The following is a 59,355-nucleotide window of genomic DNA, read 5'->3' on the forward strand; positions in this document are numbered from 1 at the left end:
TAATCGGTAATTGAATTTGATTGATTCAATTGCATTTGAAACTTTCTCTTCCAGGGTACTTTTCCCTACAAGCACTGCATATTCCCAAGCTTTGTCACACACAGATATGATGAGCATCTCAGAGGTGGCAACTTCTCGTAGCCAAGAAATACTCGCTAAAGTGAATTAATTAATGGGAATCTGTTTGTAGCTTGGTTTCTGTGAGGTTTTCTATGTAATAAGATCGTCTCAGATGATGTTTATAAGATTGATGACTGAAGGAACTGATCTGATACCAGAATATCTGAAGTTATTTTCCATGTTCACTGAATTGAATTGTGTTCCTGTTTCTGATGATGCTGAATTGTTCATGCAATATATTGTTTTTCTTTTTTTTTTTTTCCTCCTTTCCAATCTATAAACTTTTTGATCCTTACTTCAAAGTAAGGATGTGAGCCTTGGGATAGACAATCACGTATTAAGACATTTCCAAACAATTAAAGTCTCTTCCTATTAAGGAACAAACAGCCCTGTAAGAGAACTGCAGCAGAGAACAAATGGTAAAACGGATTCCTCAAAGCAGAGGGAATGAGTGCGTAAGAGGTCATGTCACTGGAGTGTGTAACAAAATACCAGATCTGCTAAGAGATAAAGGCAGCCTGCAGAGGCAGGGCAGCTCCAGGGGGCGGGTGCTCAGCAGAGATAAGCCTGGCTAAGGGAGCTGGAGGGTGAAGCAGACTGCATAAAGGAGAGGCCCCTGTGAGGGCAGGAGGACTGCTTGCTGGTAACCCAGCTCCCTGGGATAACAAGGTTATGAATGTGGGAATGTGGTCTTTAACTCCCAGGGATGCATTTGCAGCTCGCCACGAGGAAGAAACGTATCTTTCAAAACCCTACCTATCTATTCATAACCTATTCGTACCTATCAAAACCCAAGGATGAGAGAAGTAAAGCAAAAAGGAGGAATGAGTACCTGCCCAGAGGAGGCTGCACCCTAGCAGGGAGTTTTGTGCATAGCAAGAAACCAGGGCAGAAGGCGCCCTGGATGTGGCCTGTGTGTATGAAGAACTCAATTCCCATGATGTCCTGGGTGCTGAATCATGTCAGCAACCTGGCTGTGCTGGGTGCTCTTTAAGAGCTCAGGGATCAGGAGTGTGGATAAAGTCTTGTTAACGCTAAATTTCACCATTTCATTATTTTGCTTGGGACTCAGTCCCCAGACAGTGTTACCATTTTATTTACCTTATACATAATTCAAGTCCAAAAGCCTGTGCTTTTTGAAAGAAAGGAGAAACAAAAACCTGGCAATATGCAGGGAGGAGAAGGGGGAGGAGGGAGGGAGAAAAAATACCAGCAATTTCTCCCAAAGTTTCAGTGAAGCATTTTATCTTTACAGTTGAAAACTATTTAGAGTGCTTCCCCCACCAGTGGAAGAAAGTCCAGTGCCCACGGTCACAGCGTTGACATCATGTTCACACACACAGGAGTCCCATAGGCCAAGTGATGGCAACAAAAGAGGCTGTGTGGAACAAATCCCATCTGTCATCCAGCATGAGACATGAATCCTGGTCACAGCTGAAGCAGTCACTACAGCGACATTCCACTTCGCTTCTTTGAGTCCTTCCGTGCAATTGGACTGAAGGATAAGATCTCCTTGTAGATATGTTCTTGAAAAACAGAAGAAAAACGAATAATGAATACCTCTAGCGTACATCTCCTATTGCAGAGGTCACAAACAAAACTTCGACCATTAACTGTGTGCAGAGAGAAGTACAGCAGGTACAAGCTGGGAGGAAGAGATGAAGTACAGATGGGGGAAAAAATGGAATCTGAAAAGATGGCAGCAGAAGGAATTTCTGCTGAGTCCATGACAGTAAGAGCAAGGAAAGGGAGATGAATGCCATCATCAAGGTGTTATTGAGTGGCTGCAGCTGAGCTGGCCTTACTCAGCATGCTCACAGGAAACAGAAAGGGGCAGGAAAGTCTGTGCTATGCAGTGTCAAATAAAATAAACTTCTTACTTTTCCATTCTTCTATTGAAAGCTTTTCATGCTCCAGAGAATCATCGTAGGACTGTTGTGCCTCTGTCTCCTCCTCAATGTCTCGGAATTGATCGAAGTACGGGTGGGCTAATGCTTCTGTGGCTGTAAGGCGCTTCTCCACATCCAGCTGCAGCATCTTGTCCAGCAGGTCCACTGCTGTGGGAGAAGACAGGAACATGCTGAGTGGGTACAGGGCAGAACAGCCATCCTGTGCACAAACCCTGAAAATGATAGGGCTAGTGTTTCCACTAAGACATTTCCATACCTAAAAACAAAACAAATTCCTCAATCTGGCCAAGGCAGCATGGAAATCTGCAAAGTTTGCCAAGCAGTGGCCACAGGTAACTTTCACTAAGAGAAGTGGAGGTATACATTGTGCAGAGGTAACAAATCAGCCTCAGATAGGCACTGCTGCATGGATAGTCTGCAGGAATGTGAACGGCAAACCATTAACTTCATGATGTTTTGCAGCTTCAGTCATTTGCTTTCACTCTGACCCCTGCGATTCAAAATAGTCAATTCTCAAGCTATTGCTTGAGTAATCCATATAGAAACCTATACATCCCTGGTAAACAGGAAGGCAGGAAACTCAGATACTGACTGGTCTGTCATCCCTGTTCCGTCTTGGTATTAATAGCTTAATGCTCCCCTTTTAGAAGAGGTTTTCTCTTATCTACTTGAGGAAAGAGCCACTTGGAGATCAGTTTTTACCCTGAAAATCACACATTTCAACTGCCTGTTATGTACTGAAAGGTGCAGGTGTTCAACAAACAGCTGCAATCTGAGCTGAACTCTTCCCGCAGGAAAAGATTTATTAGAGTGAACTGTGGGGCTCTCTCATACTTCATCGAAACCTGTGATGCTTTGGATCTGGGGCTGGGGAGACATTTTGAGTACTCTGAATCATAATGTCCTCTGCTTTGCTACAAGCAGCAAGCTCTGAAAGCTAACATCAGCCAAAACTCATCCCAAATCCTATACCAAGTGGAGCTAAAGGTGTTGTACCGCTGCATGCAACTGCCCTAATCCCACGATTTGCTTTCTGTGACCTAGACATCCTGTTGTATATAGCATATGCTTCCTTCTGGCTTGTTAATACAAGAATGTGAAGTTTACCTCTTCCTTTTATTTTACACACTGTGCCATTTTAAAACTAAAAACAGAAAGGAAAGAGGTAAATGGCCACTAACAGCAGAACACTGACATTGCAGTGCCAATAAAGGACTGTTTTAATTCAGGTGTATTTGCTCTGGGAAGGGCAACCTCCTGCTGGGATACAGCCTGCAAGGGAGGAAGCAGTGAGAAGTTATGAAAAAGAGGAGCAACAAAATTGCATCTGTGGCAGTCAGCCCAACTCATTTTCAGTTGTGAGAACTTGTGAGAAATGCTCAAGATTACTTACCCAGAGGATTGGCTTTGGGGAAGAGCACAGACAAATCCTTCTTGGGCATTTTTGGAAGAGACTTGATATAACTTTTAGCCTAAAAGAGAAAGGAAAGCAGAGCACATGCATTTACTGCAGCTGGACAAGTATAAGGGGGCTGTAAAATAGAGCTCTTGGGTCTCATTATTTAGAAGAAGAGAACAACAAATTATCTCACGTCACATTTTAGTGGCCAGCTTGTGAGGAACTATTTTTATCACTTGGGACACAGAAATGCTGATGCTTTAAGAACAGCTGAGCTGCAGAACAGAGGCAGGAGGTGCAGCACCAATTCCTCGCCCAGCAGTCCTATGATCCACACCAGTTCTCAGTGACGAGCATTGAAGTCAAATACATCAGAGGTGTCACTGACAAAAACGTTTTCCCTGATGATGGGAAAGACTGCCCCCTCTCCTGTTCACAGCTGCTGTAACAGCAGCACATGGCCCATCTGCTGCGAGTTTGCCTCTCCCCACCATGCCTTTGGCAGCAAGACCAGAGTGGCCACAGGGCTTCCTTACCGCCTTGTCCTCAAGCTTCTCCACAAAGTCATCTCCTGGATGCCCTGTTACTTTCAGGATCTGAGTCAGCTGATCAAGGTCTGGCGGGCTGTGTTAAAGATTATCCACCTGGGAGCGAGCCCTGGGCTCCACCCAGCAGCTCAACGTATGGGCTGTGCGCAGGAGCGTCCCAGGAGCAGCAGCAGCTCTGAGCAGGTAATGATACAGACCTGCAGAGCCACACAAACTGAGACTCATTACACTGTTTGCATCCTCTCTTCTAGGATGCAGTCCTCATCAACAGCGAGTTCTGTTTGTACCGTTCTACCGAGGTATATGCCCATAGATTTGAGAGTATGGAAGGGCTTGGGTATAAAACGAGGGGAATTCAAGGTTAGACTGCTGATATAGAGAGTACATGGCCAACAGAGGAGGTGCACTTCTAAGGGTGTCTTGTCCCCCTTCTGTATTCTGTTTTCCTCACCAAAAAGACTGCACTGATCTCCTGTGATCATCTCTTAGTAAACTAGACCGACACTGATTTCCCTCTGAAGCCACATTCCTAAGGCTCTCTCACACATGCCAAGAATTGTTACCCCTCTGAGGGAAAAGGTTTCATTTGAAAGGATACAGTCTTTTCCTTTAAACAGCGTTTTCCCAGTCAGCATTTCTGCCATGATGCAACCGATAGACCAGATATCCACTGTTGGGAAGAAAGAAGGAAAAATTTAAAAAGAGTAGCTTTTTAGGAAAAAAGGATTGCATGAGCTGTTGCCTATTTTTTCAGTCTGCAGCAGGCACCCATTTCAACTTCAGTTCCATTTTCTGCCCTCCCTAGTTCTTTCCATGCTGTTAAAATCTTTGCTTTCATCATTTCCCACAGGCACCAGCTGTGACTTGCTCCATGTCAGGGGACACTGATTACAAAGAGCAAAAACATTTGGTAGATTAGGTGGGATTTGACCCAGGCATGACAGAGAGGTCTTTGGGTTTGTCACCAGACAGTCACACAGCTGAAGCAATGCAACTCACCTGTCTGGTTGTAATGCATCCAGTTCAGAATGACTTCTGGAGCTCTATACCAGCGTGTGACCACATAGCCTGTCATTTCAGCATCAGCATGTCTTGCTAAGCCAAAGTCCAAGATCTGCAGCTCGCCAAAAGAAGAGGGAGAAGGAAAGGCAGGAAAGAATCAATCAATCAATCCTACAAGCAATAATCTGCTTTTAAATGAAGCAAATCCAATCAGATCGGAGCGAAGCTCTGTCTGCACCAAAGCCACCCATGGGATGGTTCAAAGACCTACAAGTTTGTCTTAATTCCACTGCAAGTTGCAAGCCAGCTGCAGAGCTGGTTGTTCTGCAGAGACCCTGCGGAGAGGATCTGCGTCTTGTGCTGCTACCTGGAAGGTCACTTCCTTTGAAGCTTAAGTTTAAACTCTATGAGATTTTTTTTTAATGGACTTGTAGAAGGTGGAGGCCAAGGCGTGCTCACAAGCCACTATGACTCACCATTTCCTATAACAACACCCGGCAGCTGACAGGAGATGACCTCTCAGTTCTGGAGATGAACACGGCTTGACCCAACCATATACATTACAGAAAACAAATGGGAGACTGTCACCCCTCTGAACTGTAAGCAATCTCTTCAGAGATATACTGAAAATAACTTTGTCTAGAATCACAGCCATTATGCCTCAGGGTCTAGCCAACAAGAACCAAAGGGTAACTGGGGCTGTATCCAGTTATCCTTCAGGGATAGGGATCCACCTAACACCCATATGGCTCAGTAGTATTACATTAATTTAGGAAGTCATTGGGAACTTCAGTGCAGCCAGAATGACAGTGACAGGATGTTCATTCCAAGGCCTGGGCCCTGATTCAGCAAGTTGCATAAGCAGGTGAATATTTCCTGCTGACTACAACTGCTGTGTAATTCAGCTCCCCAGATTGAGCTGTCAGGGGAAGCACGATGACACCTGCACGCCAGCATTCCTGCTTGTGGAGCAGCTTATGAGCACTCTGACCTGCTCCCTGCATTTTTCCTACCTTTAGCTGGCAGTCTTCATTCACAGCCAGGTTGCCTGGCTTCAGGTCCTAAAACAGATGAGACCAGAATAAGTGAGATGTTTGGATTTGCAGTTCATCAACGCGAGCCTGAGTCAAGTCTCAGCTCACCTGGGATGCTTTCCCATAACATCCTGAGCCCAGTGCCAATACAGCAATACTGTATAGCTTTAAATTGCAGTGACTTTTTTTTTCCTTAAACCATTTTCACTCAAAAATCATAAAGTGCTTCACAGCTTGCCAGCAAATAGAGCATTTCTGCTAAATCTGAATAAGCGCTGGGTACAGGAGAGCAGCAGAGCCAGAGAGAATTCAGAGCACATGAGGCCATTAGCAAAATGATGTTTAGAAATTTGCTATTTTTATGACCAAGCTGCATTTCTCCTGAACAGACAAAATCAGAGTATTGGTGCATATGAACTTACCCTGTGGACGATTCCGGCAGAGTGAATGTACTGCAACAAAAAGAGAAGCCACGGTGTGGTCACCAGCAGATAAGAGCATTTTCTCCAGCGGAGAAATGAGAGTTCCAGAGAGGAAGTCAGTGGCTAACGCAGTGCTGGCATCCACTGCGTGTCCCAGAATATGAGCCCACAGTAAAGCCCACAACCATAGGAGAAGCAGTGGCTGATGAGGGAAAGCTACCTGAGAGCAATCTGAAGCGTCCAACTGCATTTCTGACAGCTTTTGCAGTTACACTGCTGCTCCAAAGAAGCAGCATAGAGCAGAAGGGGGGTACGGGGCAACAGTGCCTCAGAGCAAAGCTAACTAGTCTCTTAAAACTATCAAAACAGACCTCTGGACTACAGACAGAGCTGGGGTCAGTTGGATGGCGTGAAAACTTTGATTCATTTTTTCCCCCATGGTTTAACATTTGAAACAACAATTTCATCATTAAACCAAAACTGGAAATCAGATTACTGTTTCAAACACCGATTGCGACTTTTGCTGCACCAGTTAGACCAAAGGCATTATTCTCCCCTTGCTTTACTTAAACTCGAGGTAGCAGTGATGAGGGGAAAGGTGTTACTAGGGTGAACTTAGTAACACTCAGAAACCACAGCTCTAAACTCCAGGTGGAGGGTGTTACAGAGGGCAATGTTAAGGCATTGCCTGTGCATTTCAGGGTTTGGAGTGATTGCTTTGTCCTCCCAAGGGCAGCTGGAGAAGTACATTTCTTGCTCACTGTGTTGAACAGAAAATCATTCCCTCCATCTTCTTCACTGACAGCCCAGGTGAGAAATTCGGCAGAGCCTCACTGCTCCTGGTACTGCAGAATTGCTCAGGGTTTTGGCAAGTCAGCAGCACAGCTGCTGTCACAGAGAAACCACTCCAAGCTCTACAACTGATGGAAGCTTCCATGCCTGTTGACTAGCATGAAAGGACAGCCATTTGGACTGATGTGTGCTAGAACAAGAGTCACTCAAGAGCAAATCCCTGTTTCTCAGTGTGTGCCATTAAAACAAACAAAAAACAAACAAACACCCAGAAAAACAAATCTTCCCCAGACAGGGGTTGTTGCTGTGGTCAGCCCAGAGATGACAAAGCAAGACCAACTGGAGAGGAGTCACCAAGTCCAGTGGTGTTTCTCCAGCCCCACCTACCTTCAGCCCTTTCAACATCTGGTAGACCAGGTACTGGATCTTTTCATCACTGAATTCATGTCCCATGATCTTTTGTAAATCTGTCCGCATGTATGGCATCACCAGGTAGCTAAAAGGCAGTAAGACAAAGCCCTGAGCCTAGAAGAAAAGCACAAGGAGCCAGGCTGGCCTTGTTCTTATTTTTGTTGTTGTTTGGGTGGTTTGTTTTCCTGTGACTGTTTAAATCAGTGTAACTGGGGCAGGTGGCTGTGGCTGTTCCTAACCAACTGCAGCAATGATAGGATTCTGCCCACTCTGAAAAGTGCTCTTTCTCCTCCCGTCAGATCAGACACATGGTATAAATTAAGATCTTCCAAATCATAACAACCTCAAATTAGTTTAATTTTAAATAATAATTTTCAAACCCATGTGACCTTATGTCCACCTGGCAGCAAAGTGTCATGTGCAGCTTTACAGAGTCTTGCAAAGCTGCAGCACTGGCTCCCAAATTTATAATATTCCTTGGCCCTGCCTTGGAAAACAGCCTGTAGGTTCCTTCAGCCTGCCTGCTGAGGCCGCAATTAGCAGCAGTAACATCTCAGAACCATCGAATGGTTTTTGTGCAGGCTGCCAAGTATCAGCCAGCAGCCGCAAACCTGGAGGCAGGTGCGTGCTGCCCAGGGATGAGGAAGTGAGAGGAGCTTGTCTGACCTGACCACCAACACCAAGGTGTCTGAACAGCCAGAATCAAAGCGAAAGGAGAATGAGATCTCCAAAGTTCAGTTACCGTGTGGACTGGTGAACGCCACTTCTCCCCATTCTGGATACAGCCTCTAGATTACGCCGTGCATCAGCGTGGCTCACAAGACACATCATGCACCATGGAACAAAATGCCTCAGGTAATTTATGCTGGTCTGTCTATCCCATGTTCTCCCAGCTGTGAACAGGGCATGCCATCTGTTCACGTGGGCCTTTCAGCTACAGGAACTGCTTATGATTCTCCTTGTTATTTGGGGATGTCTGGCTTTGGTCTGTCCCTTTTCCAATTTGCGTTTTGAACTGCACCTCAGCACGATCACAGAATCACAGAATTGTAGGGGTTGGAAGGGACCTCCAGAGATCATCGAGTCCAACCCCCATCCATCGTGCTGCTGCAAAGCCTGCATGTGTGGTGCTCAACAATCCAGCCTAGGCAAAGCAACACAAACTCCACACTTACAAGTCTTGAAATCCATGGTAGGAAGGGGCGGAGGTGAAGACATCGAGCAGCCCAATGACCTGATAGACAAGAGAAGCCCAAACATAAATCTAGAAAGCGTTTGCCTTGCACGTGAAACTCAGGTAACAGCTCTCCATCAGCACATCCGTGAGCACTGAGAGCTCTATCTGAGGAATGTGAGGACTCCTCACTGTGCTGTGCAGCTACTTTTCCCCTTACTAAGACACAGGAACACCCATTACACATCTGCCCGAGCCGATGTGGCACCAGCTGGGCAGCAGTCGGGCCCTGAGACTGCTCCCCATGGCAGATGTTAAGACCTCTCAAAGGTAAGGTGCTGCCACTAGAGTCGGCACGCACCTAGGGGAGTTCCCCTTGCTTTAGCAGGAACAGTGAGTAGTGCATACTTACATTCTCATGCTGCATTTGCTTCAAGAGTATGAGCTCTCTGTATGCTCTCTTGGCAAAGATCTCTGTCTGGAATGGGCGGCACAGCTTCTTGATGGCCACTTTCTCTCCTGTCTTCTTGTCTATGGCGGAACTGTGACAGACAAACACAAACCAGTTTCCACACTGCAAATGTGAAAACGTTTTTAACAAACTTTGCAACACCAGATCAATTTCCCTCTGAGAAAAGAGCTAATGCTGGACTTGCCCCCGAAAAAGGTTAAGAAAAAAAAAAGAAAAGGCCTCTTGATCTCTCTGGGTTGGTATTGAAACTCAGTGGGGCTTGCATGCAGAATTTCCCTTTACATGATGGGCTATTAAAGCACTGCCCATGATTTCAGGAGGACTAAGAGGACTAGACAGGACAGAAAGAAAAGCACTAGTGCCAGTCTTTACTCCCTTTAACACTTGCTTTAACCTGTAGCAACAAGACGGAGCTAACAGAGCAACATTACACAAATAGTTGAATGTCAAAATGAGTTTTAATTCTGCCTACTCCTTCTTTAAGTCATGGAGAAAAGGGAACAAAGCAATTTCCTCTTTGCCACCTGCTTGCAAGATGTTGTCGTTGAAGGTATGTCAACATTCTTCACTGTATTCCAGAGCAAAGATGGGATGTCACACTGAAAACAACACAGACTGCCGCAGTTAGTTCCCCTGCAGCCTTCTGTATGCTTCTGTATAAAAGCAGGTATGGCTGCAAATAAGGTTTGTTTCATGAGCTTATGAAGACATGGTACAGCCACCACAGCTGGAGACGTGCTATTCCTTCTGAGCACGTCGGCTGTTTGAGTTGGGTGGAATGATCCTGTGACACCCTCTCTCTCTCTGAGGCTCTTCAAGGATTCTCTCCACCTAACGAAGAGATGTGCGATCCATTCCCACTGCAGACCCAGGCTCCATCTGCTCCTCCTTCCTCTGGGCACCAAGTCCAGGAAGGGCTGTGCCATAAAGCTGCAGAACAGAGGCACTGCTCCTGAGACCTCCAGGGCCATCACTTGGAGGCAAGATTTTATGAACAGAGTCAACAGGAAAATGCCCATCTGTAACAATGCAGTCAAAGGGTGCGTTTTGCTGGGTCTCTGCTGGTAGAGATGCAGTAGGATAGGTGGGAACATCCGCTCAGCACAGCTTCCCCTTTGGTGCAACACCAAGGAAGGGTTGTTATACTTTGGTGCAAATCTCAGGAGCCTGGCTTTCTCTGATTTCCAGCCACCAGCAATTCACTGTGGTATAGCTGCCAGAAGTCCAGCTCACCAGCAGCTCTCACTGAGTGAACAGATATCTCTGATGCCATCAAGCAATCGATCTTCCCCCTCATGGCTACTGAGGTCCCTTATGGTTGCTCTGAGCTTTCACTGATGAGAGCAGACATCCTTTGAGAGCTTCGGTGCGACTGCGTTTTTGTAATGTATTCAGCTAGAAAAGGCAAAGGGAGCCACACCAGGCTGTGAAAGCACTGAAAGTGACACTGAAGAACATCTCAAGAGGAATGGAAAATTTTGTCTCAGTTCCATTAGACCTTTAGCAGCTGCTGGCAGAAGGGCAGCACAGTTCTCCAAGCCGTGAAGGAACAAAGAGGAAGGATCCGGCACCACTCAGTCAAACACAGAATTCAGGGCAGATTTCCCAACCTCCAAGTGCCAGCTCTTACTGCCTTCCCAGCGTCTGGCCTGCAGAGCACACATCCAGCCCCACCACTCCACGCAGGAGCTGGAGCTTCATTCCACCCAGCACAAATGGAGCTACTTTTGCCTTTGCCATAAGGCACAGCCCAGAGGAAACTCTGCTGCCGCAGCCAGGAGAGCCCACGGCGTTCTCCCCAGCAGAGATTAAGGAGCAGCTGGAAGCTCAGGATGACACCAAGGCCGACCTCGAGGTGAGGTCACGAGCATACCATGAAGGTTCCATGGGTAATTGTGGCACATTGCACCCAAGGGACAGGGCTAGGGGCATCAGGAAACTTCCCCAGTTACCGAATCACTGCAGAATTAACGGGGAAAGAAACAAGCCCATGCTGGCCTCCCAGAATTTGTTTCTCAGCCCTTATTTGTTGTTCAAAGATGTGCAAAAGCTGTCAGCTCCAAATAGTGCTGTGATAGAAAAGCTTCCCAGTGATTCCCAGCAGAGGACAGCAAATCCCAACTGCACAGCAAAATATCAAGTTAAGTGTTACCGGGTTCAGAAGGTATCTCAGGACCCAGCCTTGCACATAAGCAGAAAAGTGGGGAAGGAAACCTCTGGTCCCCATTTGCATCCTGCAGTGCACTGACAGAGCCCCAACTTCAGCCAGACAGTTTGGGGATTCCTCTGGGACAGCAAGAGGTGCTTTGCCCAACATCCAGGAAAGAGGACACACTCCATTCCTTTTCCTTTTTACCCTAATATGCAGTGAGGTTCTGTTTGGCTACTGACAATGGGCTGCTTCAGATTTGCCCTTGCTAAAAGTCACCAGCCTCAACTCACCAGCGTAAACAAAATGAGATCCGACTTTTCTGCTCGCTTTCACTGTGGGTACCTTTGTCCAAGTAACTAATTAACAGCAGCTCTGCTGCTCCCTTGTCAGCCGGGATTTGCTACCAGCCAGGAAGTCCCGGTCAGCTGCTGCCTTACAACAGGGAGCTGGAAGCAGTACTGTGGCTGTGCCGCCCAGCTCCATTCCCCCACGACACAGCATCAGCTGCTGTAGCTCTGCCCACTGCTTTGTTGCAGCAGGGCCCAACTCTTCAGCTCTCAGATATTCAGGTGTTTCCCTCTTCCTGCCAACCAGATCACTCCCTTACCCTGAGAGGTCCCTCTCAGATCTGAGGCCATCCCTGCCTGCAGGACACCCACAGGGCTGAGCCAGACACGACTCTCCCCATTGCTTGTCAGGGTGACCGCAGGAGGCACAGGATCGTTTTTAAAGCAACCCTTCGCGGTGACCGAGCGGAAGACGAACCGCTTCCATCATACACGCAGAGTCCCTTCATCAGGGGTGCTGAGGCACCTCTCACCCCCAGCCCTCATTGCTCCCCCTGGGCCCCACTCACCAGACAGAACCGTAGGCCCCAGAGCCCACGGGGTGCAGGGAGATGTACCTCCTGGGCAGCTCCCAGACGGTTCTGTTCAGCTCCTGTCTGTAAAAGCCTCTTCTCCTTGTGATGTTCATCGCCCGGCGGCTGCGGGACTGCCACCCACCCAGAGTCCCAGCGTCTGATGGTGCCCCTGGGATGCGACCGGGACGCCCTGCACTGCTGAGAAGGCCTGCAGCGAGTTGCCTTCTCTGCTTTCAGCTGTTGTGAGCGAGAAGGGACATGTCTCACAGCCCTCCTCCCTCCGCCTCCACATGGCAGAGATGAGGCATCAGGTTTCCAGACACGCCTCGGCCGTGTGCAGGTATTTCTGGGTGCTCCAATAGGCGCCCAATGCAGACGCACCTGCAGCCGCAGGTGGGACTTCGAGGACAGAACGGCTGCCACCCCCAGAAGTGCCATATGGGGCTCACAGGCGTCTCATGAGATCGCCGCTGGGGTGAGTAAGGGTGCATCAGGAATCCGAGGTCATGCCTGGCGCAGAGGACAGGTTACCGTGCCACAGCACCGAGTCAGCGCCGCAGGGGAGGAGAGCTCCAGGACAGAGTCCAGGGCATTAAATTCACGGAAGAGCAAGGGAGCAGCGGGGATTTCCTCCGTGGTTTCCCAGCAGACGGGCGCAGAGAAGGCTGCCTGAGCTTCACTTCATCCACGTGACTGCTCAGGAGTTGCTCCGACATGGGACCACCCTGGGAGCTGCAGGTACTGAGGTCTGGGGGGTCCAGCCTTGTTTCTGCAGCAGTCAGTCCCATCGCTCAGCACCCAACCCACCCTGCTGAGCAGAGGCTCAGCACTCTGACTTCAGCAGAGCTCTGAGGGCGCACCCTCCCTCCAGAGGAAGTGACTAAGCTACGCCTGAGGAGACACACTCTGCCACCACTCAGCTCTGCTCCATCCCCTGCCTGACAAATGGGACTTAGGGAAACACACTACTACAGTTTTAGGGAGGATTCATTTTACCTGCTTACAAGCAACCACTGCAACACGTTTTAGAATTGGCACGCGCATTCTCCAGATAGCAGTGGTAAGGCCTGCAGTTCTATAAAACAAGTCAGGCTCTGCGTTACTGGCAGCATTTTAACACTGCTTATACACACACATGCAAACAAACCCCGGCTCTAGCAACAGCATAGTAAGGAGACAAAGCAGAATGGGCTGGGTTCTATAAATACACCAGTGAGCAAGAGGAGTTTCAGCCAGAACTGTTGGGACAGGAGCAAATGTAACTCATCTGTCACCTCATGAGCATGGAGAACTGTTGCTCAACTGCACACACACAGCTGTCGACACATGGTTCAGGAATTCTGAGTATCTGGGGCAAAGCTGTAGTTAGATGAGTTAATTTAAGGCTTCCTATTTTCTTTAAATTGGTCTAAGTCACTTTTCCCTAATTCACTTCTCACTGAATTTAATGTCTTTTGCTAATAACGTATATTGTAACCAAACATAACTCAGGAATTTTGAGGATTTGGGATTTTTCTCCCTAGAAGAAGTGACAAACCCCATCTAGGATTTATTTATTTATCCTCTTTCCTCTCCATTTGCACCACAGCAAGCACCCTTTTCTTTGTGCCTCTTCAACCCAACCTCTGCGCAGCACTGCAGAGGAAAACAGAGTGCAGTAGCAGTTACCTGACTCGGATCAGCACCGACTGCGCTGCTCTATCACAGCCAGCACTGCAGCACTGAGGCTTTTGTTGGTGTGATGAACACAGCTTTATCCAATTATTCCTCTAATTGTCCTTCTGATTGAGTCATGCTGGCACACAACAGCAGTCAGAAAATCCCCACTGAGGCGAGTCACAACGCTCCTGCTCCCTCTACCAACTGGATGACAGCTGAAGACAGAAACAAACCCACTCATTTCTACATGGCAGACATCTGCAACCAGTGAGAAGTCCCAGGTCCACCAGGCAAGTCGCAGAACTCTCATTTATTGCGTTGAATTAAAAACAAAACAACAGCTTCCCTAAGCTAAACAAAAACTACACGTACTTTTACTGTCCAGTAGTCATGCAGACTCCAGGCTAGGTCTGTACTACGGAAGCCACGTGCGGGGCCATGGACATGAGCACCGTGCTTGCAGTTGAGCAGCATTACCCACCCCTCCACCACGCAGGATTCTGTACAATGAGGGAGGAATTCATCTCACTCCAAAACCGTTTGTTCAGGGGTTAGAAGAACCATCAGCACAGTAAATCTGAAAAATAGGTTTTATTTTTAACCAGTGGTATTGTGACATCTTATCCAGCATAACCAATTACAACACAACTCATGGATAGAAACGAAATAGCAGATCTCTTCTTTGAAGTGCATCCTCCTGTTCAGACTGCAGGCGGCCCAGCAGCACTGCGCTGCACGCAGGAGCGCCACGCGGCTCCCTCAGAGCAGGGCTGTGAATGAAACCTTCCCACTCACACGGACGGACGCACACATACACACAGCATCTATATTTTAAAAATCTTTAGCAGTATTTCCGCATGGAATCACACTGTAGCATCTACACATAAAATGGCTGATAAAAATAATCCTGCTGTAGGTTTACAGAGTCTATCTACATTTTTTCATTTGAATATCTGGACTGCTTGTCCAGCAGGGAGGTTTTATCTCTAGTTTGTTGGTCTGAAGAGAGCGTTATCACAGAGCACAAAGTGCCTGTTCATCTCACCCCAGACTTTGTAAAACGTTGACCTGAAGAGATCACTGGAAAGTAGCCTAGCAAGAATCAATGGCTTCATCTTTTGTGTCCCATCCCTTTGTGCCACCTCTTCAGACACGTGGTAAAAATACTACAAACAGTTCCTCTCCACCCCGTAGGTAACAAGAATGCAAAATACTGCAAAAGCCCTTCTCCTCACTCACACAGCTGCTATGTCGCGTGTACAGGACGCCTGCAACAGATAAATGTCTAAAAAGTCTCCTCCCCAAATCCTACAATCAGGCTCCTGAGATCCACAGCATAGTTGTAGCACAGAAAAAAGCACAGAAAGAGCCCCTCCTGCCAGTAGCTAACTGGGCATTAAGTCCATGTAGAGTCCTGGAAAATACCAGTATTTTTGTCACGTTTGTATCCAAACATATTCCCTTCTCCCATTTCCTCAAGCAGAGCTCAACCTGCTAACAAGCAGCCAAGAAGCTCTTATCTGTGAGGGTAAAAAAGATCCTCTAGTAAATGTTAGTTTTATATTATATAAATACCTATATAGACAGCGACAGGGAGATTGTGTTTTTATGCATGCTTATTTCTTTGCTTTGGATTCCAACATCTTTAGAAAAAAAATTTCAGGAAATAAATTCTGGCACAAGATGCCACAGTTGTTTCTTCAAAGAACATTTTTTACACTTGATTTCACAAGAAGCCCTCCATCCCAATCTCTCCTCAAGCCAGATCAGAACAAAGGACAACGTGCATTTCTATGCTTTATGTTTTACCCTTTTCTCGACAGTCTCCACACTGGCAGATATTTCACGCTGAGCTGCAGCACAAGAGGAAGGATGCTGTGATTCTGTGGCACTGGCTGAGGTACCCAGTGAACAGTTCACTGATGATTTAACTGCCCCAGTGCCACCCCCACAATGTAACAACAAACACCAAGCTGCTCTACATGCGCATACAGCTATGACATGCAAGAACACCCCACCTTTTAAGGAACAAGATACGCAAACGTGGCTAGCAAGAATCTTCTCCAGCCTCCATCTCCTGGGAGCTAATGCTGACAAACTGCACAACTAGAGGAGGGAAAGAGGGAGAAAAATATGGAATACCAATCCAAGGAGAGGCTGTTGCCTCGGAAAGTTGTTTCCTGAACACACAGAGTTCATGCCTGGCTGTCTGGGAGCCTTCACCCTGAAAAACAGCAGGGCCAGACACTTCCACTCCAGACTTCCTTCCCCTCTTTCCCCATTCATTTAAGGCACAAACATATTTACAGTTTCATACAAAATCTTTTCACGTTCCAAGAATCAGACATTTGTCAGAAAACCTGTACGTTCTCCTGTACCAGGAAGATCTGGATGTGAATCAGTCACCGTAGCATGGAAGAAGGACATCCCTCAACCCTACATTCACTCCCAAAGAAAACAGAGGGCTCTCTAAGGCTATGAACCAACTTTCCTTGTTTTGAGGTTAGTTGCAGAACAACTGATAAATGGCAACAACTGTAACCAAACTTTGAATGTCACCTTCCCCTCCTCACCCCAGCAGCACAAACCAGCTGAAGCTTCCTGTGGAAGGACTAAAGAGCAGTCAGAACAGGTCTTCAGGGACTTGCTCCAGGCCGTACACAGAACACAACAGAGCATGCAGCATGTTTACATAGACTCAGCTTTCCTCCCTCCCCCCACCCTCCCCAGTTCAACACACAAAACCCTTCCACCAAGGAGAATATTGTTGTGGCGAGGCACTTGAATGATAGTTGGAGAGTCCCTACAAAAAGGCCTTCCCCTCACAGTGAAGTGGGACAAAGAGAAGAGAGCAGTTTCTCAGGACTCCATCTCCTCTTGGTCAAGTGGCGGTGGCACAAAGCTGATTACTTCATCGTAAGTCAGGCCTGGTGGGAGAAGTGTCAGAAACTTAAGAAACTACTAATGACATCCCTCGTGCACAAAACCTTAACAACCTCAAATAATGGATAAACCGTCTCAGAGACTAACAGGCACAATAAGATACTTCCAGAGCACTAATGTGTAAATACATTTGAAAAACACGTAAGCAACCCGTGCCACCCTATGTGCTTGCATGCATACAGTAGGAGTTACCAAGGACTATACTACTTATGTGCACAGTTGTTGACAGATTCACTCCATATACAGAATCACAGAATGGCCAGGGTTGGAAGGGACCTCAAGGATCACGAATCTCCAACCCCCTGCCACATGCAGGGCCACCAACCTCCCCATTTAATACCAGACCAGGCTGCCAGGGCCCCATCCAGCCTGGCCTTGAACACCTCCAGGGACAGGGCATCCACAGCCTCTCTGGGCAGTTGTTCCAGCACCTCACCACTCTCTCTGCAAAGAACTTCCCCCTGACATCCAACCTAAATCTTCCCTCTCTCAACTTAAAACCATTTCCCCTTGTCCTGCTGTTATCTACCCTTTCAAAGAGCTTTTGTGCCTGTAACTACCATGGCTTAATCAAACTGCAACTCGTGGAATGGACCGCAAAGGGATCAGGTTGGCTCTCTCCTGCTCCCCAGACTCACTTTTCCATTCCTCAATCTCAAGCTCTCTGCTTTCAAAGGACTGGTCGTAGGGGTCTGCCACTGGTTCGTCATCTGGGTCGTGATACTGAGCAAAGTAGGCGTGAGCCAACGCTTCTGCTGCAGTAATTCGTTTGTCTGTATCCAGTACCAACATCTTCTCTAGCAAGTCCACAGCTGAAAAAACACCAAGAAAAAAGAAAGAATCTTACATAGCGAGCTGTGTGACACATTCTGAAATGCAAGTTTGTAAAAGTGCAAGGTACATGAGGAAACTCTAATTTCTCTGGAGCCACCCCACTACCCACAGTCTCTTCCCTCACACCTTACAGTCCATACATACTGTGTCAACTTTGAAAAATGTGTGCATCTCTGTTCTGAACAACTGCCGCAACTTTAGGAAAAGTCTTGGCCTGCCAACACGTGCCAAGGTCAGCTTTGGGAAGAGCCCATTTAGAAGTCAAGCCTTACCTAATGGATTGGCACCAATAAACACATTTTCAAAGTTCATTTTCGGCATGTAAGATAAAGATTGAATGTAGTTTCTCGCCTGTGGAAATAGACAGTCTGTTAAGTATAATACCACCCAGCCACCAAGACAGTACATTTCAGTCATCTTGAAGCACTGCTCATTATGGTCTGTCTCCTTGCTTTGTCTCCTCTGTACTTATTCTGATACTTGCTAAAGCCCATCCGTGCTGTCCCTTCCCAACTAAAGGCCACTCAGGACAGTGGAGCAAGAGCTGACGTTACTTGAGGTTCATGCAAGACTGGAAAGCAAAGAGGTGCAGAGCTGCCTGCCCTGGAGCACTGCTGAGGCTGTGTGCAGTTGGTGTCTGCTGGTAGACCATGTGTTTCACACAGTGCAAAACCAACTCACATCCAGGTTCTCCTGAATCTCAGAAGTCTGTGGTTGAGTATGCACTGTCCAATCTCAAGTCTTCACTTAGTACAAAAACGTTGCTGAAGAACAGGCAGTTAATGGCTCACCCCATGTCACATGCGAGCCTATCATTTTCAGAGGCAGCAAACACTGCAAGTGGGGACCTGCCCTGCCAACCACCCCCTCATCTGCTCAGGGCTCACCTCGTGGCTGGGCATCCTGTTAATGAGATACGCAGGGGGCGTTCCCGTCAGACGCATGATCTGCTGAAGCTGGTTAATATCTTAAGTGCCTAGTCAAGGGCTTTGTTAGAAACAGTGCAAAAACCGTTCTGAACAGAAAATAGCTGCATACAAAGAATCTCTTCTGCAAACCACGAGGCACAAGCCAAACAGGCAGAGTCCACTAATTTTTTCCCAAATACTTGTGAAAGCTTAGCAAATGCACAACTGAACACTTAAGGCAATGCAGAGTTACTGATCAGTTGGTAACAGCGTCAGTACAGAAGTATTTCTGCCTGCCATTAGCAGCACTGCACTACAACAAGGTTGCTTTCACATTTCCCAGCAGTTCTAAGCCACCAGAGCAGACATTTCATTTGGTTGAATATATTCCTCAGAAAACTGTCCTAGGCTGCTGCAGCTACAAAAAGCCTCAGGAAAATGAACAAAAACATAAAAATCTTATCCTATACTCTGGTTGCCATTTTTTTCTTCCTGCAGAGAAAGTATTTAAGTTCCTTGTGGTGTGTAGTGAAAGCAGCTTACAACTGACACCTCCTAAACAGCTTCAAATGCACTTTGATACGTGGGAGATGTGACAGAAGGCAATAAGTGCAAGATTAGCAAAACATTAGCATTGCATAAGACAAGAGTTAGTTGATGTCAGTGATCAGGATGGAGAAAGTAAGAGGATACTAAAGTAATGCAGCAGAAAAACAAATACAGAATTTGTTCCAGCGACACATTAAAGGCCTTCAAATTCTTAATAATTTTGTTATCTCTGTACAGTGGAAAAAATAGTAGAGTAGTAGAAACAGTACTTTTTTTTTTTTTTTTTTAAAAAGTAAACTCATGACTTGAACCTAAGAGCAACTTTCATTGCACAGTATTAAAAGAAGACACTTCAGTCTTACACAGACAAGCTAATCTTTTGCTTAACCTTGTCATCCTTTAAAGCTGCTCTCTCTCAGTAATCTGCTGTACCTAAAATACCTCGATACCAGTCAGAGTCCCCAGGGCCAGTTTGCAGGCACCCAGAGACCTGGGTTAATCATTTCTATCCTTCCAAGAGACACCCCAGTGCTTTCCTAAATTAATGTGACATTCAGTACATCTACCGACGCATTCAAACTTGCACAGAAATGTATGTCCAAGCTAACTCACACTCAGATTTACTGTCAGTGTTACGTGAGAAGGAACACGAGATGCAGCACAGAATGATCTTGCTGCTCTCCACCACGCTGATCCCTTGTTACTTAGCAAACACAGCCGTGAGCAACTTGCTGAAGTACACTGCCAGCTGCCTGGAAACAAGTCCAGTGCCCACTACGGGCTGCCCTGTTAGTCTGCAGCGTTACACCATCCTTTGCTCTAACTTTTAGGCACATCACATTCAGAAACGTTTAACGCTAAATGTCATTTAATTCTGCCTTTGCAGAAGTTCTCAACCCAGGACTGGAATCGTATAAAAATGGCAGTACAGCTGAACACAGAGGTCACCCTTTGGCAAGGAAGTTCGTGATTCTCCTGACAAAGGGACCCCACACACCCAGAAGTACCTAAAAGGCACTGCAGGTCTTGCACTACAAAACCCAAGGCAGTTGCAGCAATGTTTCAGAAATTAATCATGCTACAGAAGGCACTGTGCATGTTTAGGATAGCACACTGCTCTCATTCCATCTCCCTCACCAGAAAGATCCATGGTACACAATCTGGAGAAACAACTGAGAGAAGCCTCAAGTTCTTTACCATGAGAAATACCTCCCCAGCAACATCTGATCGTACCATGGATCACGAAGCATAAACCCACAAACTGAAAAAAAAAGTTATGAGGCAGTAAAAAAAGAATAAGGAATGAAGAAATTATACCACAGGCAGAGTAAAGAGGAGTAAAAAGCAGATGCAAACAGCGTATGAACTCAAAGCCATCCAGAAGTAAAGAAAAACAACAGAAGAGAGATCCCAACACATACTACAGACGGACTACAGGAGGGCAAAACACAAACTTGGGACTTCCGATAGGGCAGATATTACAATCAAAGCGTCAACTCACAGACTCTGAGGAGATTTTCTTCAAAAGCTCAGGCCCTGGGGTTCCAACGAGTCTCAAAATGAGCTTCAACTGATCAATATCTAATGATGGACCATAAAGGAAAATGCTGGGACAAATCAAAATGAAAAGCGCAAAACATCAGCTTCATAATACTGAAAGTTGGTGTCTGCCAAGGCCTCAACTGAAAAGCTATTTTAAGTAAACTGTATTCATTCCTCCTGGAAAAATAAAAATAAAAACAAGTGCCCGCTTGTAACATCTCTGTCCGCATCAAAAGGGTTGAACAATTTGACTACAGATGCACTGCATGCACTGTGCTGGTCACAGCATCCCTACCCACGGTGAAGCAGACGTCAAAGCGTTCTGCCCCCGGCAGAAATCAGGTCACACACTTGCCCTTGCAGCCCCCCCCAGTACCAGCAGTCAGCACGATTAGGCTGTTAGTGACGGACAAAGTGAAGCAGAAGGCTGAAAAGGGTAGGCACTAACATTAAGAAAGCAAAGGCCTTTTGTGAACACCTTCCAAGATAATTCAGCCACTTTCTTGCTTCCTAAGTGCGTAAGTGACTGGGCTCTGCCCAGCACTGAAGCTCTGGTGCAGCACCTCGGGCCCCTCGGCTTGGTGAGGGCTCTGCAGCGCCAATGGGCAGAGGGGGCTCGGGTGTAAAGCCTCTGTGGAAAGGGCTCTTGGCTCATAACTCTGAAGGTGCAAAGAATGGCTTACCCGGAGCAGAGCCTCCAGGAGCCACGTATCATTCCGAGCTGCCCTCTTAGAAAGGCAAGAACATTCAGTACTCAGGATATGTAACAAAACATACACTTGATGAGAAAACACAAGACATACAAAATTATGTCTAAATTTCAAGATAATACAGAGAAAAGATATCTTTCAAAGACTACTTAAAGGATCATCCCTTTTCTCTGAATTAACCTGCATGCAGCCCTTCAAATGCTACCTGTGATTCCAGACCGTCTGTAACATTTATGTTTGTCCTCAGAATTATATTGCTCTTTATACATCTTCAGTGGGCGCAATCTACCCGCTAGACAGTATCTGTTCCCAGGATCAATGCCTTCCTGATGTTTTCAGATACAGTTACTACTCCTTCAAAAAGCTTTTAACTCACATACTGGAAGAGCTCTACATTTGCTTCTAAAATTGTCTGATGGTGAAGGAGTTCTACTTACATAAAAGCACCCTACCAAACTAAGGGACTGTTTTTCAGAAATGGGAGCTGGGGAAGGTTTTTGTTTGCTCGATTTTTTTAAAACAGATCAAAGTTCCTGTGATAATGGCAAACTGTACATGAAGGAAACTACCACCACTTCAACATTAGGAGATAAAGGTTTCAGCAGTCTCCAGCTAAAGTTTTACAGAACATTAAAGCCCGAAGTGCTTGGTCAGAATACCTGAATTTCCCAGTTACCCAGCAGCTTGGCCAACTTTCCCCTACTCAAACACTAAAAACATAACAGTAAATCCAATGTATCTATCTGGATTTAACTCATCTGTTGAATTGTCAACTAAGTATCAACACTTAAAATGAGATCAATATAACTACTGATGCAGGAGAATGAGCAGACTATAATTAGCTCGCTCAAATTGGATTTTCCTTAGTGCCACTTAGAACAGTCTTAATAGTTTTTACTGACTCTTGTGCAAGAAACAGTTGTGCAAGCACAGGACTACCAACACACCTCCGATGTTACATCCCATACCTTGGCTTCTATATCTGAGCTCTTTAAAATGTGTTTAATATATCAGGCATGCCAGCAGCACTGTTGCTCAGTTTGCTGTCGGCCCTTCCCAAAGGATAGCATGCTATAGGAAGATATTGTGTGTTACACTTCAGCATCTTCTCAGATAAGCAAGAAAAAACAGAATGTGTAATTCACACAGCCACAGGCATGCCAAAACCAAAGCACTGCATCTAGTTGAACATCTGCCACTACAACCTGCCAAACTACAGGGCCTACAGCATTCTGGTGACCATAAGCAACTACAGACAAGAAAACAAACTTAGGAAATACAAAGCAAATTAAAAAAGCATGTGCATGGAGAAGAAAAGTAGAGCATGCAAATCCGGAATGCCATCACCACAGTACACCCACAGTCTGGTAAGTCTCAGTGACTCTGAAACTTAGAAAGCCATCTTCCATCCACCATCAGCAGCAGGCAGAACAAGACAAGAGCTGTTCAAGGCAAAGCCACGTCCAAAAGTTGGTGTAACTGCCAGCACAGGCAAAGCCAAGATGCACCACAGTGCAATTTCAGACTAGTTGGTTATGATGGAGCTCCTACACTACTGAACAAATCTGTATATATATTTATATTCTTCAGAGTTAGCTTAAAAGGAATATAGTCAACTTAAAACAGAAAAATGAAGTTGGCTAAGCTGGTACAGAACGTTTTTTTATTTGTGCATTATCATTTTAACACAAGTTGAATTGTCGAGGTCCGCTTGCATATTTACCTGTATGAACTATTTGTATCACAAGAGCTGTAAAAAGAAATAATCAGGAACATATATTTTTAATGACAGATACATTCGTAACAGAAAGGAAGCCTCCAGCTGTGCCCGGCATTAAAATCCCCAGGAACTGATTCTTGTTACCTGTTTTTTGCCACTCGTCTTCCCTCAGCCCTGCTCCCCACCCGCACCTCCTTGCTGAGATGTTACCAATATTAGAAATTTATCTTTCACACAAATGTTTCCATTCACAGACCACAGAAGGAAGGACACAGTTTACATTCAAGGTTAAGTTAGAAATACTGTAACAATTTTGCAAAGTACAGCCTCTATTGACAGCAGAGTTATTTCGTAAGCGCATCTAAAACATTGCTTTAAGTTGAGGACAGCCACATTCAGAAACTCTACAGACAAATCTTTCAAACTGAACTTGGCATTAGCTTGTCAGAGGTATAACCATCACACACAAGTTGAAGATCATTTCTGAATACATCTTTTTACTTACCAGAGAAAGCAAACCCGTTACAAGCACTGGGTGCTTCTCCAGGCCTTGCAAAAACACCCAAGGGACTGTAAGTAATGTCACATCACCTCTGCCCCATCCTTGGTGAGAGGGGTCCGCATTTCAAACACAGAGCTGCTCAAACAGGAAGAGGGCTGTCCTGACATGCTGAAGACACCATCCATTCAGCCTGTTTTCTCTTTCATTTTGGAAATGTGAGGCTATATAGATTAGAAAATCACCACCACAGGACCAAAAAGCAACCAGAATGTCAGTTTTCAGTCACTTCTGATTGGTTTCAGACATTAGAGCTGCAGAGAAAGCTGAAAGCTCATTGCCTTCCCAGACCTTCTAAGTGTTGCACGCACAAACACAACTCCACTGACATTCTAACCTCAGGAGCAAACAGCATGCACACTACTTGAAGTGGGGAACCGTTATGCAAACTCTAAGAACTACAGTACTACAAAATTTTACTAACAGTGGAAAAGGATTGAGCTGTTTTTTTCTTATACCAAACCAATTCAGAACAGGAAAAGCATTTAAATAAGAAATGTTAACACAATTCAGGAAAGAAGTTCAGTGTTCAATGTAAAGAATTGTAAGCACACATCCTCAGGGAGCCAGAAATCAGCCAACTATTCTAATCTGACAAATCAAGTCATTCAGAACTTATTTTCCTTTATTTTGCACTGTATTATTGCCTATTCCAGCTGGAGAACAGAACAGTTACGTGCCAAGCCTGAGAATTTTCCTCGATTCATCAAGAACGTGCTGTGAAGCATTTCTTACATGTTACAAATCCTACCAGGAAATGGCTTACTTGCAAGTAGCAATATTTTTTAAATTTAAAGTGCACCGTTATGGAGTGCAATGGTATCAGCAGCTGAAAGGCCTTGGCTGGTACAGCAATTTTTGATTATTTTTCTTCTTGAAGAAAACCTGCTTATACCAAATTACAAATGCTAAGTCAGCTGGTAGAAATAAGGCAACTCACTCTGTGCTATTTTGCCACTTCCATGCTAGCTCTGCTTCTATTCTCTACAACAGACAAACACAGCCAAGATAACTAAACAGGGGAGTACAGAGAGTTCAACAAATTTAGAAAGAGATAAGAAGATGGGCATAAAAAGAGAAGAACGATGAAGCCAGAGCACACTGAAAAGGGAAATGTTAAAACATTAAAGACTCTTAAAGCTGGAATGAGAGCTGCTCCCTTTTCCACAGTCTTGGAACCTGAATGCTTTCTAGAAGTGACACAGTACACAGAAGGCCAGCACTTCCAAGACCAGTTTTCTTTTAATCTGATCTATTTCAATTAAGAAATAATAATTTTAATAATCTCTGCTATTTATAAACTATCTGTAGTTAAAAGAATTAAGTTCAATAAAGGGTGGGAAATAGCACTGTCTTTCACAAAGAAACTCCACCTTTTAGGCAATGAAAAATCCCGACACAAGTTAGTTAACTCTGTAAGTTTGTTCTTAGTAGAACAAGTCTCAGTTCTGATCTCCTGTGGAATGAAGTGACCGGCCCCAGAAACGCACCAGTGTCCCACCAAGCTCCCTTCGATGCCATAAAAAAAAATGAGAAATTGAGAAGATTTTTTCCATGCTTGTGTTCTCAAGCCGTACAAGCATGTAATCAAAGAAAGCTACAGTCTGTTTACATGCAAGCACAGCAGTAGAACCTAAATGTTTCAGAGTGACTTGGGATAAGGTCCCCGGCACTAAAGTCTGCAAATTTGCTGCTTTCATAGCATAGCAGCAAGATACAGAAGAGAGGCCAGAAGGGGCGCTTCACATTTCCTACAAACATGAAGCATGAGAGGATTCACAGCAAACACACCACTCCGAGCAATTATTTTCCTACAAACTCAAAAAAGAGATGGATTTGAATGAATTTTAAAACATTTAAAAGAAATTAATTCCCAGAAATGATCAACTCTAGTGATGCTAACAGACAATAAACCGTAACAGGTTTGCCTCTCGCACACTGTGGTGATTCCACGTGAAGCAAAATTGAGAACTCCATCACACTGTGAGTAAAAGAAGCCATCAGGTAGTTAAAAATAAATAAATTTTAAAAAGCACAACCACAACAAAAAACAACCAAACAACACAAAACTTGTTTCCTTGTGAAGTGCAACAAAGAGAAAACCTCTGACTTCCATTTCAGGAAAATATGTCACTTGTAAAGGATACGGTCTGTACCAGGGAACAACGTTCTTCCAGTCAACAGTTCAGCCATAATGCATCCCACTGACCAAATATCAACTGAACAAAATAAAAAAAATATCATAAGGCAGAAAAATAAAGCCTCAATAGAATCACCCTATCCAACAATTGCAACCAACTTTACGCTTCAATAATCTCACGGCGTTGAAACAATCTGAGACTGCAAGGAAACTGACACTGCTCAATAACCACTCTGTGTAACATTTCCCCAATAATGCAATACTGACAAGATCAGGCAACCTTTCCTCCCAGAAAGTAATGTGCATTGGACACCAAAGAGCTACAGAGGCACCTACTGAATCGAGGAAGAAATTTGTTAATGGCAGCTCTGAGGAACCTGGTCTTATATAAATTCTGCCTGAACAACCACCAACTACTACACTACAGACAAGACAGGTCCACACACACATAGAAAGAAAAGAGAAAAGACAAAATCAGTAAGGTGTGAAATCAGAACAGCACGTTATTTGTATGGACTCGTATGCATTCACGCACTAGAAAAAATTTGCCTTTTTTTTTCCCTCCTTTCTGTGCTCAATCAGAAAGCATTCTAGAGAAGAAAGGTGCATTGCCGGGAAGCCATTCAAACTGGAAGAGGACATAATTAGAAAGAAATGGATAAGAAGAAAGGAAGAAATACTTCTATGCATTTTTAGCATTTCTTCATCCCATAACCACAGGCATTTTTTAGATGCATTTCCAGCAGCTTCCTAGAAAGGCACCTTCTTCTCACCTAAATACATTCTATTCGCTTACTTTAGAAGTTGCTGTGCTAGGAAAAGGGATAAGTAGTGACAAGATTTTGCTGACTGCAGTTTCAAAGGTTCAAGTTTAAGGAAGCATTGCAAATGCTGCCATAATGATTCATACCTTAGATACGCGATTGCGGTTTTAACACTAATTCTATATCTTACTTCTTTTAATCACCCTCACTGAAGTGTAATTAGTGCAACTGTCAATTTACAATCAAGTGGAATAGAACATGAACCTTCCCTGCACCTCCCCACAAGGATCTCAGGAACCCAGAAGCCTTTTATTAGTAAAATGCATTACCTGTCTGGTTGTAATGCATCCAGTTCAGCATGATCTCAGGAGCCCTGTACCACCGGGTAGCCACGTACCCCGTCATCTCATCATCTGTGTGTCGAGCCAAGCCAAAATCCAGGATCTACAGAGTTAAAAAAACAACAAAGAGACATCCACCTATTACTGCAGTGGTACCACATCTGGCTGTTTACTCTTACTAGCTTCCAAGTCTTGGACTGAGTGGAGGACAGATGGTGCAACTGCAACAAAACTACATGACTTGTTACAAGGCCAGAACAGCACAGCTCTCCACCAGAATTACACACAGATACCTTGTCTCTGAAAACAGCCAAGTCCAAACCACATCTATAAACTACTTTTTTTTTCCAGGATGATTTTAAAAAAAATAACAAACATACAAACATGTGAACACACAGAGGAGAAAAACAAATTCTCTATAAGCATCTTCACAACCAGCTTGGTCCACAGAAGCATTTCCATGAAAAATCACTTTGGCCCTTTCATTCACTCAGATCATGATCAAACTAGTCATATGTCATGACTGTATTACCTTTAGCTCACAGTCTTCATTTACAGCTAAGTTACTAGGTTTTAAATCCTAAAAAAAACAAAAACAAAAAAACAACAGTATCAGCATTAATGGCAGTATACAAGTTGTTGCAAACGTCTAAAGTAAATAAAAATGTAAATTCAGGTTGAAAAATCAACTCTCTACATGGCTTTCAACATCAACTCTCCACATTCAGAAAAATAATTTTATCCCAGAACCAGCTCTATCTTTTGCTGTCTGCAGAGGTGTCAAAGACAAGCAAAAATGCATGTTTAGGTATCTACAGCACTAAGTGTAGCGGTGTAATATTTAACAAACAGAGAACCTATTTCAGAAACAAACCAAACAGAGGTAGGAACAGAAATTAAGGATGAGGAGAACCATTACTAACCTCCACTGTTCTACTGAAATAATTCTCAGAAAATCTCTTCTTGATTCAATAGAGGCTACATTGTAAGATTCTCATTACAATTTTAAAAGACATTTGTTCAGTATAGAAAGTAATCTTAGAGTAAATACTTACTCTGTGTATTATGTCAGCTGAATGGATGTACTGTAAGGCAAAACAACAAGGATTACATGACAGCTCAAACAGCCTTCTTCTCATTTCCTCACTAAACAACACTGTCCCACCCCACTCAACACACAAAATAAGCTACAGCTTGTTTGCAGGAGGAACCAAGTACAGCATCTACAGAGTTTGCAAGTACATCAGTGTTTCACTTTCAGTCTCTCCTTAGGAATATCTAGGAGCACTACTGCCAGGAGTGGAACAAAGTAAGAAAACCAAACTGAAGACACAGACGTGGATGATTAAAGGACAGCACACGTCATAACTTTCCAGACTTTGTCCACAGGAACACATGTGGGTATCTTCTGAAATCATACATAGCTTTACTGATACAAAGCCCCAAAGAGGCATGAAAGGAGAAAACAATAACAGGCTATCCTACAATACTTAGGAGCAGAGGCCCCTCTATGCGTTCATATCAAATTCTGAGGATATGACATTCATCAACAATTTCTGCTTCCCGCTGAGCAGCTATCACCATTCAGGCAGGACAGAAGGAGGTACCTTCAGCCCCCGAAGAATCTGGTATATGAGGAACTGCACGTGGTCATCTGTGAGTTTCTGGCATTTCACAATGTTGTTTAGATCTGCTCCCATGAGGTGTGTCACCAAGTACCTACCAACAAAAGGAAACACAGGCGATGAAGCAATCCCTTCAGCGTGATTAGGATAAGAACTCCTTACAAAGCTCCAGTAGCACGGCAGCCTCCTCAGCATTTTACCAAATAAAATGTAGTTCATAGCTCATTAAATAATGCAGCAGATCAGTGTGCTGATTCCCGCAGCACTGGCCAACAAAATACACGTGAACAAGCTGAAAGAGTCCATTAGAATAGGGTTGCATTTCACAGCTGATTCAAAATAATGGCAGACAAATTAAGGCAGCAAAATTCCTACAATAACCTGGGAGAGGGTGGGAAGATACAAAAGATGTTTTGTTGCAACTTTCAGAGAAGTTACCTACACATCATTGAATTCTTCTAGCGATTTGGCAGGGGTGAACACATCCAGCAAGCCAATCACCTGGAAAAGCAAAGTGAAAAAGCCATGAAATACATTGATCACATAAATGATAGTTAATAAGGTCCTCTGTGGAACAGATAGACTTTCATTTCCAACTACATTAATCATTTGGATGCAAGCAAATCAGTATTCATACAAGGTCAGAAACAAGCATTCTAATGTTAAGTAAAAAAAAAAAAAATACAGCCAAAATATAACAGCTGTCTTTCAAACCAATCATCCACTTAAAACATCAAGCAGGAGCCACAGCAAGCCAAGTCAATAAAAGGCAAGTGTCAATACTGGTTAAAAATACCTTCTTTAAACCCAGCTAAAGTTTGGTGGGGAAATAAACGGATGAGCAAACACCAGGCAGAGATCAGTTTGCTTCCTGCTTGGTTCTTAGTTATGCTGTTGACTACACGTCAAATCAGAAGCAGGTGCCTTTTTTTCACTTGCACTGAGTAGAGGAAGAAAACCAGCAAGGATCTCTAATGCAAGCAACAAATAATAAATGTCTACACTGGAAAATAAGTAAAGTGAAATAAGTCAGAAAAACATCTCAGTGCAGTACAGACCCAAATTTCACCAAGAGCTGACAGCTTCACACTGCCATTAATATCTGCTGCCCTGAGAGTCTCCACTCCACCCCCCATTTTCAAGCTAAACTGTTCCAGCAATGGAGACCAAAAGGCAACGAATGTGTTACCTCATGGAAATGCATGATTATACCTTGTTACCCTGTAACTACCTTCTAGGTTATTTACATTTCATTTTGAAAATCCATCTGGTCCATAATTGTTCAAACTTTCACTGAGATTTGCTTTTAAAGTTATTATCATTCTCTTAACAGCATAGCATAACTTAGGAATATGAAATAAAGGTACAGGCTCCTTCCGCCTATTTTAAGCTTGCATCTCACCTGCCTTGGATTTGTACACACTGCACGCATTTCAGTAACCTCAGCAATGGTTCGAGTGTGCATGTTAAACCAAGAGCTGGATGCCAAGGTTCCCTTTCAGCACAATTTTATCCCATCATTTGCAATTGACAAGGATGACAGAATCAACCTCTTACCATTAACATCCATGCTGCAAAACAACTCTTACACTTTCTTTGTTCCGTGGACTCCTCCATACCAATGTTTACAGAAAATATACAACACTGTCCTCCCAGTTTAGCAGGAAAAAGCCAAAAACTGACTTTGTTACCAAGATTTCCATTTCCTCTCTTACCATTTTCATCTTGCTACAGTGTAAAGCACACTACTGAGCTATCCATATCTTTCTCACTGACAAGTTTCACAAACAAATACATTTACTCTGTAGCACATCACTGACACAGTTCTAATGAAGCTGGTCACCCACGGACTGAATTTCTGCACACCCCTTGAATTTTAGATTGTTAATTTCTTCATACGACACCAAACCAAAGTTCACTCTCACATCTGTTCAGTAATCTGCTTTATGCAAGCTAATGAGGCCTTCTGGAGCTTGAAAGTATAACACAGCCATGCCTGACTGCTCCACAGGCCGATTTATTTGCTCAAGATCAACACAATCAGCCTACATACAGGAGAGAAAACCAGCCCTGCCCAAGATCCTTAAAATGCCGTACCTACCAGATTTACTGAAGTGTTCTGAGTCACGCAAAGCAGTGTATTCTACTTCCAAACCGAGATCTGAATAGTCAGCTCACTTGAACTAACCAGCCTGCCTGACCTGGCTCTGAGCATGTCTGCATCTGCAGGATTTTCAAACCACAACCCAGAGTGTATAACCAATGGATATCAAGATGTTACAATCACAAAATAAACAAGAAAGGTAGGCAAAGTGGTCTATGATAACAAGAGAGAATAAATGGAAGGCTTACCCTTATGCTGGGCTCACCACAAAACACCAGAAGGAGGGATCTCCAGACGAGACCCTTCCCCACTGGCAGCCAGCTCTTCAATAGGTCTAGGAGGGGTGCAGCCAGGCTCCACCCCTTCCGGCAGCACAGCTGAATTGCCTTCAGCTGTGCTCCTCTGGCTGACTCATGGCTCACCTCAGGTGATCAATCAGAGGTTCAGGCCATGACTCAGCAGTTCCCATACACCAGAGAAACTTCCCATGGCACGATGAACCAATAATAAACACTTCTATATACGAATAATTCAAACATCATCATCTTATCTCTTACTCTCAAAGCTAATATGCAATTTGCAACACTAATCAAAAATATTATTGAACACCAGACACAGAACTGCTGTAGTACCAGGCTAGTCCCCACTGTGTAATTATAGAATCATAGAAATCTAACCTAATTAGCTTGGACAAAACGGATTGATGTGCTGATGTAGAAATGCATGTAAACATATTCTCCAAACAATTCTAGAGGAAAGCTTTGAATATATTCCAGGTATGAGAAAAGGTACAGAAAAAAAAAACTTTGGGGGATGGATATTAAGCAGGATCGATCGCTACCTCTGTTACCAAGATAACAACATCACATAGAGGCACTGAGGAAGCACTGCTGAGTGCAGTGTGTGCGCACCAAAAGGCCCAATCAGCCACACCGACAATGCAAACAAGATTCAAGGGACACCATCTGCTCGCTGCGGCAGTAAGAAGCCACAGCACACAACCACCACAGCCACAAAAGAAGTTCTCATCCAACCATCCAGGGAGAATCCTCCATCAAAATTGGACTTGCTTGCTGTGTTAGAAACACTAAGCTTGCTCAGTCCACTTCCAAAACAGTGTTTTCCTTCTGCTACATTGGAGTTCACTTGTACAGAAATTAAGAGCCTTCCTTCCCTCTTGACGTTAACAGCTCTACAGAAGGCTAGAGAATTTTTGCTCAATTGCAGGCAATATTTGCTCTAACAGCACACAATATTAGTATGCCAGTGTCTTAATGCCACAAACACAGAGAATTGCTCAACTAGTTTCTATAGCAAATGGAAGTTAAACAGAAAAAATGATTAGACAGCATATAGCATAGCTTAGCATAACCATTCATGGTCTGCTTTGTTGGTGAAATGATAGCTTGCAAGAACAGACGTCTGATATCTTCCCCTCCCCTTTTTTGTCCCTGTTTATCTACAGGAATCTGGTGAACAAGTGCTCCAACTCTTTCTGACATGATGGCATGCAAGAAAAAAAAAAACCTTCAACAATGATTCACTGGACTACTGCAAGCTGAGTATTTACTATCTGAAAAACCTGTGCAATCAGCTTTGAATGCAGTCATGCTGGATAGCCCAACTTCTCATATCATCTCCTCCAACTTACATTTTCGTGTTTCATATGCTTCAGTAGCCGCAGCTCTCGGTAGGTCCTTTTGGCATGGATGATAGACTGAAATGGCCGGGACAGCTTCTTTACAGCCACTCGCAACCCAGTTTTTGTGTCAAAGGCAGAACTACAACAAAGAGTAATCAAACTGTCAAAACGAATCACTTATAAATACCCTCAAATCCATTTAGCAACTCCAGATAGCAACTGTGCAGGGACTGAGTCGCATGGCCAATTGAATTTCTCCCTCTCTCCACCACCAATAACGTCCAGGCATCCTGGTCTGCAACCTGACTGCAAATTCACACACATTGATACACATGTTGGGTTGTACTGAAAGCATTTCTAAGATGAATTTTGTTCACTTACTACAGGGAAGATAGTACCTTTAAAAAGTAATTTTGCAGGAAAAAAAGGAAAGAAATGTTTATGACTCTTCCGCCTACAGCATAGTTATGATTTCAAGTGTCAACAGGGCAACAAAACTCTGGAGAGAGGAAGAATACTTGTAAACACTATCCATATTCTTAAGCCTATCCTCATAAAGAACATTTCATCACAAAATAATTCGCTGTGCTGAAGATACCATCTTTTAAGGTTTTAAGTCTGTACAAAAATCACTGCTAGGAGAAATCACCAGTGATGCTCATTCATCTCAATCAAACCTCACAGGTATATTGCACCCAATCCTAAGCGCTTGCTACAAAAAAAAGTGTACGTGCATAAGTGAAACTTCACTGTACATTACTAAAATTAGCAGAAACATTAAAACAATATTCCTTATAATGCATAAAAACTAATGCCAATTGTGTGATAACTTGTTGTGTGCGCGCATAACAGACACTTTGTACTGCAGTGTCATTCCTTGAAGCTCTTCCATAATCTCCTCACTGACAAAATTCAGAAGGAAAAGCTCAGTACTCGTGAAACAACAAAAGCTTTCAGCACTGGAAGAAAGGTGTGACCAGCCTGATATGCTGCATAGAACCTTCCAGAGCTCAGAGCTGCATATTTAGAGACCTAAGGAAAAGCAGGCACTCAGATAGCAATCAAATCACTCTTCTTCTTGTCTTCAATGCCATTATCTAAAACTAGTTTTGGCTTGTCAAAAAGGAAGGAGGAGCAGAAACAGGATGTGAAATTGAGGTTATACTGATACAAGATTACAAACGTGGGGAAAGGGTGGAAGTGAAAAACTCGGAGAAGGACATTTGTTGAGTCTCCTTCTGCAGTCCAACACAGGGCACTAATGAGCGAGGATGTGCGGCCTTCAATCAGCACGGAGGGGCAAGGAAAGGTTACATTTACAATCACAAGCGGGAAGCGATTCAGCTAACAGGACCAAAGCCAAATACAAAAGTAACTCTAGAACAAAGTCACAATTGCACAGACCAAAAAAAAAAAAAAAAAAAAAAAGCTAACTGAAATTAATATGAATTCACTTGCAGAAAGATGACTTATCTCAAAGTTGCAGTTTCAAGGAACTTCTTGTATTATGATTGCAAGAACTAAAGCTAGAAAATAAAATAACGGACTTGCGTCTACCAACAGCAATTCTTCCCTGAGGTCCTGCAAAGGAATGGGAAAACCTCCACACGTGACAGAAAAGGGCATCTCCTTCTGTATAAGGGATATCCGTACACACAGCACAAGGAACTTTCTGGAAGGATATGAAAATATAGCTAGAAGGAAGATCACAGGAGCACCAAATTGCCCTGGCTGAATTACTGGAGCTACTCCATACTGCCCACAAGAATGCCCATTAGTAATCACCTCACCCAGCCTGCACGTATGGAAAATGCGATTCAGTGTTCATCTTCTAATCTTGCTTTCCAATGATCTACATTAAGTTTTCACATATCTCTACAAAATGGATATTTCAGATCCAGCAGCTCAGGAATACAGAATACTTTTTTAAAATAAAGTTCCATGTACACCGCTTTGCAATATGCAGTCACACCTACTTCAGACTAACTGGATGACAATACTTGAGGTGTTTTCTGGGACTTAGCACAAAAGTAAGCTCAGCCATTTTCATTCAGTACAGGCTGTTGTGATTAGTCATGAATGTCAACCAGCTGCCAAGTATCTCAGGTGTTTCAGATGCTCCTTCCATAAATCTCCCTGCAGGAAACACATGCTCACCCTTATTTCATTTCTTAACACACCAACTTTCCAGCAGCCTTCCCTTCCTGAGCCCTGCTTCCTGCTTTTCTGTGCACACCCACTGCTGGCCAACCTTCCTTCCTCTCCCATGTTCTGACACCTGTGTGGCTGCTCCGTCCCACTCACAGTGCTGCAACTCGTTTTGTTCCCCGCACACCTGGTTGGAGAAGCTGGTCCTATCCTGTGTACAGAGGCATTGCACATCTTGATAAGGGATTACTAAGCCTAAAGACACACTGCACAAAAAAACGTACACAGAGGAACTGCTGCTAAATAGGTGATATTTAGGGTTATTTCATTTCCTCAGTGATGGTTCAATATGTCTTAAACCCACTGCATTTTTCTGCTAGTTTATAAATATGGGGATCATCTCAGTACCTTCGTCACTCCCAGGACGTTCAGTCAGTGTTGGTACAACTATGGAGGAGAGGAGCAGACCTCTCAGTTGTGTAACAGCTCTGTAGCCTGACAGCCTGCAAACAGGAGAAGCTGAAGGACCCTTATGCAAGATTCTGAGCAAGAGTAAGACTTAGCAGTTTACTTTCCAAAGGAAAGAACAGAGACTGCAAAGCAATTAAAGCAAAAACACAGCAATATTGTACAGCAATAGCTGTTGGAGAAAAAAAAAATAAAAATCAATAAAATAAGCTGCTAGGAGCACACCAAATTTGCCTTCACATTTTATAAGCTGATGGCAACAAGCTTCAGAGCACCTCTTTGCTTACAAGGGGCTGAACTAACACTGCCTGCAGACACCAACAGCAGCCATTCTCCTGCTGAACCACAGCTCACCGCACAGCCATCCCAGGCGGCCCAGCAGCTCCCATGCAAGATGCTGCATCGACCTCTCCCTTATATGAAGTATGCAAGACTGATATTTCAGTAACCCACACATGTTTTAGTGCAGACCTTGTTACTGATTTTGACAGAATCCTTGTAATGCAGAAGACTTGCATGAATATACAAAACTCCGGCAAGAACGAATTGAAATATCACTTCAGACAACAGATGTCACCACAATTGTTAACATGGCTTAGTGATGAACGATCTATCGGTACATACTGATGTTTCTCAAAGTTTTGGCACCGAAGCCCTACCTCAATCTCCACATATTTTCAGTTTTTAAATACGGGCCCTGAAAAATACCCGAGCTGGCTGTTTAAATATCCTTCTTCCAGCACTCCAGAAGACACGAGAACTCTCACTCTAACACTAAGGACACATGCTTTGGCTGCCTGCATAGAACACCATTCTCCATCCACTGACTGCAAAAAATAAAGTCAGGATTTTCTATCATGGTGTTCCAAGTTAGTTAGACATTTAAAGGAGCCTGCAGCAGACACTGCACAGTCTAATTGATTCATTTGCAGGCTTAATTCTTTTACTATTTTTTCCTCCACTTTCTAGAAACTCTTCCTTTTTAAATCTCTCATCCTGACAACTAAATAAAGTACCTCATTATATTCTAACCTAACAGTGCTGCAGACAGACACCGGAGTGCATTTAAGCGCTCCACTGAAGGCTGGTTTAAGCCCCACGGTTTGCTATCCCAAAACAGAGGGCTCTCCAAACTCAAGCCTGAAAGGTACATTTTCCCAGAGCAGGATAAGGAACAGGGAAGAAACTCTAGAGGAACAGAGTGGAACCAGCCATTCTAGGAACGTCATCAACACTGCATCACCGTTTGGAGCTTTACATTACAAAGTTAATTATATACGCACAGGTAATTCTTTTCTCTACAACTTGTCTGTCTGAAACACATTTTTGGTAGAACACAAAAAAAATCGTGAAAAAGACTGTGCTAAGATCCATGTGCAACACATCTCAAACTGCTTCAATCCAGGCCAAACACAGTTGCACAATCTTTGAAAGTTCGGAGGCAGCACGACAGGAAATTCGTGATGCCAACTCTTCAGTAATTGGTTGTGAAAACAAACATTGGAAGCATTACGTACACAACAGACCACGGGGAGGGGGAGAACAGAAGAGGAAAGGGCTGCATGCACCATGAAGGGCCAGCCTGAATACAGCAGACATGGAGCAAATCTACTTCCTATTGCACCGAGGGAGTTACGTAACCACAGCAGCTAAAGGAGTATTTATCAGCTGGGGCACTGAGCCCTTCTTTCACCAGAAAGAAGTCCTTCAATTACTAAAAAATAAATAAATCAGAACATATATTGGTCGCCCCTGGCACTGTAATCGGTTAGGCTCTGTCTTCTATGACATACAAGCATTTACATAGTTGGGACACTAGAGTTTTAAGAAACGTGTATTATTTCAGCAGAGCTTCCCGAGAGCAGAAGAGAACTTTTTTAAAACTGCATCGCATGCAAAGCAACTCCTTTTTCTACTGACAGAGGTCAGCATGCATTACTCCTTAAAATACAGATGACAGTCATGATACAAATTTGTATGTTACGTTAATGAAAGAAATAGGCACGCCTACTCCAAGACAGCAGCAGCACAGACGTACAGTCATTGCATATCCGTGTGAGAACTCCGATCGCACTGACAGAGCAAAAACCAGAACGGTCATCAGCTTGCACTGCTTTGTTCACCTCTGCTATGCGACCGCTTGAGTCAGAACGTCAACGCGACCCGGACACAACCTCGTCTTTAAGATTAAACGATGTCAGCAGCCCATCTGATCTGCGTTTCACGATCAAATATATTTTGCAGAGCGTTGCTATGAGGCAAGCGTTAAAAACCGAGTCCAACTCCGAGCTCTCCTTATTCCTGCACGCCGACCCCAGACTTTGCTCCTGCAGGCAGTGCACCAGAGACGCGCTGCCACTGCTAAAATGGTTTTTGCAGCGCCTGCCAGGGGACGCGGAAGCTCTCTGCAGCTCCCGGCTCACGATCCGTCCTCGGTCCAGAAGGAAACCGGGACAGCAGCAGAGCTGTGCGGAGCTCGGGGCCTTGCCAGCCCGCATCCTCTCCACCCCCACCACCCAACTGCGAGAAGGCACTGCGAAATATGCCCAAATGAGATCACGCTGGGGGCTGGGACGCGATTATCTTCCCCTGTAAAAATGTCCCGGTGCCACCTGTCGTGCGCTGCAACGCCCGGCGCTGTGGGGAGCGGCGCGGAGCGGCGCCCAGGGCAGAACCCGGCCCGGAGCCGCCACTCACCAGACGGAGCCGTAGGCCCCGGACCCGACCGGGGAGAGGTTTTGGTAGCGCTCGGGCACCTCCCACACCGTCTTGTTGAGCTCCTGGCGGTAAAACTTGGGCCGCTCCTGAGACATCTCGGCTGCGGAGCCCACCCCGCCCGGCCCGGCGGGAGGGGGTGGCTGTGCCCGCGGCTGCGGCAGCGCCTCCAGCAGCAGCGCAGCGTCCGCCTGCCTGCCTGCCTGCCTTCCTTCCTTCTCCCCGCCTCGCTCCTCCCACGCCGCCCCTTCACACCGCCGTCTCCTAACACCGACCGTTGGTCGCCGCCCCACCCGCGCCCTCCCCGCCTCACGCCGCCCGGGGCCGAGCCTCGCGCGGGGCGGTTGCTCCTTCCCCTCTCCTTTCCTTTCCTCTGCTCTCAGCCGCCCTCACTCCGCCGCCTCCCCCTCTCCGCACACACGCCTAGCTCTCTCCCTCCTCCTCCGCGCTGCGAGGGGCGGGCCGGCCCCGGGAGGTGAGGGAGGGGCCGGCCGATAGGGAGGGCCGCGGGGAGCCACTCCGCCGCAGGTAGGACGGGAAAGACGAGGCCCCGACCCGCCCCCCAGCGGCGCAGCTCGGGCTGGACCGGGCCGGCTGCACCGCCTCCCCGCCGAGGCCCTCTGGTTCGGTCCGGCCGCTCTCGCGAGAGTTGAGGCGCCGCAGGCAGAGATGCCCCAATATGGAGGCGATGCGGAGCGGGGGCGGGGAAGCTCTCGCGAGAGCGGGGAAAGGCGGGCTGCGTGGTGGCTGCGTTTGGTGTTACGAAGAGTGCGATGCTGTGAGGTGTTTCTGCCCACGCCGGCTAAAATTAAGGCGGCACAGCCCGTGTGTGGCGTTTTCCTGAGGCCGGCTTTTGTCTCCTCGAAGGCGTGCTTTAGGCAAAATATGAAAATCTATGAGAACGCTGACCTAAGGCAGCAGGCCATGCTGACCTGCCAGGGCCTTCAGCGAGGCCGAGGTGTTGTCAGGTGCCCGCAGTGCTGCTCCTGTGAGCCTAAGACGGTTTACTTGAGTGCTCCGTTCCCAGGGAGTCTCCAGGACTGTGGAGGTGCAGGGAGCTGTGCTGGTGCTGCTATATCCCTGTCTGCCTGGACTTCAGTTTGCAAACTCGAGCTTCTTTTTAGCTTTCTTTGTTGTGTTACTTTACCTTGAAAAAAAGGGATTGTGCTCAAACAGCGACTTGTACTGAGCATGCAGAGCTAATGAACAAAATGTCTCCTAAACTTTTCTGGAAGACCTTTGTGTATCTCCTTTTTAGAAAGAGGGAGAAAACATGCCATAGGAATGGAGCGTGCCTGAGGCGTGCCTGCTGCTGGCTGTGCTTTGGAGTGGCTGGGGTGTGTGTGTTGGTGGGAATGCCTCTAGGGTGCTGGGGTCCCTGTTGCTCTGTCAGAAGCAGCATATCTCAGAGGTGCAAAACACCAGACCTGTACAATCAGATCTTGACAATTCAGGAAACAAAAAATGAGGAGAAAGCTTTTTTTGTTTTTTTTTTTCCCCAGGTTTTGGTACTTACATTACATTTTGACTAGACTTTCTGCTCACTTACTGCCTTTTTATGCTTCTCATTTTCCTTCTTTTTTTTTCTGTCAAAACTGCCTTTCCACATGGCACAGCCTTTTTCCTATGTAATCTTTGTACTTTCAGTTGATAACTCTGGATTTGAATTTTTTTTTCTGCCTCAGCTGTCAGTATGAGAACTTCAGTTTACATCTGTTTTTTCACTGGACTTCTTACTCAATAATCACTTCAGGAGCTTACATCTTACCTAATCAGAGCAGTAGTGGTTGAATTCAGATCTTCCTGATGTTTAAATGCTGAGGAATGTGAGTGAAAGTTTTGGGGCATTTAAAAATCTGAATGGTATCAGATACCAATTTTTTACTGCAAACTGTGGCATGGTATGGCCTCTGATTTGGATGGCAATCTAAGCCTTTTTTTTCCAGCACTGGAAACAAGGAGAGTTCAAACTGTTTCTCAGTTGTGATAGGTTTATGGAGACGCAATGTATTTTCTTCCTTTAACACAGACCCACTTTGGGGATCCCATAATGGAGGGCATCCATGCTGGTCTTTCCTACAGAGCAGAATCAAGACAAATTCCAGAAGGACTCAATGTTCTGGCAGTTTGCTCGATCCTAACAGCATCATCCTTCCAAGGATTTTAGTCTGCAGAGCCTTGCTTATCCTTGCTGTAGCTGTTGGCTTCATAGGAGCTATGCTGGGGTGACATATGTCATATGCTTGTTATTGGTTTTGGTTTTAATAGGTATTTCAGTCACCTTGTCTACTGTTATCTCCAGTATTTGATATTCCTCATCAAAAAGAAAATATGGAACTAGACAATGATACCGTCCGTACCAGGCGGCAACCGGCATTTTACAGAGTCCAAAGAGAAATGTGGACTGAGGAACACGTACAAGCATTCTTGGAAAGAAACCTACCTTCCACCTTTGGTGGAGAGCCACAAATCGCTGAAAAGAAGACACAGCTACGTTGCAGGTGAGCTGTATGCTGGGAATTTGACAGGTGTAAAAAAACCCAACAAACTAAGGAGGCTCTTCCAGCCCAAATCTGGAAAGATGCTAATATCTTCCTGCAGCTTGTAATTAAAGTGCTGAATTGTATTGATTGATAACTGAAGCAGAACAGCCAGTTGGAGAAACTTGCAGTGAAGTATACAAGAACAGCACTCCACTAGCCCCCAGTTTAGCAATCTGTAGGAGTGTTTGTTCACTTCAAGATAGTGTGAGGGATATATACATTTTTAGGAGAAGTTGTTAATATTTGCAGCCCATCCAGTGCTTCCCTCAGTCCAGCTGTCAGACACAAGCTTTCACTTGCATTTTTTCTGATTTCTGCCTTTTGTTACTTGTGTTTCTTCAATTTCAAGAGCTGTTTTCTGTTCCTTCTTAGCTGGGGACATGGAAAGTTGCATAATGGTATGGATAAGATTGGCTGAATTGCTTTTGCATTATTTTGGAGCTATGTTCTGCATTCTCTGAGGAGAATGGGTGATGCAAATAGTACTGCCTATACAGTATTAATGTTTCCACAGCCTGATTTTCCCATCTGCCAAAATTCTCTTTTGGGCATTATCCTAGGGACAGAAGCATATCTTCTGCCAGAGGAGCCCTGCAGGCTCAGTAGAAGGCAGTCTTTGTTGATGACTTAGGAAAATTCCTGGTGTTCTTCCAGCAAGGGAAATATCATCAAAAATATGAATCCCTTTCATCAGCTTCCCTTTTAGTTTTGTTTGACCATGAATGCTTTTGGTTTTCCAAATGAATCTCTTTGGACGTGGAGTGGACTGCCAGTGATTATGGCTGAGCCTACACTACAAAGTCCTCATAAGAAAAGTAAATTAAAAAATCTGATTCATCATTTCTCTAAGCTTTGTTTCAGCATGTATTCTGAAGGTATACTGAAACTCAGACTGTTATTTTGGGACAGTGATATGCCTTGAGACTCAAGTCTAGCTATGGGTGAGGTTCCACAAGGTGTGGTGAACTAATCTAACAGCTTGCTGCTGCCAAATGGGACAGGACACAGAAGGAAAAGCAGCACAGAAGAGCCAGACCTCTCTCTTTTGTGTAACTAGCTCTTAACACCAGCTCAGCAATGAGTGTGACTACAGCCTAAAACCATGGATCCTGTTTTACTGGCACTGTTGCAAAGGAATTTCCTGGTAATAAGTGAAGGCAAGTGGAGCTAGAGTTTGAGTTACTACTGTGCGTTCTAGTCTTTCATTTCACTTTGAAGACTCATTGTTGATTAATTTCTGCAATTGTGAGATCCTTTGGACTGTACATTAGGGTTTTTTTTTCCAGTGCTAAAGGAGATTGGAGTCAGAGGAACAAAATTAACAGAAAGGCTTGAATTGTGTATAATTATGATATGTGATCTAGAGTTAAGACTGCCACTCACAAATTCCTGATGCAATGAAATAAGTCTTGTGCAGACATCAACGGGAGAATTTTGCTTTAAAGTCATGGCTAATATTATTGGAATCTTTATCGCTGCACTTGCTGCTTTATCAGAAAATCTTTATGCCCTCCCTCAATTCCCCATTTAAGACTGGTGTCTTTGTAGCTTCCTCATACTCTTTTCTCTGTTTCTTTTCTACTTCCCTATCTCATATATTTTCTCTGTTCTCTGTTTTGTATTCACTGGTCATCCCAGCATATAATCACCTCAGACAATCAAATGATGGAAAGGGACTGGACTCTGTAATGCTAATTGGGGCTCAGTCTCCCCAGCCATTATTCAGGGTTGCCAGAAGAATTGGGCAGATACTGCACTGTGTATCTTTGGTTTGTGAGTAGAAGATCACCGCTGTGGTCAGGGGATTGAAAAAGGGAAGGGGGAGCACAGGGCTTTAGGGCTACTCAGAGTTTACCTGCTGGAAATATTGATCCAAAGACATTTAGGCAGAAAAATCATCTAGGTCAAGTCTTGCTTGCATTGCCATGTTAAGTATAATACAGCAAACATTTGACTGCTTTTTTTGGAGATGCACTAGGCTTGTCTCTTTTTTTTTTTTTCTTTTTTTTTTTCCCTCCAGATGTAGCAGCTGTATGTTTTTCTTCTAGATTAGGATAGCAGGTATGAAAATGCTGTCTCCTGATTTTCTGCAGTGTGTTAATGAGGTCAAGTAATTGATGCATTCAGTGCTGCGTGCTCTGGTGCTGACAGGGTATCATATGAATGGCATACAAAGTATTCGCGATTCATCTGAAAGGAATGCAAAGGCACAGGGGTGCCTGTATGGGACTCGTGTTGTGCACCAGCTGGATCTGCAGAAGGCAAAGCAGGTTCAGAGTATTCAGTGCCTGCAGAGATCTGAGAGTAGCAATGTGGCTTCTATTCCTGCAGAGTATGAGGTCATGCAAGAGGGCTGCAGACATGGTGGTCATGAAGAACTTTACACACAGCTTATCTGATTCTTTTCAGGTTCTCCTGGGAAAGTTTCAAAAAGATTATATACAAGAGGTTCCCTATCCTGAGTTGGCTTTTTTCCTATCAGTTCAGAGAGTGGATCTTGAAGGACCTCCATGCAGGCCTAAATGTTGGGTTGGTTCAGGTTCCTCAAGGTAGGCAGAGAGAAAAGAAAAAGCACTCTTGCTTCCTTTTGTACATTATCCTTTTCATAACGTGTGTGTTACCCTGTTCCTTCAGATGTCATCTGAATTATGTGGGAATTTTAATTCACAAATTCCTTAAATCATTAACTTATTAATTTCCATACTTGCAAGAAAACATATTCTGTAATCAAACGTTACATAGTGTAATTTTGAGGACAAGACGCTGCCTTTTTTCATAAAGTTTCCCTCTAATTTAAGTATATAAATATATGCTAACAGCAGCATTTTCCTGTATTGCGGGAAAAATAGCAATCTTTAAAATCCACCCTGCAAAATCTGTTAGATTTTTGCTTTCTAGGGCTGTTAGGAGTTTGGCTGGCTGGCTTACCTCTACCAACAATCAATGGCTTCCTTTCTGCATTCTGCTGCTCAGTGCTGTACGTTGTATTTGGAAGTTCACATCACATCTCAATTGGTGAGTTTTATTCTGCATTGCAAAATGTTTCTACAGGACTTAGAGATTGTGTTCAGTGCTGCTTCAAAAAGCATCTCATGTGCAGGCATTATTTAGGGGAGCATCCAGACTTCCAGATTCTCGATTCATTGCTCCACCTCTGCCCCTGAGGGCAGAGACTGCCACAGCTCCTTTGTCACAGACAGCAGTGCAAAGGGGGCAGCTAGTGCATCATGGAAGTGTCTCCTGCATAAAGCAGAGGGCCAGATCAAGCTGCTTCCTACTTAGCTCCTGGTTTTCTCCAGGGGTCATGCAGTTCCTTGCCATGACTGAACTGTTGGTGGTTTTGCGTTCTTAATTTGTTCAGAAACTAGATTATTATGTGAGAAGGCCCTTATCATCATTGTAAAAGTGGATATGTGGAGTTCTGGCCTCATAGATAACTTGGCAGCTCTTTCTCAGACAAACCATATTTCTTGGACTTTCTGGCAGTTCACTGTAGTGCATTCATTTTTGTGCTTTACATTAAAATCTTTTTTCTTTTGTGCATCTGACCAAGCAATGACTTTGCCTGTAAAATTGTAGGAGTCTGAAATTTTCAGAGGGAACTTTTGAAGCTTTTGGTGCTTATTCAGAAACAGTAAAAATGGAATGAATGAAAATAAATTGTCTCATACAGCACATTTGATGGTGGGGCATAGAGATGGATGTGTAGTTTTAAGATAAATCCTTGTTGCAACACCTCATGCAGTTACATTCTCTCTACTCTGTTCTATTGTTTTCAGGCTCATTCAGCATCCTAAATCTAGTGGTGAAAAATATTCTCAAGTCCCTTGATCTCAACAAAACGTTGTCCTTTAACAGTTCACTGGTCAATTTTTCAGACCCTACACTTTTGAAAGGTTACGTGGAGACCTTGGCACTCACTGCGTCAGTGACATTTATGACTGGCATAATTCAGGTAGAAGATGAAACTGTTATGTCCTTACTGATGTGTCCTTATGTTTATCTTTGTACAGATGTAAGAAGTGAGACTGCTTGTGTGTTCTCACAAGTTCTAAGCTCAGCACACTTGAATACATATGTTGTAGAAAATGGAACATGAAGGTCTGCCTCTTCTCATGATGTCTGAAAAAATGGGATAGGTTCAGATTTGTGTGTCCTTGATTAATTTTGAAGTAAATTACTTTTGTATTTTATTGGCCAACTGTTTTGTTCTTTTTTCGACCAATTCTCCAACATGAAGACCCTTAGGTAGTCCTGCATAACCACACATACTTGATCTGAAGTGTTCCTATTTTAGTTTGGTAGCATCCTTCTTAATTGTGCATAATGAATATAGCTTTTCAAATAACTATCCATCAAGTATGGCAGTGAAAAGTCATGCTTTTCAAATGTGGAAACAAGAAAGGCAGGTTAGACATAGATAATTATATTGCACCTCACTCTTGTTTGTTCCATACAGTTACTGCTAGGCTGCTTCTGCCTGAAGTCTGTAACAGCATACTTGCCAAAGGCTCTCATTGATGCTTACCTCTCTGCAGCAGCATTGCTTGTCATTGTATCACAGTTCACTTTTATCTTTGACATTGTGCTTGACTTCCATAAGGGCTCTCGAGACATTTTTTATGTGAGTAAATTCATTATTAGTGAAAAAAATAAATAAATGCTTGCTTCCTGTGGGATAAAGAAGAGAACAGTAACAAAAATTGAAGGCAATTTCAATATGTCAGTTGCTAAGGGATATTTCTGCAGGTCTCAGCTGTGGTTAGATTGTCTTTCTGTTGTTTTGAATGATGAACGGATATTTTTGCATGACATGCAAGAGGAAAAGGGAGTATTTTTAATTACTTATGTAGCTTTATCATTTTCAGCATGTCTGTAATCATTCTGGAGCAAAGGTTAGGGAAAGAGGTATGTTTCCTCTCATTGTGGGCTAACTGTTGGGCACACAGTATCTATGACATATCTGACAAAGATGCAGCAGACTCCTAGCTAAAGATAAGTTAAAAATAAGTCTTCCTAATTTTCTTAAGAAAAGACAGACAACTAGAGAGAAAGGAGGTGTAGAGGAGAAAAGAGTAATTGAACTAGATATGAGATACCTGTGGCTGTGTTTCTCAACAGACCATTTAAAATACTGTTTTGCTGTTAGCATCTTTCTTCCTGCTGAAGGTACTGTCGTAGCAGTAAAGGATAAGTTAAAGTGTGAGGGCAACAGGTCTCAACCTTCTAGAATGTAAAAATACTTGCAGTATCTGCCTCTGATCTTCTCTATGATGATTCCTTTTCAGAATGCGTTCTATTATTTCCTGGCTCTCCCAAAGTCTAATGCCACCAGCATACTGCTATTTTTGCTTAGCATGGCCATGCTACAAATCAGTAAAGCTATCCGGATAACTTATCTTCATAGTCCTGTTGCATTTCCAATGGAGCTTCTCTTGGTGAGTGTTCTCAATGCTGTAGTGATAATTGAGCAGTTCAGGAGTTGCTTGTCTGCGTTCCGGCTCTGAGTGCCATAAGCAGCCTTTGTCACTGAGCTTTGAGGCGTCTTTCACCGGAGAACTTCCTAAGTTTTTCCCCTGCTACTGTGGAAATAAGGAATCTCTGCCTACAGAAAGCCATGGGCACAAATCACGGTGAACTGCTGCATGAATAAACAGCATTGTGTAGAGGTGAAACCACCATGTTCCAGACTGATTTTTTTTATTTTTTATCTTTTTAATCTTTATTATGATGGTAGTAGAACTGCGGACTTGAAGGTTCGGAGTTCTGATTGAGTTATGTTTTTTTTGGTCTGGAATTGCTGGAAGGAGATATTCAATTTTGTTACATTCAAAGGCAGGTCTTACTGTAAATTCAGTAATATTTGTTGCTGCTGTTTTCTCCTGATGTTTTTCTTTCCTAGAAAATGGAAGAGTTGACTTTTTTTTTTTTTTAAATCAAAACTTTTTCTACTGAAATGAAATTTCTGACTTTTGCAGACAGTCTAGGAGTCTAAGAGATGATAGCTTCTTTTTCTAAAGAACATCTTTCTTAAGGAAAACCTTGCTGATGCTGGACTTGAAGCCATTTGCCACTTATCTAACAGTGGCCTGTGGGACAAAGCCTGTGACAGAGCACAGCAACACAGACAGCTAATGGGAAAATTGGAATAAGAAGAAAAGTCCACATTTTGCATAGAATTTATCAGATGTTACTACACTGTAGACATTAGCAAATAGGAAGTATTTGTATAATATACTGATAAAACCCCACAAAAATACATTACTTCCGAACGCTGCGGTGCTTATACACTGAATAAAATGTGTGCTTAGGTCCTTCAAATCCTCCTGCAGGAGTAACTGTCCTTACTGTTTCTGTTTCACAGAATCTTACTGAATCTGTTCCACAGATTCGCTGTGTGCAGTTCAGGTGCAAATGCTTATAATCTGTGGTATTGTTTTCTTTCCCAGATCATCACAGCTACCATTATTGCCAATTGTATTCATCTTCACGCTGAATCTAGCAGTGCTGTGCTCAGTATGATTCCTCAGAGGTTAGTTATTTCTGCTGTTAGTGAGGTTATACTTTTGAGACACGAAAGAGGTGTTTCAGTCTGTTCTTGAAATTTGACATAGGCTGATTTTTACCGGGAAGCACAGTTATAGGAATAACTGTTCAAGAGAGCTTTGGGATCTCCTCGTTTCAGAGCATATGCAGAATTTGAACTACAGTTTTCTTTATTAGATTCAGATTTTATTAGCGCACAGAGGGAAGGAATTTGTGTTTTTTGTGAGGTGGAAGCAAACCCTTACACATTCAGGACATCTCCCGTGGGGTGGCAGAAGATGCCTCTGATGTTGGTCCTGGGTATGGTATAGACTGCACAGAGCCCAGAGCAGGTTTAAACCTTTCTGTTCTCTGATCTTGTAGGTTTCTACCTCCTACACTGCCAGATTTATCAAACCTGAGCAAGATCATCTTGCATGCTTTCTCCCTTGCTATTGTAAGCTGCTTCCTTCTTGTTTTTATTGGAGAGAAGTATGCTTTGCTTCATAACTACAGCATTTCCAGCAGTCAGGTGAGAACAAAGCTACACATACTTCTTAGGCCAAGAAGCAAACTGAATTCAGCTTAGTAAAGCCACTGGTTACCTGGTAGTGGTAAAAATGCAAGCAGAGAACGAGTGATGCCAGCTGATTGTTTTGTATCAACTTGTTATTGTTGATTCTCTGTGGAAGGACAGATGCCATCTATATGTGAAGGCCAAAATATGTCCAGTGACCATACTGACCAGGAGGCCTTAGTGTAGCTCCAGGGGTTCATACACACTGCTGCTACTGATCCCTGGGGGCCACTGCTATCCTGAATCTGTGGGACTTACAATAGCACACAAATATAATAGCTCTAATTGTAAATGGCCAGAACAGCTGTAGTTCTTGTCTATGTGTGTCTGTCAACTTAGTGAATTCTCAGCCTAGGCTGATTGCTCTGAGAGCCTTTTAAGCTGAAGCTGTTAGTTTCCAGTGTGCTAGATTGAGTAAGCACTAACTGGTTTGCAGTACCCTGTTTAACTTGTTGTGATGGCTTTGAGTCTTCATTAGAAAGGAATTAATCCAGAAAGCTGCCCTGGCTTCCTGTAGCCTTTGAGGGTAAGTACAAAGAGAATGTCTTTTCCATTGAGTTCTTGTGTCAGCTCTATTATACTGTGTACTGAGATATACTGTGCATTAGCTTGGAAGTTTTGAGTTCTTTGTGGATTACTTTGTAAACAGGAACTTGACTTTTGGGTCCATGAGATCCTCAACTGTGAAAACTTTGTGGCTTTTGAGAGAAATTTAACCATGAGAGTCTTTGTTTCCAGAAAGTTTTCTGAGCTGAACTTGCTGAGCAGCAAGTGTGAGCAGATGTACTTCTTTTTAAGCCACTTCTATTTAGGTAAGTCATTAATTTTGGGTTCTCTCTACTTCCTCCTGTTTCTTTTTTACAGGAACTAATAGCTGTGGGGCTTTGCAATATTTGCAGTTCATTTTTCAGAAGCTTTGCTGTCAGCTGTGCTATTTCTGGAACTGTCATCCAAGAGAAGGCGGGTGGAAGAACCCAGGTGAGCCAGGCTAAAATCATTCTAGACTGAGTATAGGCTGACATTTCATCCAAGCAGTTTGTGAGAAGTAAAGTTATATTCCCATGCAGCATGAATTTGTGCTCTCTATGCTATGCACTGTAATTGCAGGATATTAAGGACATGATGTGCGTTTAAGGAAGCCAGAATTCTGTGGAGAGAATAAGATGCGTTCATACCATGTAAACTGTATTTTAGTGAATATTGAAAATTGTTTTGCACTTTTTAGTACTGGACGTTATGACCTTAATCTTTTTTTAAAATTACTTCTAAAAATTATTTATTTTTAGGAAGATTCTAACATACTTCTTATGAGTATTTGTACATACTTCACCGCATCGTAGAAGTAACTTGATTTAATAAAACATTTGTGCCTGATATAGGCTGGTTTGTTTAGCAATGTGGATTAGTACATTAGTATAAGAGTCAATATATTAGTTCATCAAAAGTAATCCATAAGTGATAGTTCAGTAGTTCTAGAACTTTCAATTTCAAATTTAGTGGGTGAGCAGTTTTGTTTTCCTCAATAATGGGTACATAATAGAATACTTTTATCGTTTGCACCCAGGAGGTGCAGGGACATTTTTCTTGGATTCCACATATATTGTTTTAATAGTGGCTCCCTAGGCCCAATAAGCAATGGAAATTTTCCAAATTGGGGAAAAGCAGCTGAAGGTGGAGTCAAAGGTCTCAGCGATGAAGCTGATGGTGGAAAGCAGGAAAGAAGTAGGTGAGCACTTGACCACTCTAGATACCACTGAGCAGGCCCAAAGGGACATTAGCATATGTTAATACATCCTTGGGAAAGAATGAATATTGTGCCAGTGTACTGCATGTGGGTGTCTTAACTGTTTAAATGTAGAACCTGAACTCTGAGAGAGCTTCCTTGTTTGTCAAGTCGCACAGTGCGTATCATGAGGAATAAAGGAATGCTGCTTTCTAAGACCACATTGGGGTTAGAGAGTTTTCTTCCTGGATTTCGGATGGTGTTCTTAAGGCTGACTTGCAAGAGAAATATCTTCTTTTTCAAATTAAACTATCAAATCAAAATCCTGTGTTGTTGTACATAAGAATAGCCCATTTAGGACAAATTTGTGTCTACAGAAGTCTTTTGACATGAGCATTCTGGAATCCATATTGCCCATTACAAGACACCCGTGGACTTTGTTTCCTGGTTGCTTTTTCTATTAGATGGTGTTACAAGCACTATACCTTGTTTGCTTAGAGAAGACTAGGAATCGGTTCTGAAAGGCCTCTCTAATAAAGTATCTCTGTTCAGATAGCAGCACTGATGGGAGCATCTATAATGCTGGTGATTGCATTGAAACTAGGACACTTTTTCCAGATGATACCTAATGTAAGTGAACTTGTAATAGTTATGGTAGCAGCCTACTTACTTTTAAAGCAGAACGTGAAGATTATCCTAACAGTTGGGGTTGTATCTTTCTCTACATTTCATTGTTTCAAGGGATAGACTAAACCAAAACAATGACTTTAAATTCTCCTAAATTTCAGCATGGTCAAGTATTAGGAAATTAATACTTTCTCCCATACTCTCTCCCATATCTGACTGTTCAGCACAAACTAAAATTCCTTGGCTAGAAGTGAATTGAAAGTTTACTGCCAAGATCTGTGATTTAAATGTTGTATTTCACTTTTGGTTTCCCATTTTTTGTTGCTAAGGTGTGCTTTTTCAACAAATGGTGTCAAACAACTTCCCAAATCTGTAAATGAACTGCCCATGCTAATTAAAACCATTCATTGATGCAGCAGCTCCATTCTGTAGATAGTGTTGTCATTTGTCATGGTGCTGCAGGAGGCATAGGGATTCACTGAAGAGCTCTGCAATAGAAACCACACAAAGCATTTCAAGAGAAAGTCCAGTTGCATTGGCAGAAGTAATTGTGAAATCACATAAGATAGGTTGGTTTGCAGGTCTGACAACTGCTATACTTACTTATAATAAATACATAAATAAGATATAAATTTTAAGCAGTTTGTCTTGGATATCTGTTCCTTATCATGTTGTGTGTGCAATAAATCTCAGATGCAATAAATAACATGCATTTTTTTCTTATTTGCACAGAGCGTGCTGGCTGCTATTGTAGTATTTAACATGCTACCTTTTCTTGAAAAACTTCTGGACATTCCTACCCTGTGGAGAAAGGATAAGTATCATTTAGTAAGTGGCATAAAAAAACAGTAACTGGAATGTGTTTAAAGGAAGAAATACTTTTCTTTGTTCTTTTAGAGCGGGCCAGAATTGTGGAGGTATGTGTATTGCCACTGTGTATCTGCAAATGCAGGGCTAAGGAAAGTAAATTGTCGGTAACTGCAGCGGAGTTAATGTGGTTTGAGGTCTTGCACTTCTTTCCTGTGATCTTTTTGTGTGACTGTTTTCAGGACTGGGTGGCTGAAAGGGGCCAGCTAGGCTTTTCAACTATTACCATTTCTAGCTCTTTTTTTTTTTTTTTCTCTTTTTTCTTTTTAGTCTCTTTAATTTGCAAATACTGGAGCTGAGTTGGAGGTCATTTTATATCTTTTTCTCTGTCTCTTGATCAAAGGCTATTTGGCTTGGAACTTTTGGTGCAGTGCTTTGTCTTGGTCTTGATATTGGTTTACTGATCGCCCTGGCAATTGCATTCTTCATAATCAGCATCAGGACACACAGGTACTTGTAACTCCTAGAGCAAAATACTCACTAGAGTTGATGTTTTAGAGATAGCTGCACATACAACAATGTGAAAGTAGTTTCGTGCTTGTAAACACTTTGGTCAGGTCATCCTGGAATCTGTCTATTACTTTCCCAAAGCAGTAACTTTAGAAATGGAGATCAAGGTTTTGGGAATGTAGCTTTTTTTTTCCTCTGCTTTATGTGAGAATCTAATAAACATCTTGTTTCAGAATGAAGATGGTGGAGCTGGGACAGATTCCAAACACGAATATTTATAGAAGTTTGTCCATCTGCAGAGCCGTAAGAGGAAACAAAAGACAAATGTTCCACCTCTCTGTAATCTAGCTTCTTCCCTTAAGTGCATTCGGGAATGAGCATTCGGACTCAGTTCACTTGGTTCAAAACTTTCAAACTGAAGAATGCTTAAATATCTGTAGTGTGAAGTGATTCAGATTGTGCCCCATGGAGCTCCCTGTGTCAGTCAGTGCTGTCCCAGTGGTGGAAGCCACATTGCTGACATTTACGGAACCGTTTGGTGTTTTACCTGCTTTTCTCAGTCTGGTTGTGTCCACACAACACATTTTCAGTAACTGTCTGCCAGACTGACTTGCTGATTCTTACAGTGATGGGATGTAAAGTAGGGCACGGGCCTTTGTAATACACTGTTGAGAAGACAGAACCATACAAAATTGGGTAATTCAGTAGTAAAGAGCTTTGCCACCTGAGTACATTCCCAAAGCTATGCTGATGGATTTGCAGAAATCAAATGAGGACAAGGTTAGAAATACAAGAGTGATGTAATGTATGTTTTCTGCAAAGAGCGTTAGATATAATATAAAACTATGGATCAAATTTGGATGGTTTTATATTATACCAGCCGACTGTCATCAGTGATAGATCTGCTGGAGGTCTTTAAAACAGGAAGAACTGATTGATGTTTCCAGATGAGTACGTTATTGGTCCATGCTGCCAGTGCTCCTACCAGCGTGCAGTGTGGTCAGCAGTGTTACTTTGTCCTTAGAACATCACCTTGCAGTCTACTGCGTAGAGGGTTAGGTGGGGAAAAATCGTTCCTACGAAGTACAACTCTCACAGATCCAACTTTTGTTTTGAAGGCAATGGAGATTGATGGTGTCAAAATCTTTCAGTGCTGTTCTTCCATTTCTTTTGCAAATATGAATAGCTTCAAAAATTACTTGTTACACAAGGTAAATGCCACTTTTTCAGCTAGATAAAGCTTCTAAAAGCTAGTATTATCCCTGTAGTAAAAATATTTTTTTGTCTTTCAGATGGACATGAAAACAGTGCCTCTAAATCCAAATGAAATTAGGGCCTTAGTTTCAGCTAATCTGTCTGACATTTCAGTGGAAAGCAAAGATTTTAAATGCTCTTGTGTCTGTGATCCACCCTTACCACCACCTTGGGTAAGCTTTAGAAGTATATTTATCTAATCTGTCTGAGGTGCCTATTTCTCTGTCACTGTGCACAGTGTCTTAACTTGCTAGAATTTAAAAGGCTATAAATGCTTATATATAGCATATATATACACATATAATTACTGATTAAAATTAAGCAAATAGAATCATTGTTTTTCTTCATACAGGCTGTATGTGATAAAGCAATAGGAGCTCACCGTACCAGGTGAATTAAGGAGCAGTAGAAATATTTGACGTACCCTGGTGTGGAAGTTGGGTACCACTGGTACCAGCCAGCAGCTGACCATAGCTACTATGACACTAGCTACTAGTGACTACATAGCTACTATGACACTGCTAACCATACCTGAAGCTTGGCTAAGTCACTTGCTACTTTGCATACTCTTGTGGCTTTCTGCTGTATTTAGAGTTACTTCAGATGTGTTTTTACCATGAGAGAAGAGAGATCACGCAATTTACAGTGCTTATTTACTGGAAAAAAATAACCTACTCCCTGGGCCTACTACTTCTAACCACTGATGTACTCCTCTCCATTTTCCATATTAGATACCATATACAGAGAAACTGGTGAAGTCATATCATGTAGACAGTAATTCCACGTCATCTTCAGTTAACTTGGTACGTTGGTCAGAGTACGGAGTTAGACAGAACTGTGGGATGCTCTTGGTGGGAGCAGCTAATGCGCAGTCTGCGTCTCCAGGCATTAAAACACAACTTCAGGCTGGAAAAAATGAGGACGAAGGGAAACAAGCTGGTGTTTCACCGAGCTCTGCAGTAGGTAATACCTCAGCACAATTAGATCAGGAAGAACAGCCAGTACATTTGCCAAGTCCGGTTCACACCATTATTTTGGACTTCAGTATGGTCCAGTTTGTGGATTTGCAAGGTTCAGACTTACTACGACAGGTAAGCAACCTAACTGTGTGTAAATGTGAAACCTAAAGTTTACCCAGTGTCACATGTTTCTTGTTAGCCCACGCTGCCCAGTGCGTGGCCAGATATGTTCCATTGAGCATATTCCAGTTGACCCATTCAAGTGCACTATTTTCGGAAATTGGCAGCTTCCCATAAGGCCACTTTTTCAAGAACAAAAGCCTTGTTATCGACACAAAGGACAAGCTAAAACCTGTCATCCATTATCTCCAGTCCTACAGTTGTGTAAACTAAAGCTATACTATAAACTATATTTATAAAAAGGTCTAATTTGCTCTTTCAATTTTGGCTGTTGCTTTTTTTCTTCTAGCTGGACACTTAAAAAAAATCCTCTTTTTTAGAACTGTCAGTTTCACAATTCCCTCCTGTCTTCTCTTAGAATTATTTTATTTGTATTGCTGAATGCCTTTATATTCTTCTCCTTGATGTATGTCTTGAGGTTTTTAGTCTTCAAGCAGGGATCCTAGACAACAGAGATACAGATGTAGCAAAAATAAATTTCATGTAGCTGTGCATCTCAGGCAGATACAGATGGATTCTTACTCAACTCCCTCTAAGTCTGTAGCTCATCTTCAAAGATTTCTGTTTGATCTACAACCTATTGGAAACTGTGGACTGAGCTGATGTCCTTAAAGATTTATTTGCCATCTATTAAATGACTCCCCTATTGGAATCTGGACTTATCTCCTTTTCTTTCCAGCTTCATATTCTGAAGTTCTGTAATTCTTTGAAATAATGAGTTTTGCTGCTTTAAAAAAAAAAAAAAGTTGTTTATACATGAGTGTGGCATCAGTGTACATAGAAATGTTTGGAGTTAGCCCATATTTATGAGAATCTTTTGTTCAAGTGAAGAGGTAACACTTAGCATTATGAAGATTTTGATAGTTTGGCTATTTAGTTCTGAGCTAAGAATCTTGGTTTGAGACTGGAATAAGGACTTTCTTCAGGGATAAATCATACAATGGAGTTCTTTTCCCATTTGTGTTTGAACTTCTAGAGCATTCGTATAAAGCAGAATTGTTCTATGCTGATATCGAATTCTCTCCACAGATCTTCCATATGTTTTTCAATATCGGCATTACAGTCCTTATAGCTGGCTGCCATTGTGAGTACAGCATTTGCTTATTAATATTGACTTACCATTGGGGATAAGTTTTAAACTGCAGTGAAATGTTATAGCTCTACTGCTTGGTATGAATTTTGCTGCTTTGTTTATTTTCTCCCATTTTTTATAGCCTCTGTGATAGCAGCCTTTGAGAAGAATGAGTTCTTTGACAGCTGTGTCACCAAAGAAATGTTCTTTCTAACTCTTCACGATGCTCTGCTGGCTGCTTTGGCGAGGCATCAAAAGCCAGATGAGATAGAACTTACTGCAGAAGAGCATGCTGAAAAGCTACAAGCTGAAGATGAGATGGTAGAGTATTTAGCTTACATGTAAGCATTCCTGTTGTTAAATGATTCTGTCAGTAACTTAAAGGTCTTGTGATGTGATTGAGGAAATAAGGCAGAGCAGATGTTCTTCTGAATTTTCCAGTTGTTTGGTTGTTCGCAATGGACAGAGTCCTGTTGTCCCTGACTGGGGAAAGACAACTCTGCATTCAGACTGGAAAGGAATCCAGCTCTGTCTTGCAGTAGGGAATTGCTGTTGTATTTTAGACAGTTTTCATTTCCTGCATTGGGCAAGGACTCTGCCAGGGCAGAGCCGAAGTTCCAAGCTTTTTATTTCCAGAGGTTACTGCACCAGCTTCCTTGGGGCAGGTTGGAGAAGTGAAGGACAGCACTGACTTGATTTCCCAACAAACTGAAGTTTGTGCACGTGATCTTTCTGTCTGTCGTGCTCTGCAATAATTTTTTAAGCTCACTAGATGTCTCTGCCAAGTTTGAACAGGGTAGACAGTTGCAAGTTCCAGGAAAAGCTCTTCTTCTGCATAGATTCCATTAATTGCCCCTCCTTGGGAAACAGCCCAACCTTAGGTAATCATTCTCTGCATGCTGCCAGGAACAAGGGAAGAATGAAGGAAAAAAAAACAACTATCAAAATCTGTAGGAAACAGGTTTCTTTTGTTCTGCTTCTTTACCTCTCTTATCTTAGCACTCTACAGAATAGTCTAACACAAGGTTATTGACCTTCCTGATACTCTCTCCCATAGAAAGGCCTTCACAGAATGGAGGTGACAGTTCATATTCACCACCTTCCCTTTAGTGCATGTGGAGGGCAGACTGTGAGCTGCTTCCATGCAGGAGGTGACAGTGGTTCCGCAGGAGTGTGCATTGAGACCATGCTGGGCTGGGTGTGCAGAAGGGACCCACAGCAGTGGAGTGATGTCAGCACTGCCAGCTCATTTCCTTGGCAGCTGGGTATCTGACCTGCCCTGTGCTCCCATGCCAGCGTGCCCCTCTGGCTGCTCACATGATTTTGCCTTGGCATGGGAACATGACTGGCTCAGCGGACTGGCCACCCTTGGCCTACAGTAATGTTTGTGTACATTTCAGGAAATAAATTTGCTTATGGAGAAGAATGGAGGCTTCTTCTCTGCAAGGAAGCCTAACAGCAAACTCCTGCGTGAAGAGCCAATATCAGATAACTCATACTCAGCCCAGAATGCAGCAGAGTCAAGCTCTCACCTGCAGTTTGAAACTCTGTCCCTTCAACTGAATTTCTAGGATCTCGCATGGGACAAGGAATGGAAGTATAACAGCAACATGTGGATTACAACTGTTGGGGAATTGGGATTTCAGTAGAAGGAAGAAAGGTACAGTTAAGCAGCAGTTGTGGTCATTCTTATCAGTATTTGATGCTCTTTTTTTTTTTTTTTCCTGTTTTTATATTTAGACAGCTTGACTAATGCCTACAGTAATTCTGTGGTTCTTATCAAAAAGGAACACCTGGATAATTATTTTCAAGTAGATAGGATACTCTCAGCAATGTACAAGAGAATTCCTAGTTTTGGTGAATTCTAGCAAATGATTTGTGCATCTTTTCTGAAATTCTTTAGAAGTTGGTTTAAATGCTGCAACTGAGCACTTTTTATGTATTTATTTATTTATTATTTATTTATTTTTTATTATTTATTATATGTATGTATTGGTAGTAAGTAAAACTCATCTGCCATATCTGAATAGATTACATGCAGGCAGATTCATTATCTTCAGAGTGTGTAGAGTGATGTGAGCTTCAAAGGAAAGCATTTTCTTATTGCTGCTCAACAAGTTGCTGAAGTTGATATTGTCAGCACTAACATCACATGAGTATTTCTTCTGTTTACCAGATTTACCAGAACAAAATCCCAGTAAACAAAAAATTTAATTACATTTTCTTTGCAGTCTCTTACTGAAATGGTAAAGAACGGAGGAATGTATTTATTTTGTTCTGAAGAGCCAGAAAAAATTGTAGACTAAGATATAGGTAACGCTTAGGGAAAAAAAATCAGCTTACTCATATTTTCTGCATCAGCCTAAGCTAGGGTTGTACTGACAGCAGCGGTGTTCAACTACATCAGCAATGTATGTCACAGGACTCTGCCATGCCGTTATTTGTTCCATGGCACAGACTGCCCTTGTGGAGAGTCACAGGTAAAACTAATTTTACATGAGGGGACAGCATTTGTCTGTAAAGCTGCAGTTCTGTATGTGTGATCTACAGTGGTAAAGGATTTTGGTGAACTGTGCCAAGTTACTTAGTGTGGAGGAAACTGAGTGCTGGAGCCCTCATATCGTTTGGATTGAAAGATAGGAAAACTGAAAGCTCAAATGGTATCGAGTAATTTTCAAACCACATATGCTTCCCTGCATTGTTTTGGACAGTGGCTTCATGCCAAGCTCCTCTCAGCTCTGTTCAAAACAGAGTAGCACAAAACCCATGAATATCATAGTCCTCATTTCCAGATTCCGTTGGCTCTGCTATGGCAGCCTTGATTTAAGGTGAAATAGCATTCGTAGCTGTTGGCACTATGGAAAGTCTCCACTACAAACCAAAGACTTGAGTTTTTTGTTGGCTTACTGGGCAGAGTTCAGTGTTTTTCCTTCCTACCATGTGACTGCAGAGTGGAACACCAGGGGACAACTCCGACGTCAGCATGTTAGTTTTCAAATTATGAGCATTGTTGTTGCAAAACAAATACTTTGCTGACAGGAAGTTCAGACAAACCTGATCATTTTCCTATAAAGCTGTACAGTGCCTCAGCTCCTGCATGCATACAGAATGCTTCTGTGATTCACCAAGCACAAATCCGTGGACACAGGCAGTGAAGTGACAGAGCACGTACTTTATGGCCGAGGACTCCACCTGTACCTCTGAAGTCAGAGTTCAAAGGCCTGCCTGCAGTAGTGTGTTTGGAGGCAGTTTGATGTTCTCGCCTGATCTAGTTGCAACAAATGCAGCTGTTTTGTGCAGACAGCATCTTTTTAATGCCCTTCTGAACCAGTACAAACCCATGACATTTTCCTAGGAGGGCATGCTGCAGAGTCCCAGGCAGCTTTCTCACTGCACTGAATTAGAGGATGCAGATCCCAATCACCACACAAAATGCAAAGTGTGTGCAGCCTGCCGGCCCTGCCTGTTGGCATTTTATTGACATATTGCTTTGGTACACACATGGCTGCAGAAAACAGAAAGTGGTAGAGAAACCTCAGGAGCTGCACAGAGTGTGGCAGGAGCAGTTCTTAGGCAACAGGCTGCAGTGTGTCACACTGTGGAAGCTATGAGGAAGGACCAGGTAAACTGGTTGTGTATGGGCATAGTTTGGTGGCATTCATTCTGCTTTAAAAATGAGTGCCAGGCTGGCTGTGGGAAGTTGACTGTAGTTGGGCCTAGGGCTGGCTCAGAACCCCTCTGTGGGCCAAATTCACTGAAGTGTGATGTGCAGCATTGGCCACAGGAGGTGTGAACGTGCACTAATAGGACCAGCTGCAGGAGCCCCAATGCTAATACAGGACAATAGATCCCACAAAAGGAACAGGCGGCCAATATACTGAACTCGAAGCGGTGTTTGTCGTCTGTTTATACTGTGTTTATACTCCTTTGAGGAAAGAACTTTCTTATATGGTTGCTGTTGGATCTGAGCAGCGTGCTCCATCATGCTTGAAGTCTCCAGCTCAGTGCTACTTCTAGCACAGCGGTTGTGGAAGGCTGAAATCGGGGACTGCGTGTATCCTTCTCCATGTCACATTATTGCCATATTTTGTACTATTGCATCTCACTTAGAACTCTTTGCAGGGGGAACAGACAGAGGAATGGAACCTGTCATCCCCAGAGCTCACACGAGGATTTTTCTGCCTTCCAAAATCGCACACAGAGGTACCCACCTTTCCCTGCAAATATTTGTATTTGATGCCCGGGCAGCGCTGTGCGGTGCCTGCCCACAGTGAGCTGGACGGGTCGCGCTCCCTCTGCCGGCATTCAGCAGGACCAGAGCCGCGGCTGCGCGGGGCGGCCGTCGTGCCCTGAGCCGTGCGCTGTGAGGTGTGCGGCAGCTGTGCGGGCAGCGCGGGAGCCGCATGATGTTAAACAGTTGTTGACAGAGCTGGCAGGAGTTGTAAGGGAAGCACGTCGACGTCTTTATGACCAGTACTGGGTCTGTGCTCACAGCAAAAAATTCCCCAGCAGCCTAGCAGCTGACACGTTGCTTTTTGTGATAATTATTGAGTGTTAGTATTTAATTCTTCTCTGACTATAATGGCTACTCCAATCTACATTTCTGATGCCAAAGCTACAAGAGCAGCTCCAAAAGTAACACCTGCTATGTTGGGCCAGGATGCCAGAGGCAGATGCTGATGGTATGGCAGGAGAGGTTGAACCTTCTCTGCAGTATCCTGTTATGTTTTGTTGTTGTGCATGAGGTAGCAGCAGAGGGGCAAAACGTGTGTGATGTGGAAGTGCAAATGAAGCAAGGACGTGTCACTGAATTCCTCCATGCGGAAAACATGGCACCAAATGACATTCATCGATGCTTGGTGAAGGTTTATGGAGGCTGAGCAGCGGCTGTGAGCACAGTGTGGCAGTC

General features: G+C 43.6%; 3 protein-coding genes across 4 annotated transcripts; 1 reads left to right on the plus strand and 2 right to left on the minus strand.

Moving 5' to 3' along the window:
- Positions 1-1,566: 1,566 nt before the first annotated feature.
- Positions 1,567-12,411, minus strand: MAPK13 (mitogen-activated protein kinase 13; the record flags this gene model as incomplete). Its single annotated transcript, XM_079546421.1, has 12 exons — positions 1,567-1,646; positions 2,001-2,177; positions 3,424-3,502; positions 3,966-4,045; positions 4,576-4,647; positions 4,977-5,091; positions 5,993-6,040; positions 6,436-6,465; positions 7,615-7,723; positions 8,814-8,872; positions 9,225-9,354; positions 12,293-12,411. The coding sequence occupies 12 exons, from the start codon at positions 12,409-12,411 to the stop codon at positions 1,567-1,569; spliced, it is 1,098 nt and encodes a 365-aa protein (XP_079402547.1).
- A 4,405-nt stretch (positions 12,412-16,816) lies between these two features.
- Positions 16,817-37,767, minus strand: MAPK14 (mitogen-activated protein kinase 14; the record flags this gene model as incomplete). Of its 2 annotated transcripts, none has more annotated exons than XM_079546423.1 (12): positions 16,817-16,884; positions 17,539-17,712; positions 18,007-18,085; positions 18,622-18,701; positions 25,870-25,941; positions 26,956-27,070; positions 27,500-27,547; positions 28,023-28,052; positions 28,575-28,686; positions 29,035-29,093; positions 32,348-32,477; positions 37,652-37,767. In XM_079546423.1, the coding sequence occupies 12 exons, from the start codon at positions 37,765-37,767 to the stop codon at positions 16,817-16,819; spliced, it is 1,083 nt and encodes a 360-aa protein (XP_079402549.1). The 2 variants fall into 2 exon arrangements, with proteins under 2 accessions (XP_079402549.1, XP_079402548.1); XM_079546422.1 differs by lacking the exon at positions 18,622-18,701 and adding an exon at positions 20,693-20,772.
- Positions 37,768-38,338: 571 nt separating this feature from the next.
- Positions 38,339-56,017, plus strand: SLC26A8 (solute carrier family 26 member 8; the record flags this gene model as incomplete). Its single annotated transcript, XM_079546256.1, has 20 exons — positions 38,339-38,447; positions 39,972-40,170; positions 42,622-42,761; positions 43,096-43,227; positions 43,992-44,167; positions 44,672-44,836; positions 45,501-45,650; positions 46,662-46,744; positions 47,122-47,269; positions 48,179-48,292; positions 49,590-49,667; positions 50,397-50,492; positions 50,875-50,981; positions 51,215-51,284; positions 52,100-52,192; positions 52,274-52,408; positions 52,967-53,326; positions 54,404-54,458; positions 54,589-54,767; positions 55,847-56,017. 20 exons carry the CDS (start codon positions 38,339-38,341, stop codon positions 56,015-56,017), a joined length of 2,760 nt encoding a protein of 919 aa, XP_079402382.1.
- Between the last annotated feature and the right edge of the window lie 3,338 nt (positions 56,018-59,355).

Source organism: Tetrao urogallus (assembly GCF_951394365.1).
Source record: "Tetrao urogallus genome assembly, chromosome: 24".
NCBI classification, from domain to species: domain Eukaryota; kingdom Metazoa; phylum Chordata; class Aves; order Galliformes; family Phasianidae; genus Tetrao; species Tetrao urogallus.